Raw genomic sequence first — 72,089 nt, 5'->3', positions numbered from 1 at the left:
TCGTGCCGCTATATGTGGATGCTTCTGCATGCATCGTTTTGACGATGTGGCGACCAGCATAGGATGCAGCTTGTAGCAATTTTCTTTTCTCCGCATCGTCAAAACGACGCATGCGGAAGCATCCGCATACAGCCGCACGACCTGCGTACCTAATGTTAAAGATAGGTATGCAGGCCGCATGCAGAAGTAGGCGGAGCTATCGGTGGAGGTGCGGCAGAGGGCGGGGCTTCACGGAGGAAATCCGCAGCCCTCCGCAGCTCCTCAAAACACTAGTGTGAAACTAGCCTTAGCCCTACATTTTTTCATACTTTCTATCACTGTGTGGTTCTGACTTGGACCTGGTGTCCCTCCTAGTTAGGGCACTCTGATTTTGGTATTTATGACAATTATTATTGTTGTTTAAAATATTTATTAATAAAATTGTGGATTTTATATTCTATTGGCCTCATATGTTGTGTTAGTCCGTTATTGGGTAATTTATCGATTATGAAGTGCTAGTGTTTTATTATCAGACCATTTTTGGGTTATTTCACTATTTTCACCGCCAGGGCCGGCGTCAGCACCCAGCGCACCCGAGCAAGTGCCAGGGCCCTGGTGAGATGGGGGGGGGGCCATAACGGTACGACACTGATGCTCATCATGTGCTCCTGGGGGGTCCCCGAAGCCGGACTACATCCATGTGCTAGTGTGCTGTGTGTATTACACTACACAGTCAACTCCCAGCCAGGGCTCGGAGGTGGAGCTGGAGCTGACATCCACGGCAGCAGGAGGTGGCACACAGAGCTCTCTGGGACTGACGCTGCGCAGCTGCTGGAATACTCAACATGGGGATACGAAGAGTCACTTTCGGGCCGGCGGTCGTCACTTCCAAGTGAGAGTAAGGATGAGCTTGTCATCCTAAGAGCTCACAGATCGTCCCAACACGTCCACCATCCAGGTCCAGCGCGCCAGCGCCAAGCAGCAGAAAGACGAGCAGCAGTCAGTGCACCCTGTGTCCACAACGAGGGCGACGGCGTGAGTCATGATGGTGAAAGTGAAGCAATGAGTCTTCCTTCCTGGTCCTAAAGCATTGTGGGGGGATGCAGCCTGGGAGGAGAAGGTAGTGGTACGACCGTACGGGCCACGGAGACAGGCAGTGGTGGGAGTGGATCATGGCTCTGTGCAAGACAGTGATGTCTGGGACTGGTAGATTAGTCCTTGTGCAGTTGTGCTACAATGTGGTATCTCTTAGCCATGCTGGGACTTGTAGTCCTACACAAACCTACAGTATGGCATCTGAGTGATGCTGGGACTTGTAGACTATATACTACATGGCTGGCTGTGCTATATACTATGTGGGTTGCCTCTGTTATATACTACGTGGGCTGTGTTATATACTACGTGGACTGTGTTACATACTATGTGGGCTGTGTTATATACTTCGTGGGCTGTGCTATATACTACATGGGCTGTTATATACTATGTGGGCTGTGTTGTATACTACATGGGCTGTGTTATATAGTACATTACGGGGCTGTGCTATCGTCTACATAGGCTGGCTATATACTACATGGATGTGTTATATACTACGTGGCTGTGTTATATGCTACATGGCTGCTATATGCTACGTGGGCTGTGTTATATGCTATGTGGGCTGTGTTATATACTACGTGGCTGTGCTATGTACTACATGGGCTGTGTTATATACTATGTGGCTATGCTATATACTACGTGGGCTGTGCAATATACTACGTGACTGTGCTATATGCTACGTGGGCTGTGTTATATACTATGTGGGCTGTGTTACATGCTACGTGGCTGTGCTAATGTATATGCTACGTGGGCTGTGTTATATACTACGTGGCTGTGTTATATACTATGTGGGCTGTGTTATATGCTACGTGGCTGTGTTATATACTACGTGGGCTGTGTTATATACTACGTGGCTGTGCTATATTTCTCTGCTGTATCTGTGCATCATGAATCGTGGTATGTGTTAAAGGGGGGCCCACTGAGACTCTTTCGTTCGAGGCCCTCAAAAACCTGCAGGCGGCCCTGTTCACTGCACGGCTTCTCAGCATGTTGCTTCCATTTGACCTTAGGAGGGATTGGCTAGTCTCTACAGGAATGTATCCCTGCTGTATCCTTCAGAGATTAGGTTCCCCAGCCTATCCCGTGCCAGCAGGTCTTGTATTAGGCAGCTCCACCCACCGCTCTGCTGAACGTTAGTTCCTAATCAGTTCATGCTGCTAGTGGTTGGGCTGTATTGCCTGTTGTACCTCACACTTGTGTCTCTGACCCCCGATCAGCTGCTCCAGTCCTGGTGACTACCCTGGAGCAGTACCTGGTGTCTACCAGCTGTCCAGTCTTTCCTCTCCACCAGTAGCTGTAGTGAAGACCTGGTGGACAATAATGTTACACACCTCCAGGGTAAGCCCAGCCCGTTGTCCACATCCACCAGTATTACACCAAGTAATTGTGCACACCTCACAAATTTTGAAGCACATATCATGCGGCGCGCATAGCAGCAAATTTTGGCCACACCCCAATCCACGCCCATTTACCATTTCTTTTTCCCCGGCAGGAGGAGTTGTCAGGGGGCGCTGGTAGTGAGACGCCTGAGACTGCAGGGTGTAGACCCAAATCTGGGACTGTCCGCTGTATCGGGGACAGTTGGGACTAGAGAGGAGCAGGTGGATTCAGGGGTCTCTGGTCCAGCACGTGGGACCTGGGGATTATTGTTTGTTCCTTCATTCACAGTCGGAGTCTCCAGAACTTTCTCGTCTTTATGTAGCGTCGCTATACGACATCCGGCTTTATTGTGTCTGTACGGCCGTGTTCACATGTTGCAGAAATTCTGTGTGTTTTGGTTTCTGCAGGATCCGCACCAAACTCCACAATAACAATCTTCTCCCCCTTATTTGATGCGTTTTTGGTGCAGATGTGAAGCTGCGGTTTTAATGCACTTTTAATAGTACAGAAAAGCTTTGATTCTGCACTTAATAAAGTTGCTGCAGTTTTTACCTGCGTTTTTATTAGGCTCCACATAGACGAGAGAAAAAAGCCCCAAAACCGCACAGATCAACCTTGGGCCACAGCGGGCTTCTTCTATGTGAAAGGAGTTTATAAGGATTTATTATATAAATTGGGTAAAGAAAAAGGAGGAGACGGATGTTAAATACACAGTAATACAGATACAAACAGGAACCAAATAACAGCAAAAAAGAGAAATATAAAAGGATGAAAGATGTAGGCAAAATGCAGGGTGGAAAGGGTTAAGGATGAGATGAGGGAGGAAAAATATTAAGGAAAATGGGGAAAAGGGAAAAATGAAAGGGATAGAAAGAAAAAAAAAAGATTGGTCTGTACAGGATAGGCAGGGGAAGGGGTTACAGTACATATATAAGACCTTACATATAAAACATTTAAGAGGCCGGAGGAGAAGAAAAGGAATGGGAAGGGCAAGGAAAGAAAAGGGGAAGGAAGAACAGCGGTAACAGGTGGAGGGACGACATATAGAGAAATACTGACTGTTACATAATGTGAGATACTGAGTGCTGGATCCTAATAGCCGCGCAGTTCTCATGGAATCTCATCCACTTTGCTTGGACAGTTAAACAGCAGAATTTTTATGAAAAAAAAGCAGCAGAAAATCTGCAGCATTTACTCTACAAGTGAACATGATCTAAATTTCACAGCAGAGTGGACGGGATTCCATGAAATCTCTGCTCTCTGTGGCCTGAAGATTAGGGCCGGCTCCAGGTTTTCATGGGCCCTGGGCGAAAGAGTCCCGGTGGGCACCTTTAACACATACCACAATTGATAATGCACGGATACGGCAGAGAAAAATAGGTATAGTACAATGCCAAAGATTTCACTTACTTCTTACATTACATGAGTGATATCTATTGTGCATTCTACATTAGCACAGAAACCAGACAGTATAGTCCTCTATACAGAATAATGAGTCCCATATATTGCCCCATACAGTATAAAGCCCCTATATAGTGCTCCAAACATTATAATTGGCACCACATAGTCCTCTATACAGAATAATGAGCCCCATATATTGCTCCAAATAGAATAATGAGCCCCATATATTGCCCCATACAGTATAAAGGCCCCATATAGTGCTCCAAACATTATAATTGGCACCACATAGTCCTCTATACAGAATAATGAGCCCCATATATTGCTCCAAACAGAATAATGAGCCCAATATTATGCTCCATACAGAATAATGAGCCTCATATAATGCTCCATACAGTACAATGAGCACCACAGAGTACTCCATACAGAATGAACCGCATATATTGCTCCATACGGAATTGACCCCATATAATGCTCCATACAGTATAGTGAGCCACAAGTAATTCTCCATACAGTATATGATGGGCCCCATCTATTGCTCCATATATAATGGGCCTCATATAATGCTCCATACAGTATATGATCGGCCCATACAATATACTGAGTCCCATATATTGCTCCATACAGAATGGGCCCCATATAATACTCCTTACAGAATGGGTCCCATATAATGCTACAAAAATATTTGGCCCCATAAGATGCTCCATGTATAATGGGCCCCATATAATGCTCCATATATAATTGGGCATATAAAATGCTCCATATATAATTAGTCCCATAAGATTCTTCATATATTATTGGCCCCATATACTGCTCCATATTGAATTGGCCCCATAAGATGCTCCATATTAAATTGGCCCCATATAATGCTCCCTATAGAATTGGCTTCATAGGATGCTCCCTATATTATTGGTCCCATAAGATACTTCATATAGAATTAGCCCTATATAATGCTCCATGGGCCCCTTCTGACGGTCCCCACCCCATATATTGCTCCAAATATCAAATTAAAAAAATGAAATACTCACCTCTTGTTGCTTGACGCTACTCTGCTGTGGACTCCTCACCGTCGGCGTCTTCCTGCTCTCTGTGCTGCGACTGCTCAGGCAGAGGGCGCGCACTGGTGACGTTGTCGCGCCCTCTGACCTGAACGTCACAGTCAGAGGATGGAAGACGCTGCAGCGCTGGAACCAGGAGAGGTAAGTGTCGCAAGTGCCGGGGCCCGAAGCAGGCGGGGGGTCCACTCGCGGGGGCCGGCACTATAGCGCGCCAGTGTCCCCGACGGAACCCCCCTGCTCAGGGCCCCGGCACTTGCCAGCCCTGCTGAAGATGCTGCTGAACTTTGGGGTTTGATGCATTTTTTTCTCTATAAGCTTCTTCTGAAAAAACCGTAAGACAAGAAAAAACGCCGTTACATTTTTAAGCGCAGAATCAAAGCTTTTCTATACTGTTAAAAAAGTGTTAAACGTGGCTAAATGTCTGCCCCAAAAACACATCAAATATGGGGGAAAAAAATCTGTTGCAGACACATGCAGAAAAAAAGCAGAAGAAAGAACTCGGCATTTACGCTATGTGTGAACACGGCCTCAGCATTACAGTTTTATTACAGTATTTTATCGGTTTAATAGAGAAAAATATCAATTACGCCTTTTTTCCACATAATTTACCGATTCCTGTAAATAATCTGATCACTGTGTTGTGCCTTATCTGATATAGGGGTCGTTATGATTATATTGACACACATATGTCCGGGTTATTTACTGGTTTGTGATGCTTATTATCATAAAAAGAGCATTATAAATGACATTATTTTTTCATTATCAAGTGGTTTTTATTATTGTATTTTAATAATTTTATAGGATGAATAAATCTGTTATTCTCCTCAAAGACACAGAGACATCCATTGTACACAGCCGTGCATTTCTAACAGTATAATCTGCCTGTAGTCAGAGCCTGGAACATAGATCAAGTACACAGAATTCTGCCAGTGCCTTCACCAGAGCTTGTGGCTCAGCAGCTGAAAGTACCTGTCAGTAATGTTGAGGCCATGGGTTCAAGATCTGGGAGCCTAAAGGAAAAAAAGCATTTTTGTAATTGCTTATTATTTTTAATACTTTTCTAGAAACAAAAAAATATTTTTCTTCACCTCAGTATACAGGCACCATAAAAATACATTTTTATACAGTTGTGCTCAAAAGTTTACATACCCCGGCAGAATTTTCTTGGCCTTTTTTCAGAGAATAAGAATGATAACACCAATACTCTTTCTTCACTCATGGTTAGTGGTTGGGTGAAGCCATTTATTGTCAAACTACTGTGTTTTCTCTTTTTAAATCATAATGACAACTCAAAACGTCCAAACATCCAAAACCTGATTGGTTTCAGGTCTGGAGACTGACTAAGCCACTCCAGGACCTTGAAATGCTTCTTATGGGGCCACTCCTTAGTTGCTGTTGCTGTGTGTTTTGGGTCATTGCCATGCTGGAAGACCCAGCTACGACCCATCTTCAATGCACCTACTGAAAGGAGGTTATTGGCCAAAACCTTGCGATCCATGACCTATTCATCCTTCATTCAAAACAGTCAAGTTGTCCTGTCTGCTTTGCAGAAAAGCACCTGCAACGCCCCGAGTAACTGGTTGTTGCAGTGATGTTGCCTTCCTTTCGGGAAGGGTGATATCATGCTCAGAGGCAATGGAATTCCCTTTATCAGATAAGGCACTCACATGCAACATATTCCAAAACCAGACCAGGAGGGGGAGCTCAGGACCTGGATTCAGGGGAGCTTCCCTCAAATATGGATATATGTCCTGGTCTGGAGGAGGAGTTAGCGAGTCTGGGAGAGACACAGAAGGAGAATGAAGTCTGAGAGAGCAGACAGAGAGGCCCAGCAGCCACGTGGGAGCTGCAGCCTGTGGAAGGTGAAAGAACCAAAAGGTTGTATGTGGTCGAGCTTCAGAGGAAAGGAACAGAAAAACGGCTCAAGCTGCCCGTCATGCAGGTACCTGTCCCAGGACAGGGGAAAAGAAGACTTTGTCAGTAAGCTTCAGTCAGCAGGGACCTCACATAGAACAGTGCTAGTTGGAAAGGCTCACGGACCTCAACTGGAAAAGGGATCCTCCCATTGCCTATGAGCCAACTGGGCTGCATCACCATCCGTGCCTGGTACCCTGGACTGTGGCCTGCCAACTACAGTAAACCACAACTTGTGTCCTTTACTCATTGCCTGGCATACACCATCATCGCCATACACTATAGGATCCCTGGGAACTTCGCTTCACCTGTGGGAAGCATTACCATCTTTGCCTCGACAACATCGCCCAGAGGACCCCTTTAAAGCAGCGTCAGTCCCCCTATTGATCGAACACCACAGGTAGCATCATGACAGACTCATTTACAATATCCCTTTAAAGACCGTTCCCCTTTTATTGGGTGCCCAGGGCCACGGACCGGGTCGCAGCCACTGTGACATCCCCTTTAAGGGAGACCGGACCCGGTGCCGAGTACCCTACGGCCCTAGCAGGGCGCTGCACACCCCCAAAGTATGATGTTCCCCCACCATTCTTCATGGTTGGAACAGTGTTCTTACAGTTGCAGTCATCCTTCTTCCTCCAAATAAGGCGAGAGGAGTTGATATCAAAAAGTTCTTTTTTGTCTCATCTGACCACATGACTTTCTTCCTTGCCTCTTCTGGATCATCCAGATGGATATTGGTTTACTTCTAAGGGGCCTTGACATATGATGGCGTGAGCATCAGGACCTTGCATGCCCTGAAACATTTTAATCCATGACGGCGTAGTGTGTTTGTAGCGCTACTACCAGCATCCCTGCATGGTGTCCCCTTCCCCTCCATGCTGGGATGCCAGCTAACTGCCCCAGACTCTCTGCGCAATCATCTGCATTCTCCTGCCTCCTGGTTGTGTGAGCGCGGCAGCACCCAGCGGCGCACCATACAAAATGCCCTCAGCTTGATGTTCAGAGCTATTTAGTATAATTACTACACCTGTAAGATGGCTTCCAGTCAACTGCTGGGAGTTATCCTGTTGAAACTATATACATACATACATACATATTCTAGAATACCCGATGCGTTAGAATCGGGCCACCATCTAGTTTAGTATAATTACAACACATGTAAGATGGCTTCCAGTCAACTGCTGGGAGTTATCCTGTTGAAACTCTCACAGTCTCACATGGGAGACCATCCCCTGACAGCTACATTAAAATGGGAAGATGTGAGGCTGATTATGGAAGTTTTGAATCCCCAACGGCTGTAAGTCTTTCGTGAACATTGTATCAAGCTAGCAAACTTATTACACAACATTGGCCAGACACTGAACCACCGACAGTTAATGAGTTAATAAATAAGCAAAACAATATTATTTGGTTGGAAATTTGACAACATCTGGGGATCCTTGTTGAATGTTCCAGGCCTACCATCTGGAGTACCCTGAGAGATAACATATGGCAATTTCTGGCTTCATGAACACTTGTAGTATCATCCATCCAGGTTACATGATATAAGTAGGGCCAGTACACATGCAAACTAATTATGATAACTGAATCGCAAATATTCTAATGTATACACATTATCAAAAAAAATAGTATGAATACAGATTTATCTGGAGTGTTATTGGGAAGGGGGAGTTGTATTAGTTTGAATGAAAACTAAAATCGAATCCTTGGAAGAAGATGACAACTTTATTGTGTTTTGTGTACAATAACATATAATCATACCATGTAACATTGAAAATATCTTTCTTCTACTGGTGTCTCTTTCTAAAAACTATTGTGTAATTTTCTTAATAAAATTAATAAAAAAGTGTGTCTTATAGTCCAAGAAATATAGTAAGTTCTGAAGTAATTTCCCTCTCTCATTCAATTATACATCTATCTGTTATGTGTTTTTGTACAATTTGTCAATAACATATATAGTTTAGTATAGAGTATTAAATATAGAGTTATTTTTGATGGTCAACAAAATACTATTTTCCAGTAATTCATTTTTCACACTCTAGGTATAATAATGTCTTCTCCTCTGTGTGGGATTTTGACTTCTCATTCCTCATGTTTAGTCCTGTTAAAAGGAACCTGTCACCCCCAAAATCGAAGGTGAGCTAAGCCCACCGGCATAATGCTCTAGATAAGCCCCCAATGTATCTTGAAAGATGAGAAAAAGAGGTTAAATTATACTCACCCAGGGGCGGTCCCGCTGTGGTCTGGTCCGATGGGCGTCGTGGTCTGGTCCGGGGCCTCCCATCTTCTTACGATGACGTCCTCTTCTTGTCTTCACGCTGCGGCTCCGGCGTACTTTGTCTACCCTGTTGAGAGCAAAGTACTGCAGTGTGCAGGCGCCGGGAAAGGTCAGTGAGGCCCGGCACCTGCACACTGCAGTACTTTGCTCTGCCCACAACAGGGCAGACAAAGTACGCCTGCGCCACAGCGTGAAGACAAGAAGAGGACGTCATCCTATGAAGATGGGAGGCCCCGGATTGGACCACGATGCCCATCGGTTCCTACCGCCCGCATGAGTATAATATAACCTCTTTTTCTCATCTTTCAGGATACATCGGGGGCTTATCTACAGCATTACAGAATGCTGTAGATAAGCCCTGATGCCGGTGGGCTTAGCTCACCTTCGATTTTGGGGGTGACAGGTTCCCTTTAAAATATATACACTTCTATAAACCTCCCATGCTGGCGCGGTTCCAGTATTATCAGATCTTGCATTTCGGGGGCTCAGGTTTTTATGTCATATGAGCCCTGCATCCAATTAGCGGTGGCTTCAAGGGAATCTGTCACCCCAAAAATCGTATATGAGCTAAGGCCACCAGCATCAGGGGCTTATATACAGCATTCTGTATTGATGTAGATAAGCCCCTGATGTATCCTGAAACATAAGAAAAACAGATTAGATTATACTCATTCAGGGGCGGTCCCGGTGCGGTTCGGGTCCGATGGGTGTCGCGGTCCGGGTCCGGCGCCTCCCATCTTTATACGATCACGTCCTCTTCTTGTCTTCCTGCCGCGGCTCCAGCGCAAGCGCACTTTGTCTGCCCTGTTGAGGTTAGAGCAAAGTACTGCAATGCGCAGCGTCGGGAAAGTCAGAGAGGCCCGGCGGCCTGCGCACTGCAGTACTTTGCTCTGCCCTCAAAAGGGCAGACAAAGTATGCCTGCTTCGGAGCTGTGGCAGGAAGACAAGAAGAAGACATCATCGCATAAAGATGGGAGGCTCCAGACCCGGATCGCAAAACTCATCGGACCCGAACCGCACCGGGACTGCCCCTGGGTGAGTATAATCTAACCTGTTTTTCTTATGTTTCAGGATACATTTGGGGATTATCTTCAGCATTACAGAATGCTGAAGATAAGCCCCTGATGCCGGTGGCCTTAGCTCATATATGATTTTTGGGGTGACATTCCCTTTCACTGTTCTCACCTTCAGACAAATCGAACAATAAGAGGAAGTCAAAGAGAAGTCACAGCACTGGCTTCCTGTTCGTGTTCAATACGACTAAGAGTGGGGACAGTGAAGCTGGGGCTGATTGGGCACAGGGCTCGTGTGATGCAACAACCTTATATGAGACCCAGGAATGCGAGTGACGATACCACTGGAACAGCACCGGCACGGAAGGTGATTTTTTTTTTATTTTAACAAGGCCAAACATGAAGACAACTCCTTTAAGAAAATACCATTTCCGTTTAAAACATTTCTCACATTAAGAACATGAAAAAGGCTTCTCCCCTGTGTGGATTCTCTGGTGGTTATCAAGATGCACTTTCTGGTTAAAATATTTCCCACATTGTGAACAGGAAAAAGGTTTCTCCCCTGTGTGAGTTCTCTCGTGTATAACAAAATATGATTTCTGTTTAAAACATTTCCCACATTCTGAACATAAAAAAGGCTTCTCCACTGTGTGGGTTCTCTGTTGGTGATCAAGATGCTCTTTCTGGTTAAAATATTTCCCACATTGTGAACAGGAAAAAGGTTTCTGCCCTGTGTGAGTTCTCTGGTGTATAACAAAATATGATTTCTTGTTAAAACATTTCCCACATTCTGAACAGGAAAAAGGCTTCTCCCCTGTGCGAATTCTCTGGTGCTTAAGCAAATCTGATTTCTGGCTAAAAGATTTCCCACATTCTGAACAGGAAAAAGGTTTCTCCCCTGTGTGAGTTTTTTGGTGCTTAAGCAAATCAGATTTATGGTTAAAACATTTCCCACAGACTGAACATGAAAAAGGCTCCTCCCCTGTGTGAATTCTCTGGTGCTTAAGCAAACTAGATTTATGGTTAAAACATTTTTCTCACATTCTGAACAGGAAAAAGGCTTCTCCTCTGTGTGGGTTCTTTGGTGTAAAACAATATGTGATTTCTTGTTAAAACATTTCCCACATTCTGAACAGGAAAAAGGCTTCTCCCCTGTGTGGGTTCTTTGGTGTAAAACAATATGTGATTTCTTGTTAAAACATTTCCCACATTCTGAACAGGAAAAAGGCTTCTCCCCTGTGTGGGTTCTTTGGTGTATAACAATATGTGATTTCTTGTTAAAACATTTCCCACGTTCTGAACAGGAAAAAGGCTTCTCCCCTGTGCGAATTCTCTGGTGCTTAAGCAAATCTGATTTCTGGCTAAAAGATTTCCCACATTCTGAACAGGAAAAAGTCTTCTCCCCTGTGCAAATTCTCTGGTGCTTAAGCAAATCTGATTTCTGGCTAAAAGATTTCCCACATTCTGAACAGGAAAAAGGCTTCTCCCCTGTGTGAGTTCTTTGGAGCCTCAGCAAATCACATTTATGGTTAAAACATTTCCCACACTCTGAACATGAAAAAGGCTTCTCCCCTGTGTGAATTCTCTGGTGGTTAGGCAAATTAGATTTCTGGTTAAAACATTTCCCAGATTCTGAACATGAAAAAGGCTTCTCCCCTGTGTGGATTCTCTGGTGGTTATCAAGATGCACTTTCTGGTTAAAATATTTCCCACATTGTGAACAGGAAAAAGGCTTCTCCCCTGTGCGAATTCTCTGGTGCTTAAGCAAATCTGATTTCTGGCTAAAAGATTTCCCACATTCTGAACAGGAAAAAGGCTTCTCCCCTGTGCGAATTCTCTGGTGCTTAAGCAAATCTGATTTCTGGCTAAAAGATTTCCCACATTCTGAACAGGAATAAGGCTTCTCCCCTGTGTGGGTTCTTTGGTGTATAACAATATGTGATTTCTTGTTAAAACATTTCCCACATTCTGAACAGGAAAAAGGCTTCTCCCCTGTGTGGGTTCTTTGGTGTATAACAATATGTGATTTCTTGTTAAAACATTTCCCACATTCTGAACAGGAAAAAGGCTTCTCCCCTGTGTGAGTTCTTTGGAGCCTCAGCAAATCACATTTATGGTTAAAACATTTCCCACATTCTGAACATGAAAAAGGCTTCTCCCCTGTGTGAATTCTCTGGTGAATAACAATATGTGATTTCTTGTTAAAACATTTCCCACATTCTGAACAGGAAAAAGGCTTCTCCCTTGTGCGAATTCTTTGGTGCTTAAGCAAATCTGATTTCTGGCTAAAAGATTTCCCACATTCTGAACAGGAAAAAGGCTTCTCCCCTGTGCGAATTCTCTGGTGCTTAAGCAAATCTGATTTCTGGCTAAAAGATTTCCCACATTCTGAACAGGAAAAAGGCTTGTCCCCTGTGTGGGTTCTTTGGTGTATAACAATATGTGATTTCTTGTTAAAACATTTCCCACATTCTGAACAGGAAAAAGGTTTCTCGCCTGTGTGAGTTCTTTGGAGCCTCAGCAAATCACATTTATGGTTAAAACATTTCCCACATTCTGAACATGAAAAAGGCTTCTCCCCTGTGTGAATTCTCTGGTGCTTAAGCAAATTAGATTTCTGGTTAAAACATTTCCCACATTCTGAACAGGAAAAAGGCTTCTCCCCTGTGTGGGTTCTTTGGTGTATAACAATATGTGATTTCTTGTTAAAACATTTCCCACATTCTGAACAAGAAAAAGTCTTCTCCCCTGTGTGGGTTCTTTGGTGTATAACAATATGTGATTTCTTGTTAAAACATTTCCCACATTCTGAACAGGAAAAAGGCTTCTCCCCTGTGTGAGTTCTTTGGAGCCTCAGCAAATCACATTTATGGTTAAAACATTTCCCACATTCTGAACATGAAAAAGGCTTCTCCCCTGTGTGAATTCTCTGGTGCTTAAGCAAATTAGATTTCTGGTTAAACATTTCCCACATTCTGAACAGGAAAAAGGCTTCTCCCTTGTGAGTTTGTTGGTGCACAACAAGATATGATTTCTTTTTAAAACATTTCCCACATTCTGAACAGGAAAAAGGCTTCTCCCCTGTGTGAGTTCTTTGGAGCCTCAGCAAATCAAATTTATGGTTAAAACATTTCCCACATTCTAAACAGGAAACAGGCTTCTCCCCTGTGTGGGTTCTTTGGTGTATAACAATATGTGATTTCTTGCTAAAACATTTCCCACATTCTGAACAGGAAAAAGGCTTCTCCCCTGTGTGAGTTCTTTGGTGCCTAAGCAAACCACATTTATGGTTAAAACATTTCCCACATTCTGAACATGAAAAAGGCTTATCCCCTGTGTGAATGCTCTGGTGCTTAAGCAAATTAGATTTTTTGTTAAAACATTTCCCACATTCTGAACAGGAAAAAGGCTTCTCCCCTGTGTGAGTTCTTTGGAGCCTCAGCAAATCACATTTATGGTTAAAACATTTCCCACATTCTGAACATGAAAAAGGCTTATCCCCTGTGTGAATGCTCTGGTGCTTAAGCAAATTAGATTTTTTGTTAAAACATTTCCCACATTCTGAACAGGAAAAAGGCTTCTCCCCTGTGCGAATTCTCTGGTGCTTAAGCAAATCTGATTTCTGGCTAAAAGATTTCCCACATTCTGAACATCTGTTCTCTGTTGTGTGAATTGTTTGATGTTTAAGAAAAGACTTTTCAAGGGGAAAGCTATTTCCATATTCAGAAGATGAAAATGGCTTCTTTGATTTAGGAACAGTTCGTTTTTTAATGCTTATTTTGTGACTTTGAATTTCCTTAGTAGTTGGTAATGAATCAGAAGACCGGACCTGTTTCAAAAGATCAGATTACAGATCTTTGCTGTGAAGGGATGATGGTACATCTGGCGTAAAAACATTCACTTCAAATGTATCCTGTGTGATCTCAAGATCATCTGATTTAAAAATTGAAGGTGTCAGCTGTCCCTCTGGTTTCTTGGTACAGTAATCTGCTAACAATAAAATCAATTATTATTTTTCAATTAAATATCCTCAAATTTATTTTTTTAACATTTCTACTATAATTAAAAATGGCAACTTATGCAAAATATTTGAATTATTCACCAACAAAATGACAGTTCACAGTCTAACAGAAAACCTCATCTCATGAACCAGTGGAGCGTGGTGTTCAACTGTTTGTTAATTCTACCTCCCAAATATGGAATAAAAAGCCACCAAACAATGTTATGTAGACAAAATAATACAAATGAAAAGTTCTACTCATCTAACAAAAAACAAGTCCCCACTCAGGTCCATCATCTGTCAATGGAAAAACAGAGGTTTTTCAAAAGACGTTGCCGGACGGCAGTAGTAGTCTCATCAGATGACACCTGGGTATACACGTCGCATGAGTACACACACAGACACACACGCACATATTCTCCACCCACACACAGAGACACACACATATTCTCCTCCCACACACTCTTCCTCCTTCTGACATTATTTCCCTTTGACAATTTGCTGCGTTTTTGGCAGCAAATCCGCAAACCTTTTTACACCTGTGTTTTTGCAGCAGATTTGACTGACTTAATTGAAGTCAATGAGTCGAAAATGCTGCAGAAACGCAAAAAGAATTGACATGCTGCAGAAAATAAAACAATACAAATGCGGACAGAAATTTACTAATAACGTGCAGAACACTTCAGGATTGTCATTGAATTCCCTTGCTTTAGCATTCCATTGCGTTTTTGGAGCATTTACACATGTAAAAACATCGCAGCGAAAACGCTTTGTGTGCATACAGCATAATAGTGCAGAGCTAACATGTGATAAATTTAGATCTCAAGCACTTGGAAAAGGGAATGGAGACCTTTTTAATCCCTTAATGACCAGAGGTATTTTTGGTTTTGCATTTTCAATTTTTTGCTCCCCTTCTTCCCAGAGCCATAACTATTATTTTCGTAAATATTGCCATGTGAGGGATTGTTTTTTTTGTGGGTTTAGTTGTATTTTTGAACGAGAGCTTAATTTTAACGTATGGTGTACTGGAAAACAGGGAAAAAAATTCCAAGTGCAGTGAAATTGCAAAAAAGTGCAATCCCACAGTTTATTGTTTGGCTTTTTTACTATATTCACTAAATACTAAAACTGACCAGCCATTATGATTCTCCAGGTTATTATGAATTCATAGACACCAAACATGTCTAGGTTCTTTTTTATCTAAGTGGCGAATAAAAAAATTCCAAACTTGGCTAAAAAAAAAAAAATTGCGACATTTTCCGATACCCGTAGCGTCTCCATTTTTCGTGATCATGGATTGGGTGAGGGCTGATTTTTTGCACACCGAGCTGACGTTTTTAGTTATACCATTTTGGTGCAGATACGATCTTTTGATCGCCAGTTATTGCATTTTAATGCAATGTCGTGGCGAGCAAAAAAACTTATTTCTGGCGTTTCTACTTTTTTTTCTGGCTACGCTGTTTAGTGATCATGTTAATTCTTTTTTAATATTGATATATCGGGTGATTCTGAACGTTGCGATACCAAATATGTGTATGTTTGATTTTTTTATTGTTTTATTTTAAATAGGGCAAACGGGGGGTGATTTGAACTTTTATTTTTTTTATATTTTTAAAAACTTTTTTTTTTTTTACTTTTGGCATGCTTCAATAGCCTCCATGGAAGACTAGAAGCTGCCATAACGCAATCGGCTCAGCTACATACCAGCGATGATCAGATCACCTGGATGTAGCAGAATTACTCACTTGATATGAGTGCCCACCACGTGGCGGCGCTCACAGCAAGCCGATAGTGACAACCATAGAGGAATACAGGAGACCTCTGGTTGTCATGCCAACCCATTGGTGACCCGTGATCACGTGATTGGGGTCACCGATGGGCAGATTTGTGGCACGATTGCCAGAAGCGCATGTTAAATGCTGCTGTCAGCATTTGGCAGCGGCATTTAGCAGGTTAATAGCTGAGGGTGGATCGCGAATCCACCCGCGGCTGTTCTTTGCACATGTCAGCTGTTCCTTGCACATGTCAGCTGTTCAAAACAGCTGACATGTGCTGGGAAAGATGTGCGCTAACCACCGGAGCCCACATCGGCGTACATTTACGACCGCTGTAGGAAAGGGAGCTAAGGACTAACTCGGAGTTACAAACTCAGATAACTGAGGTAGGGCGATCCCACCACAATCAAACTATCATACAGATGAACAGGTAAAAAAAAAGAAATAGAATAAAAAAAAACTATGATACATCCCCAACAACAGCGTATGTATGAGGGGAGAGCTCATACACTAAACGAGAGTTGCACTCATTTATGGTGGACCATTGGAGCTACTATGAGTCCTGTTCAGAAGAGTAGAGAAATTATTAGCGCACCCATTTCAGGACAGATTGTACAGTAATCTGAATTCCTTAGGATTGAAAACATAATGTAATTTATGACGTGGAGTGAATCCATGAAACCAGGGATCGAGCCATGCCAAGACATCTCCTGCAGGCGTGAATAAATTACAGTAGAGACCAAAAGTTTGGACACACCTCATTTAAAGATTTTTCTGTATTTTCATGACTATGAAAATTGTAAATTCACACTGAAGGCATCAAAACTATGAATTAACACATGTGGAATTATATACTTAACAAAAAAGTGTGAAACAACTGAAATTATGTCTTATATTCTAGGTTCTTCAAAGTAGCCACCTTTTGCTTTGATGACTGTTTTGCACACTCTTGGCATTCTCTTGATGAGCTTCAAGAGGTAGTCACCGGGAATGGTTTTCACTTCACAGGTGTGCCCTGTCAGGTTTAATAAGTGGGATTTCTTGCCTTATAAATGGGGTTGGGACCATCGGTTGTGTTGAGCAGAAGGCTGGTGGATACACAGCTGACATTCCTACTGAATAGACTGTTAGAATTTGTATTTTGGCATGAAAAAAGTAGCTAAGTAAAGAAAAACGAGTGGCCATCATTACTTTAAGAAATGAAGGTCAGTCAGTCTGAAAAATTGAGAAAACTTTGAAAGTGTCCCCAAGTGCAGTGGCAAAAACAATTAAGCACTACAAAGAAACTCGCTCACATGAGGACCGCCCCAGGAAAGGAAGACCAAGAGTCACCTCTGAGGAAAAGTTTATCTGAGTCACCAGCCTCAGAAATCGCAGGTTAACAGCAGCTCAGATTAGAGACCAGGTCAGTGCCACACAGAGATCTAGCAGCAGACACATCTCTACAACAACTGTTAAGAGGAGACTTTGTGCAGCAGGCCTTCATGGTAAAATAGCTGCTAGGAAACCACTGCTAAGGACAGGCAACAAGCAGAAGAGACTTGTTTGGGCTAAAGAACACAAGGAATGGACATCAGACCAGTGGAAATCTGTGCTTTGGTCTGATGAGTCCAAATTTGAGATCTTTGGTTCCAACCACAGTGTCTTTGTGCGATGCAGAAAAGGTGAACGGATGGACTCTACATGCCTGGTTCTCACCGTGAAGCATGGAGGAGGAGGTGTGATGGTGTGGGGGTGCTTTTCTGGTGACACTGTTGGGGATTTATTCAAAATTGAAGGCATACAGAACCAGCATGGCTACCACAGCATCTTGCAGTGGCATGCTATTCCATCCGGTTTGCCTTTAGTTGGACCATCATGTATTTTTCAACAGGACAATGACCCCAAACACACCTCCAGGCTGTGTAAGGGCTATTTGACCAAGAAGGAGACTAATGGGGTGCTACGCCAGATGACTTGGCCTCCACAGTCACCAGACCTGAACCCAATCGAGAAGGTTTGGGGTGAGCTGGACTGCAGAGTGAAGGCCAACAAGTGCTAAGCATCTCCGGGAACTGGTTCAAGATTGTTGGAAGACCATTTCCGGTGACTACCTCTTCAAGCTCATCAAGAGAATGCCAAGAGTGTGCAAAGCAGTCATCAAAGCAAAAGGTGGCTACTTTGAAGAACGTATTTTCCAGTTGTTTCACACTTTTTTGTTAAGTATATAATTCCACATGTGTTCATTCACAGTTTTGATGCCTTCAGTGTGAATGCACAATTTTCATAATCATGAAAATACAGAAAAATCTTTAAATGTGAAGGTGTGTCAAAACTTTTGGTCTGTACTGTATATTACAGTCATCAGCCACGCACAGCTTAGACTAGTTTCACATTTGCGTTTAAAAACGCAGCGTTTAAAACGCATTCGCAGGTGGTGAATAAACGCGTGTAAATGCGTACAAATGCTGCGTTTTTTAGACGCATGCGTTTTTGTATGCGTTAAAAAAATGCAGCGTTTTTACGCGTTTACATGCGTTTTTTTCCTGCGTTTGCGTTTTTGATACGCATGATGAGAAATTTCACAAGAGAAAAATCAAGATCCAGACACCGCCAATGGGACTACAGAGGGCGTGTGACATGACTCTGTGGACCAAAATATGGAAAAATTGTAGCTCTCAAAATGTGGTAACGCAAAAAATATTTTTTGGAATAAAAAGCGTCTTTAGTGTGTGACAGCTGCCAATCATAAAAATCAACTAGAAAACCCACTATAAATAGAAATGGCTAGGGTTATGGCTAGGGGTAGGGTTAGGGCTAGGGTTTGGATCCCTAGGGTTAGGGTTAGGATCCCTAGAGTTAGTGTTAGGGGTAGGGTTAGGGCTAGGGTTAAGTTTAGGGTTAGGGTTAGGATCCCTAGGGTTAGGGTTAAGTTTAGGGTTAGGATCCCTAGGGTTAGGGTTAGGGTTTGGATCCCTCGGGTTAGGGTTAGGGCTAGGGTTAAGTTTAAGGTTAGGGTTAGGATCCCTAGGGTTAGGGTTAGGGCTAGGGTTAAGTTTAGGGTTAGAATCCCTAGGGTTAGGGGTAGGGTTAGGGCTAGGGTTAAGTTTAGGGTTAGGGTTAGGATCCCTAGGGTTAGGGTATGGGTTAGGGTTTGGATCCCTTTATCACCTTGATGGTGGGGGTGGATTATCAGTGTGTAGACTTGTTTTTTTGTATTGAAACGCATGCGTTTAAAAACGCATGCGTTTCCATAGACAGCAATACGTTTTTTTGCCTCAAAAAGCGCATGAGTTTTTTTGCGGCAAAAAACACCTCTAGAAATTACTACATGTTGCATTTCCGAAAAAAAAACGCAAGCATAGAAACGACGCATGCATCGTCAAACGCGGCCGAACGCGTACAAAAAAAACGCATGCGTTTTTAATGTTAAATATAGGAAAAAAACACGCATGCGTTTATATGCGTTTAAATGCAGCGGCAAAAAAAGCAAATGTGAAACCAGCCTTAGAGATACAGTTATATGAAAAAGTTTGGGCACCCCTATTAATCTTAAGCTTAATGTTTTATAAAAATTGTTTTTTTTGCAACCGCTATTTCAGTTTCATATATCTAATAACTGTTGGACACAGTAATGTTTCTGCCTTGAAATGAGGTTTATTGTACTAACAGAAAATGTGCAATCTGCATTAAAACAAAATTTGACAGGTGCATAAGTATGGGCACCCTTACCATTTTCTTGTTTTAAATACTCCTACCTACTTTTTACTGACTTACTAAAGCACTTTTTTTGGCTTTCTAACCTCATTGAGCTTTGAACTTCATAGCCAGTGTATGCAATCATGAGAAAAGCTACTTAAAGTGGCCACTTGCAAGTTGTTCTCCTGTTTGAATCCTCTCTGAAGAGTGGCATCATGGGCTCCTCAAAACAACTGTCTAATGATCTGAAAACAAAGATTATTCAACATAGTTGTTCAGGGGAAGGATACAAAAAGCTGTCTCAGAGATTTAACCTGTCAATTTCCACTGTGAAGAACATAGTAAGGAAATGGAAGAACACAGGTACGGTTCTTGTTAAGGCCAAAAGTGGCAGGCCAAGAAAAACATCAGAAAGGCAGAGAAGAAGAATGGTGAGATCAGTCAAGGACAATCGTCAGACCACCTCCAGAGAGCTGTAGCATCAACTTGCTGCAGATGGTGTCACTGTGCATCGGTCAACTATACAACGCACTTTGCACAAGGAGAAGCTGTATGGGAGAGTGATGCGAAAGAAGCCGTTTCTGCAAGCACGCCACAAACAGAGTCGGCTGAGGTATGCAAAAGCACATTTGGAGAAGCCAATTTCTTTTTGGAAGAAGGTCCTGTGGACTGATGAAACCAAGATTGAGTTGTTTGGTCATACAAAAAAGCGTTATGAATGGCGGCCAAAAAACACAGCATTCCAAGAAAAACACTTGCTACCCACAGTAAAATTTGGTGGAGGTTCCATCATGCTTTGGGGCTGCATGGCCAATGCCGGCACCGGGAATCTTGTTAAAGTTGAGGGACGCATGGATTCCTCTCAGTATCAGCAGATTCTTGACAATAATGTTCATGAATCAGTGACAAAGTTGAAGTTACGCAGGGGATGGATCTTTCAGCAAGACAATGATCCAAAACACCGCTCCAAATCCACTCAGGCATTCATGCAGAGGAACAATTACACTGTTCTGGAATGGCCATCCCAGTCCCCAGACCTGAATATCATTGAACATCTGTGGGATCATTTGAAGAGGGCTGTCCATGCTCGGCGACCATCAAACTTAAAGGGCCACTGTCACCCCCTCAAGCCGTTATAAACTAAAAGAGCCAGCTTGTGCAGCAGTAATGCTGCATTCTAACAAGGTGGCTCTTTTAAGTTTTTGGTGCATGTATTCCCAAAATAAAGCGTTTTATTACTTCTCCAAAATACCTGTCTTTTGCCAGGGAGGCAGGTCCTCACCCTCCTGCTTGAAATGCCACACTGCCGTCACTCAAATATTTAGGGGCTCCGGGCGTCGCCCCCTCCGTGCTGTTTTCGCATGAAATCCGGCGCCTGCGCTGTGTACTACTGTGTGGGGCAGGCGCAGTGAGCTCTGGCCGTCTGACGTGACAGCCAGGCTTGCAGACTGCGCCTGTGCTGCCGCCCTGCCTATGAATTCCAGCCCCGCACTGTGCATAATGCATAACACAGTGCGGGGCAGGGATTCCCAAGGTGGGTGGCCGCACTGTCCGCACACGCGCAGTCTGCAAGCCTGGCTGGGACGTCAGACGGCCAGAGCTTACTGCACAACACAGTAGTACACAGCGCAGGCGTCGGATGTCATGCGAAAACAGCGCGGAGGGGGCGGCGCCCGGAGCCCCTGAATATTTGAGTGACGGCAGCGTGGCGTTTCAAGCAGGAGGGTGAGGACCTGCCTCCCTGCGGAAAGACAGGTATTTTGGAAAAGTAATAAAACGCTTTATTTTGGGAATACATGCACCAAAAACTAAAAGAGCCACCTTGTTAGAATGCAGCATTACTGCTGCACAAGGTGGCTCTTTTAGTTTATAACGGCTGGAGGGGGTGACAGTGGCCCTTTAACTGAACTGGAATTGTTTTGTAAAGAGGAATGGTCAAAAATACCATTATCCAGGATTCAGGAACTCATTAAAAGCTACAGGAAGCGACTAGAGGCTGTTATTTTTGCAAAAGGAGGATCTACTAAATATTAATGTCACTTTTCTGGTGGGGTGCCCATACTTATGCACCTGTCAAATTTTGTTTGAATGCAGATTGCACATTTTCTGTTAGTACAATAAACCTCATTTCAAGGCAGAAACATTACGGTGTCCAACAGTTATTAGATATATGAAACTGAAATAGCTGTTGCAAAATAAACAATTTTTATAAAACATTAAGTTTAAGATTAATAGGGGTGCCCAAACTTTTTCACATAACTATATATCATGGCACAGGTGTAATGTCTTTTAAAAAGTTTATCACAATCCTCCTTGAAGTTATTCGGTTTTAAAAGAAATTCTGTATAAAGGGAAACTCTGTTGTTACAGTACAGAAATTCACACTTGGCCTCACTGCACATTTAATGTTGGCGATCATAAAAGTGAAGCTTGACCAGAAAGACTGGACCTGGTCTTGTAGGGACCATATGAGCACATTCAGCAGCACAGAAGGGGGAGAAGGTAGATTCATCCAATAAGATATCAGGGTTCTAGGAAGCCAACAGCATCATTACCCTCCGCTTTCCCTTACAGACCCATAATTATATTTTTCTTTAAGTTTTTCTAACTTGTCAGCACATTCTACGTACGCTGTCACTTGGCTTTGTAGTTTACAGATCTGGGCAGGTTATGATCAGCGTCTTCTAATTTCAGGGTATAGGTTGGTCCTCCAAACTCTATGTTCTATAGAAAAGGGCTTTTAATGCCCAAAGTCATTTGAAGAGTTTTGGGTGGAGGAGAATGTTGTGGTCTAGAGGAAAAACGGTGATCACACGATTGTGATACAGCCAGACTACACCACCGATAAAGCAGCAACAGATGGTGACTTAGAAGAATCTGTGACTTCTATGTATTTAGTGGTTACTACTCACCTGGGTAGTCATATGTACCTCTTTACACCGCTCATCACCCCTCACATATGTCTCTGTAGTATTAATATGGGTCAGATCTTCTCCCTGAAACACATATTGTAATAGTCACAGACAGATGGAGAAGTCACATCTATGATCAGCTCTAATCCTGCCATCTCCACCGTTCTCATTACACAAGTATAAACCGGATTACTTACCGGTGATTGTATTTTATGGAGTCCATGACAGCACCCACTGAGTGAGGGGATCCGCCCCCAGGAACAGGAAACCTACAGATAAAAAGGAGCAGTCCCCCTCACCTCCTCAGTTGGATTACAGAGTACAAGAGGAACCGCTAAGAAAACATTAGAACATCTTCATAAAAACCACTCAATATGTATAAACATATACCTCAATATATACTACCATCACCCGGAGTGAATTACATACACATCTCTAGTATGTGCTACTAAGGGAGGGAAGTGTGTTGTGATAGACAATTCAGTAACACAATGTACATAGCGATCAGAGCACATACAGTGATCTGACAATAACCCAAAATAATAGAACGAGCTCTGAGACGTGGGAACTCTGCAGACCGCAATTCCTGATCCTCTCCAAACACAACTAGAGGCAGCTGTGGATAGCGCCTAACTCTGCCTATGCAACTCGGCACAGCCTGAGAAACTAACTAGCCTGAAGATAGAAAAATAAGCCTACCTTGCCTCAGAGAAATACCCCAAAGGAAAAGGCAGCCCCCCACATATAATGACTGTGAGTAAGATGAAAAGACAAACGTAGAGATGAAATAGATTCAGCAAAGTGAGGCCCGATATTCTAGACAGAACGAGGATAGGAAAGATAACTTTGCGGTCTACACAAAACCCTAAAGAAAACCACGCAAAGGGGGCAAAAAGACCCTCCGTACCGAACTAACGGCACGGAGGTACACCCCTTGCGTCCCAGAGCTTCCAGCAAAACAAATAGACAAGCTGGACAGAAAAAATAGCAACAAATAGCAAAGAAGCACTTAGCTATGCAGAGCAGCAGGCCACAGGAATGATCCAGAGATACACAAGTCCAACACTGGAACATTGACAGGAAGCATGGATCAAAGCATTAGGTGGAGTTAAGTAGAGAAGCAGCTAACGAGCTCACCAGATCACCTGAGGGAGGAAACTCAGAAGCTGCAGTACCACTTTCCTCCACAAACGGAAGCTCCCAGAGAGAATCAGCCGAAGTACCACTTGTGACCACAGGAGTGAACTCTGCCACAGAATTCAAAACAGTACCCCCCCTTGAGGAGGGGTCACCGAACCCTCACCAGAGCCCCCAGGCCGACTAGGATGAGCCACATGAAAGGCACGAACAAGATCGGGAGAATGGACATCAGAAGCAAAAACCCAGGAATTATCTTCCTGAGCATAACCCTTCCATTTAACCAGATACTGGAGTTTCCGTCTTGAAACACGAGAATCCAAAATCTTCTCCACAATATACTCCAATTCCCCCTCCACCAAAACCGGGGCAGGAGGCTCAACAGATGGAACCATAGGTGCCACGTATCTCCGCAACAATGACCTATGGAATACGTTATGTATGGAAAAAGAATCTGGGAGGGTCAGACGAAAAGACACAGGATTAAGAACCTCAGAAATCCTATACGGACCAATAAAACGAGGTTTAAACTTAGGAGAGGAAACCTTCATAGGAATATGACGAGAAGATAACCAAACCAGATCCCCAACACGAAGTCGGGGACCCACACGGCGTCTGCGATTAGCGAAAAGTTGAGCCTTCTCCTGGGACTAGGTCAAATTGTCCACTACCTGAGTCCAAATCTGCTGCAACCTGTCCACCACAGTATCCACACCAGGACAGTCCGAAGACTCAACCTGTCCCGAAGAGAAACGAGGATGGAACCCAGAATTGCAGAAAAACGGCGAAACCAAGGTAGCCGAGCTGGCCCGATTATTAAGGGCGAACTCAGCCAAAGGCAAAAAGGACACCCAGTCATCCTGATCAGCAGAAACAAAGCATCTCAGATATGTTTCCAAGGTCTGATTGGTTCGTTCGGTCTGGCCATTAGTCTGATGATGGAAAGCCGAGGAAAAAGACAAGTCAATGCCCATCCTACCACAAAAGGCTCGCCAAAACCTTGAAACAAACTGGGAACCTCTGTCAGAAACAATATTCTCTGGAATGCCATGCAAACGAACCACATGCTGGAAGAACAAAGGCACCAAATCAGAGGAGGAAGGCAATTTAGACAAGGGTACCAGATGGACCATCTTAGAAAAGCGATCACAGACCACCCAAATGACTGACATCTTTTGAGAAACGGGAAGGTCAGAAATAAAATCCATAGAGATGTGTGTCCAAGGCCTCTTCGGGACCGGCAAGGGCAAAAGCAACCCACTGGCACGAGAACAGTAGGGCTTAGCCCGAGCACAAATCCCACAGGACTGCACAAAAGTACGCACATCCCGCGACAGAGACGGCCACCAAAAGGATCTAGCCACTAACTCTCTGGTACCAAAGATTCCAGGATGACCAGCCAACACCGAACAATGAAGTTCAGAGATAACTCTATTCGTCCACCTATCAGGGACAAACAGTTTCTCCGCTGGGCAACGATCAGGTTTATTAGCCTGAAATTTTTGCAGCACCCGCCGCAAATCAGGGGAGATGGCAGACACAATTACTCCTTCCTTGAGGATACCCGCCGGTTCAGATAAACCCGGAGAGTCGGGCACAAAACTCCTAGACAGAGCATCCGCCTTCACATTTTTAGAGCCCGGAAGGTACGAAATCACAAAGTCAAAACGGGCAAAAAACAATGACCAACGAGCTTGTCTAGGATTCAAGCGCTTGGCAGACTCGAGATAAGTCAAGTTCTTATGATCAGTCAATACCACCACGCGATGCTTAGCTCCTTCAAGCCAATGACGCCACTCCTCGAATGCCCACTTCATGGCCAGCAACTCTCGGTTGCCCACATCATAATTTCGCTCAGCAGGCGAAAACTTCCTGGAAAAGAAAGCGCATGGTTTCATCACTGAGCAACCAGGACCTCTCTGTGACAAAACAGCCCCTGCTCCAATCTCAGAAGCATCAACCTCGACCTGGAACGGAAGAGAAACATCTGGTTGACACAACACAGGGGCAGAAGAAAAACGACGCTTCAACTCCTGAAAAGCCTCCACAGCAGCAGAAGACCAATTGATCAAATCAGCACCCTTCTTGGTCAAATCGGTCAATGGTTTGGCAACACTAGAAAAATTGCAGATGAAGCGACGATAAAAATTAGCAAAGCCCAGGAACTTTTGCAGACTTTTCAGAGATGTCGGCTGAGTCCAATCATGGATGGCTTGGACCTTAACCGGATCCATCTCGATAGTAGAAGGGGAAAAGATGAACCCCAAAAATGAAACCTTCTGCACACCAAAGAGACACTTTGATCCCTTCACAAACAAAGAATTAGCACGCAGGACCTGAAAAACCGTTCTGACCTGCTTCACATGAGACTCCCAATCATCCGAGAAGATCAAAATGTCATCCAAGTACACAATCAGGAATTTATCCAGGTACTCACGGAAGATGTCATGCATAAAGGATTGAAACACTGATGGAGCATTGGCAAGTCCGAACGGCATCACTAGATACTCAAAATGACCCTCGGGCGTATTAAATGCAGTTTTCCATTCATCGCCTTGCCTGATTCTCACCAGATTATACGCACCACGAAGATCTATCTTAGTGAACCAACTAGCCCCCTTAATCCGAGCAAACAAATCAGATAACAATGGCAAGGGGTACTGAAATTTAACAGTGATCTTATTAAGAAGGCGATAATCTATACACGGTCTCAGCGAACCATCCTTCTTGGCTACAAAAAAGAACCCTGCTCCTAATGGCGACGATGACGGGCGAATATGCCCCTTCTCCAGGGATTCCTTCACATAACTGCGCATAGCGGTGTGCTCAGGCACGGATAAATTAAACAGTCGACCTTTTGGGAATTTACTACCAGGAATCAAATTGATAGCACAATCACAATCCCTATGCGGAGGTAGGGTATCGGACTTGGGCTCATCAAATACATCCCGGTAATCAGACAAGAACTCTGGAACCTCAGAAGGGGTGGATGACGAAATTGACAGAAATGGAACATCACCATGTACCCCCTGACAACCCCAGCTGGACACCAACATGGAATTCCAATCCAATACTGGATTATGGGCTTGTAGCCATGGCAACCCCAACACGACCACATCATGCATATTATGCAACACCAGAAAGCGAATAACCTCCTGATGTGCAGGAGCCATGCACATGGTCAGCTGGGTCCAGTATTGAGGCATATTCTTGGCCAAAGGTGTAGCATCAATTCCTCACAATGGAACACTGCAAGGGCTCCAAGAAAAACCCACAACGTTTAGCATAATCCAAGTACATCAAATTCAGGGCAGCGCCTGAATCCACAAACGCCATGACAGAATACGACGACAAGGAGCATATCAAGGTAACGGACAGAAGAAATTTTGACTGTACAGTACCAATGGCGGCAGACCTAGCGAACCGCTTAGTGCGCTTAGGACAATCAGAGATAGCATGAGTGGAATCACCACAGTAGAAACACAGCCCATTCAGACGTCTGTGTTCTTGCCGTTCAACTCTGGTCATAGTCCTATCGCACTGCATAGGCTCAGGTTTAGTCTCAGGTAATACCGCCAAATGGTGCACAGATTTACGCTCACGCAAGCGTCGACCGGTCTGAATGGCCAAAGACATAGACTCATTCAAACCAGCGGGCATAGGAAATCCCACCATGACATCCTTAATGGCTTCAGAGAGACCCTTTCTGAAAATGGCTGCAAGCGCAGATTCATTCCATTGAGTGAGCACGGACCATTTTCTAAATTTCTGGCAATATAGCTCTATCTCATCCTGAGCCTGACAAAGAGCCAGCAAATTCTTTTCTGCCTGATCTACTGAATTAGGCTCATCGTACAGCAATCCAAGCGCCAGGAAAAACGCATCGATATTACTTAATGCAGGATCTCCTGACGCAAGAGAAAATGCCCAGTCCTGAGGGTCGCCACGCAAAAAAGAAATGACGATCCTAACCTGTTGCGCTGGGTCACCAGAAGAGCGAGGTTTCAAAGCCAGAAACAGTTTACAATTATTCTTGAAACTCAGAAATTTAGTTCTATCTCCAAAAAACAAATCTGGAATAGGAATTCTCGGTTCTAACAAAGAATTCTGAACCACAAAATTTTGAATATCTTGAACTCTTGCCGTGAGCTGATCTACACATGAAGACAGACCTTTAATGCCCATTGTAACACCTGTGTCCTGAAGCACCCAAATGTCTAGGGGAAAAAAAAGACAAATCACAGTGCAAAGGAAAAAAAATGGTCTCAGAACTTCTTTTTTCCCTCTATTGAGAATCATTAGTACTTTTGGCTTCCTGTACTGTTGTGATAGGCAATTCAGTAACACAATGTACATAGCGATCAGAGCACATACAGTGATCTGACAATAACCCAAAATAATAGAACGAGCTCTGAGACGTGGGAACTCTGCAGACCGCAATTCCTGATCCTCTCCAAACACAACTAGAGGCAGCTGTGGATAGCGCCTAACTCTGCCTATGCAACTCGGCACAGCCTGAGAAACTAACTAGCCTGAAGATAGAAAAATAAGCCTACCTTGCCTCAGAGAAATACCCCAAAGGAAAAGGCAGCCCCCCACATATAATGACTGTGAGTTAAGATGAAAAGACAAACGTAGAGATGAAATAGATTCAGCAAAGTGAGGCCCGATATTCTAGACAGAACGAGGATAGGAAAGATAACTTTGCGGTCTACACAAAACCCTAAAGAAAACCACGCAAAGGGGGCAAAAAGACCCTCCGTACCGAACTAACGGCACGGAGGTACACCCCTTGCGTCCCAGAGCTTCCAGCAAAACAAATAGACAAGCTGGACAGAAAAAATAGCAACAAATAGCAAAGAAGCACTTAGCTATGCAGAGCAGCAGGCCACAGGAATGATCCAGAGATACACAAGTCCAACACTGGAACATTGACAGGAAGCATGGATCAAAGCACTAGGTGGAGTTAAGTAGAGAAGCAGCTAACGAGCTCACCAGATCACCTGAGGGAGGAAACTCAGAAGCTGCAGTACCACTTTCCTCCACAAACGGAAGCTCCCAGAGAGAATCAGCCGAAGTACCACTTGTGACCACAGGAGTGAACTCTGCCACAGAATTCACAACAGAAGTGGGTTCGGTCGTGGACTCCATAAAATACAATTACCGGTAAGTAATCCATTTTTTTATCCTTGCCACAACAGCACCCACTGAGAGACTTTCCGAGAACCATTATCTGGTAGGACCACCGTATTGAGGACAGATCTCCTGAAAACCAAGTCCAAAGATGATGACAAATCGAGTCTCTAGTGGTCGTGAGAGGTAGATGGTGAAGACCATGTTGTAGCATTACATATCAGATGAATCAAGACGTCCGCCTTCTCAGCCCAGGAGGATGCCATAACCTGTGACGAATGTGCCCTTATTCCATCCGGAGGACCTTCACCCTTTGCTGAGTAGGCCAGACAGATTGTATCTCTGATCCAATGTGATAAAGTGATCCTTGTGACTCAAAAACCCTTCCTGTGGCTCTGAAAAGACACAAACAGAGCCCTACTCTGCCTCCAGGGGTGAGTTCTGTCTATATAATGTAGGACCGCTCTCCTCACTTTTAAGGTGTGGAATCTCTGGGTCCAGGTGATGGGGAGGGATCCCTTGCTTGGTTCAGGGGTTGGAGGCAGGAAGTTTCAGGAAGATGGGTTTGGTGTATCCTACTTTAGCGCTGATGCATAAAGTCTGGGAGGCAATTAAAAAGATTAGGGGTTTGGAGCACTTAAATTTTCCCCGATATGGCAAAACGAGATTCTACTGGAATTTGTTAAAATGGGAGAATTTAAAAATTGGATGAGACTGGGAATACAGTACATGGTTCAGGTGCAGGACGTGCAGGGACTGGTGTCCTTTGGAAATTGCAGGAAGATTATGGGCTACCGAAGGTCTGCAGATTTCAATATGGGCAGCTTCGGCATGCTTATGTTACACAGAGCAAGACGATGAATATGGAGATTCACAAGGATATATTGCTTGGGCATTTATAAGGATCTAATGCATGCTTTTTTAAATAATTATCCTATTAGAGCACAGGGGAAATGGGAGGAGGATTATGGTAGGATGGAGGAAGATAAATGGGAAGTGATTATGGAATATATACCCCAACTATTACTGAGTGAACCGGGCAGACTCTCGCAGATATATGTACTCCACAGAGTATATAGGACTCCTGAGCGGCTGTATAGAGCAGGTCTGAGACAGACTTCTGAGTGTCCTCGGTGCCGAATGGAGGGGGCTGGAATTCTCCATATGTTATGGCAGTGTCCAAATCTGAACCCATATTGGACAGGGGTGTTTAATGCCATTGGGGGAGCGTATGAATGTAGGACTGAGAGGGATCCTGTGGTGGGTATTCTGGGATATGTGGAGGAGGTCCAGGTACATAATAAATATAAGGTGGCAATAGCTAGATTATTATATATTGCGCGGAAACTAATCGCCAGATACTGGATAAATGAAGATCCGTCAATGTTGAGGGAATTTCTCAGACAGTCTGACTCTATTGTGAATATTGTAGGGATTGTACTCGCTCAGGTGCGGCAGATGACACTCTGGAGGCACGTTTCATTAAAAGTTCACAGGTTTATAGCTCCATAAACCACATAGCAACAGGAACAACAGGTAAACAGTCTTACTTCAGACAGTTGAATCCTCAATGTTCATATTAGAGCTCCGCTCTCTATCAGACCTGTAGGCATACAGGCTGTGCCATGTCCAGCACGTAGGCTCTCCAGCCCAAATATGGTCTCTGTGTGCTGTTCAGGACGTCTGTCCCCACTTGGAACCGTCCAACACACAGGCCACTCTGCAGTGTCCAGCCAGGACACATGGAAGTCTGTCCACTCTTGCAGACTCCCAAACACACTCACTACATGGGCTACACACACCTCTTTACATAAGTGTAACCACACCCAGATACCTGTCACATGGCCAGTCAGGTGAGTGTGACATCACCACAGGTCCTTCAACACAAAACCATCTTAGGTATTCAAACACGCCTCTTAGGGTGGGTTTGTAAGTGACTGAACCCACCCATCTCTCCAATCACCTGGAAGCCTTCCCAATGTAAACAAATCCCTCAGCAGTAGATCTGCTTGAGCAAAACATACCCAGGCTTCCATCACAGGGCCACCCACCTCTGCGATACATACCGTCCATTAATCACATGACCTTTAGCCACGCTACAATATGTAAAAAAAAATTATGTTAAGAGAAAAGGCATAAGAACATTTGAGACACTATGAACACCTTGGGTGGAGAGAAGATGACCCTGAACTTAGGTTATACCATGCATTATTCGCTGCTCTTGTATGTAATGGGGGGGGAGGGAGGAAATTTCTGAAACTAATGACCATTGTTAAAGCTGTTCTCATTGCGATTTTTGGTTTATTGCTTTGTACCTTGAATTTGGTTAAATAAAAATGTACCTGATTTAAAAAAAAAGGTGTGGAATCTCTCTTCCTCAGCAGTAGAAGGGTTATCAAAAAAGGAGGGAAGGAAAATCCCCTGACTTCTATGAAACCTGGCGGCTACCTTAGGGAGGTAGGAAGGGTCTGGCTTCAGCAGTATCCTATCATGAAATACTAACAGGAAAGGAGGGTCGATAGATAGAGCCTGTATGTCACTAACACTTCTAGCTGATGTTAAAGCAACTAACAGAGCAGTCTTTAATGATATGTACTTTAATGCGACAGACTCTAAAATAAAAAGTTCAAAAGGAGGACCTGTCAGGGCATCAAGGACCAGGTTCAGGTCCCAGGGAGGCAAGCGAGCAATGTGTACAGGGTAACTACGCTCACATGCTGAAGTACAGTACAAACCATCTATCTCCCTCAATATTACGACTAGGGCTCCCAAAGCTGATATCTGAACCTTAAATGTGTTAACTGAAAGACTCAGCTCCCGACCCTTCTGCTAAAACTCGAGAATTGCAGAAATTGGAACCTCACTACAGAAGGGCCCAGTATGAAAATTAAGGAACTTCCTCCACACTCTACTGTATATCTTAGTGGATTCTTTACTACTGTTCAGACTGGCACTAATCAGGTTGTCAGAAAATCCTTTTAGTTTCAACAACTGCCTCTCAAGTTCCGTCAAGTGGAGACTCCTCACCCAAGGATGACGGAATGGACCCCAAGAGAGCAGGCCCGGATCTGATGGGAGGATGTAGGGGTTGGATATGGACATGGCTCTGAACTATGAAAACCATGGTCTCTGGGCCAGAAAGGAGCGATGAGAATTACCCTTGCTCTCTCGTCCCTGATCTTCCTGATGACTAGTGGAAGCACCATCATTGGGGGAAACGCATAGGCCAGACTGAACCGCCAAGGGAACTGGAGGGAGTCGACCATCTCTGGTTGATCTGCCCTGTCCAGGGACGCAAACCTTTGGACCTTTCTGTTGTCCCTGGTAGCATACAAGTCTATTTCCGGAAGCCCCCACAAGTCCACTAACTTCCTAAATACTTGGTGACTGAGACCCCATAATCTCTGACATAACGTATGGCGACTGATGAAGTCCGCTTTGAGATTTTCCACTCCCTTGATGTGAATCGCTAAGAGAGACAAGAGATGGGTTTCGGCCAGTTCGAGAATCTCCACCGCAGTAGACATCAGGACTTTTGATCGAGTTCCGCCTGGCCAATTTACATATGTAACCTGCTTTGCAAAAAAGAAAAAAAAGAGCATGAACCGCACATCCCAAAATCATACGTTGATCTAAAGCCGCTAGGCAAAAATTAATATAACTGAATATGAGGTTTTCAGTTTAACATTCTGATCAGACTGTATGAAGCCCACTGCCCCTTCACGGCAAACCTCGTAGTGGGTCCTAACGCCCTAACGGAGCGGAGCCGTGCGGCGCCCAACGCCACAGCGGCCATGCACCAGCAGGGCGGACAGCATGGGTGCTGTGGGGCAACAGGCCGTCCGCCCTGCTGGTGCATGGCCGCTGTGGTGGTGGGCGCCGCACGGCTCCGCTCCGTTAGGGCGATAGGACCCACTACGAGGTTTGCCGTGAAGTGGCAGTGGGCTTCATACAGTCTGATCAGAATGTTAAACTGAAAACCTCATATTCAGTTATATTAATTTTTGCCTAGCGGCTTTAGATCAATGTATGATTTTGGGATGTGCGGTTCATGCTCTTTTTTTTTTTCCTTTTTTGCAAAGCATGTTCTAGTCTTCTTCTTGGACCAGCACTCCTCCCATTTGGCACAGGTGATTTTAATTAGCAGGAGACTGCAAAGTAAGGGGTCTAGCCCATTTTGGCTCTCACTGAAGAGCTGGAGGAAGGTGAGTTTAAGTGCTCCTTTCATTTTGGTGTTGGTGCTGTGTGGCGGCCATTGTTGCTGTGGCTTTGTGCTGGTGGAGCGGCGCGGTCTGGAGTCTTGGGGACTCAGTCTTGCAGCATGGGTGCTGTGGGGCAACAGGCCGTCCGCCCTGCTGGTGCATGGCCGCTGTGGTGGTGGGCGCCGCACGGCTCCGCTCCGTTAGGGCGATAGGACCCACTACGAGGTTTGCCGTGAAGTGGCAGTGGGCTTCATACAGTCTGATCAGAATGTTAAACTGAAAACCTCATATTCAGTTATATTAATTTTTGCCTAGCGGCTTTAGATCAACGTATGATTTTGGGATGTGCGGTTCATGCTCTTTTTTTTTTTTTCTTTTTTGCAAAGCATGTTACATATGTAACCGACATGGTAGCTGATGGCAGCTGTGGGAGAAAGTGATGTAAAGCATGACTGACTGCCTTTAATTCCTTTAGATTTGAGGAGTCATCAGCCTCCTCTATGGACCACTGCCCCTGGGCCAGGTTATCGTCCATATGAGCTCCCCATCCATCAGGACTAGCATCCGTAGTAACTATCCTGGACGATTTCACTACCCATGGAATCCCCTTCCCTCCTGGTCTCCTGGGACCTCCATCAGGACATGCTTAGATAATAGACATAAAACCTCCAACTCAAGAGCCTCTTGTTGTGCTGGAGATCTAAGGGTATGTGTCCACGGGCCGGTTTACATCCGGATTAGCTGCGGATTGAACGCTGCATACAACAGCAGCGTTCAACCCGCAGCATCCAGATGTTACAGCGTAGTGGAGGGGATTTTATGAAATCCTGTCTCCACTATGCGTGCGAACATGCACCTAGCGGCCCTGCGTTTACGAACATGTGGCACGTCTTTTTAGAATGCAGCATGTCTGTTTACCTTGCGGCGACGCTCCGGCGACGCAAGGTAAATCACAGGGCCCTATGCATAGGGTGTGGAGATTCCGGATGTGTGCAATGAACACATCCGGAATCACCGTGTGTTCAGAAGGGGGCGGGCGCTTTGGGCAGAGCGGGTTTTCCGCTCCATCCAAAGCGCCGTAAATCCGGAAAGTGGACACACACCCTAAGAAAGGTCATGACAAAGGAATCTGGGGGGATCCGAAAAAACTATAGCTTCAACCCTGATGTTACTAAGCCCAGGGTCCAGGGATTAGAAGAGATCTCCCGCCATCTGTGGCAAAAGAATTTTAACCTGCCAGCCACAGAAGGGTCAGGGTCAATGGAATGTATTACTCTTCCTGGAAGAAGATCCGCTAAAATGGGCCCCTTTTTTTTGGTCTCCTTTGTTTCCCAGCGATCTCGGTTTTCATAAGGCCTCCTTCTACCGAATGGTCACTTTCTGAAGGCCCTCCTGTAGGACAGAACAGACTGGTTAGGGATTCCCTTCTTTCTCTCTCCCGCCTTGGTGAGAATATCATCGAGCATGCTGCCAAACAGGAACTCACCCTGGCATGGAATTGCCCACAATTTATACTTTGATTGCGCATCCCCCTTCCAGCCCTTCAGTCATAGGGCACGACAAGCAGAATTAACAAGACCAGCTGACCTTGCCACCAGGCGTAGGGAGTCCACAGAAGCATCAGCTAGATATACTGTAGTTCCCCTGATCAATGGAATAGAGGACAAAAGCCTCTCTCTAGACAATCCTTTCTTGATCTGTTCCTCCAGCTGGTCCACCCAAACAAGCACTGACCTTGCTGTACATGTGCTGGATATAGCCGGTCTAAAGGCTCTGGTGCAGGACTCCCATGATCTTTTAAGTAATGTCTCTGCTTTGCGGTCTAGAGGGTCAGATAAGACCCCAGAATCTTCTACAGGCAGGACAGAATACCTAGAACTTGAGGCCACTGCAGAGTCCACCTTGGACCAAGCTGTCAGGTCATCAACTTCAAAGGGACAAAGTGATACATCCTCCTGGAAGATGAAGAGAGGAACCCTCGTGCTGCCCCTGCTTGCTCCATTCCTTCCTGACCAAATCCGTCACCGCACCAATAACTGGGAAAGCACATCTCTTTTTCTGCGAAAGACCTGCAAACATAATTTCCTGCGTAGATCTAACCTCTTTCAGCTCTAAAAGCCCCATGGTATTTCTAACTGATTTCACCAGGTTATCCACACTCTTTATGGGAAAACAAGATAGCCCTTCTTCACCAGATGACGATGAATCAGAAGCACCAGAGGGTCCAGCCTGGTCACTACCGGAAGCAGAACTGGAGACAGGGGTAACACTCCTTGCTTTGGACTTATGTTTCCTAAGGACTGAAGTTCCTCTCTTATCATTAATCGTATATTAGCGAAACCGAGGACTCCTCCTCTAAAGTCTGGCTAATACAACTCTGACACAGTCTTTTAGATAGAGGTCAGGAAGGGGTTGTGAGCACAAGGCACATTCTTTGTGCTTGGCTTTTTTAGTTTTCTTAGGCTGAAAGGGAGGTACACAGAAAGAAGGTGAATTAGCTTAGTAGGCAGAGCCATGTGACAATCACCCAGTGAAGCTGTGATGTGGTACCGGTTCTGAAAGTGGAGGCACAGCACGAGTTCTAGATGGTTCAGCTGCCTTACTCCGTACCCTCTTGTCAGTGGAGTCACCATCTCTAGAGCGCCCACTGCTGCTCTTGTCATTGCAATGCAGCTGCACTTCCACCTCCTGTGGTGCACCTCAGATTCTCCTGGAGAGGACATCTTTGGGACACATTGGCAGCAGGAGGCCACCGGATCTTATACTTACAGCCCGTCCATCTCCAGAACAAGCCTCCCCGGACCCCCGGAAGTGAACCCAAGCAATTTCAGTTCAGGAATGCTAAATGGGCAGTGCACATGCGTGGGCCGAAACCTGGAAGCACTGCCCGATGGAAGAGCAGGGCAGCCGATGCACGCATCCCGATCCACAAGATGAGTGCCGGTCTGTTCCTACCGCACCACGTTCCGCGTGAACCAGGATGGCCTCTCCCGGATCCTGGCCTCACATCATCCACCATCAGACAAGGGGGAAGTCTGACAGGCAGGGCTCTCCCGACGCTGCTTCTGGTGTCACAGCCTCTGCCGTTCCCCAGATACCGCACAGGCAGCATGCACAGGCCCAGGTAACGTTTCCTCTGCAGGTTCCAGCAGGAACAGGAAACCAACTGAGGAGGCAAGGGGGACAGCACCTTTGTATCTGTAAGTTTCCTGTTCCTGGGGGCGGATCCCCTCTCTCAATGGGTGCTGTCAGCGATAATAAAAAAAAAACATATAATACTGGTGGATAAAACAAGACTGAGCACAAAGCCTTAAAAGTTGTCTACACATCATAGGGGAGATCTCATGGATCTCATGACACCATCTCTCCTTCTACCTGATGATCCTGAGGAACATTGGGATCTTCTTGCTTACAGTCCTGTGGAAGAAGAGGACGGGGACATCTCTCTGGTGTTGTCCTCTTACCGGTTAAATACAGTACTCCTGGACTGGGAAGAAGAACAACAATACATGTTAGCAAAAGACATACAAAATTTTGAAATGCTTGAAACAAGTAAATATAACAAAGCTTCCCTTTATGGGAGGTGAGGACACTTGAACGTTACACACAAAACAAGGTTAAATATTTTTAAATAACATTTTGACTATAAATAACTTCTGGTACCCTGCCGGGTATTCTACTAAGTGCAAATTCTGAACAATAATTTAACTTTTCCTTTAAGGGCGTATAGGCTGAATCCACTAAAGGCCTACTATAAAGTACTACACTACAAACTCAACTTTTCTTCTCTTTCTAGCTTCACCAATGCAGGACCGCCTAGCTCCTTGGCTGGGCCTACTATCATTGTCTTTCTATCAGCAACCAACTATCGTTCTACGGTTCCCAGGAGGACTTTCTCTCTAACCCCTACGGGTTCACTTTCAATATTTCCTGTCCTCAATCTCTGGTAACATTATCAACAGTTTCTAAATCTCAACATTATTACAATTCTAACTTTCCTAAGGCAACATTTTTTTTTTACTTTTAGCGCAACATATGAACATTCCCTTTAAGAGGGAACCAAGTCTCTTTGAGGTAGTGCAGATTCTCTCTGTCTGCAAGTACGTTGAAAGCAAGACCTTCTGCATCATGCCCAAAAGCAATCTCTTCGCAAAGCCTTCTTTCTGTGTAAAACCAGTAGAGGGCGCCTTTAATAAGGTGCGAACTATTTACAAAGCAGTTTTTGAACCATTCACCGTCCATGAGTCGGCAGTCCTTTAAACAATGATGAACTTGTAGAAAAATAGAAAAGATGTAAAACAATAGGAATCCCGGGTCAACAAAGGGATCCCTTTAAGAAATAACCCTAGACGGGTTTAAAGTACAAAAAGAGCAAGAGACAGTTAACTATGTACATTTGTCGGGGTTTCGAGGTATATTGCTATAGTAGGTTGCAAGGCATCAGTTGGTAGCGAACACTTCCTGGGCTGGGAAGATCTGTGTTCGACTTCTCAACCGATGCGGTATCAATGTCATTAATCGGTTTTTCAGGTATAATCTGGGTTCGAATGTCAATTTTGGTAGTAGGTTCAGAAGTGGAAATAATGCCCACTGTGGTAGTAGTATTAGGATTTGTCAGTTCAGAGTTAGTCTTAGTCATGGCAGCAGGTGGCGCTGCTACGGGGCCTACCAGTAGGTCTTCTGTCACTGGGGCAGGGTCATTCTTCATACCTGCTTCAGATGCGGTCCCTCCGGTGCCGGCCTGCTCCGTCTCCACTGGGATCTGGAACGCTGATTGCAGGGCTTTACGCTGTGGCGTTGTCATCTCTGGTTGCAGCATCTCGCTTTCCGGCAAGGCCTTGCTTTCTGGCTTCGGAGCGCTGGAACTTCTTTCTTGCTCCGGACCAGACGAGGCTGCCGACAGACGTCTGGTGAGGCCCCCGGTGACAATCTCCTTCCACCCGGCCTCAGTGCTCAGCTGCGTCCGCCGGAGTTGATTGCTGAGCTCGTCCACTCCGGCCTGCAGGAAGTAGGGGCCAACAGGTGACGCCTGGCCGTGGTATCTCTCTGGGTAGCTGGGGGAGTCCTCGGCTCCGACCCCATGCTCCGATCCCGGGCGGCTGGCCATGGCATCTCCCACGTCGCTCACCTCTTCTCCCTCGTCCTTTTCCTGCTCTCTCCTTCGTGGGCGGCTTCGCTTCCTTTGTCTCCGCCCTCCACTGAGGATCAGGAGGCGGATCTCGGCTGCTGACGGACACGTCCTCAACGTACAGAAATATTTAGACTGGGCGGCCATTGTCGTTCGCGCTCTTCAGCTTGTCCATGCCCACTTCCACTCCCTTCTTCTCCTGCGCTCCTCGTGGCGCTACAATGGCGGCAGTTTTGGCAGGAATCTTGCGGCAGATAGCAATACACAGTTTTTGCAATAAATCACAGTTCAAACACGTTTCAATCACAGTTCCAAGGCACACATGACCTGATCCTTCAGGCTTAAAGGGACACTGTCACCTGAATTTGGAGGGAACAATCTTCAGCCATGGAGGCGGGGTTTTTGGTTGTTTGATTCACCCTTTCCTTACCCGCTGGCTGCATGCTGGCTGCAATATTGGATTGAAGTTCATTCTCTGTCCTCCATAGTACACGCCTGCGCAAGGCAAGATTGCATTGTGCAGGCGTGTACTACGGAGGACAGAGAATGAACTTCAATCCAATATTGTAGCCAGCATGCAGCCAGCGGGTAAGGAAAGGGTGAATCAAACACCCAAAAACCCCGCCTCCATGGCTGAAGATTGTTCCCTCCAAATTGAGGTGACAGTGTCCCTTTAAGTACAATCCTGTTTGTGACGCCAAGTTGGAGCGCCCCCAACCACAGGGCCACAGGTTACTCAGTACCGGTCCTTTCTGTCTCAGTTCTGGGGTTGTCACGGTGGCTGGACACGGTCCGTGACCCTGCTAAGGGGTGTCCAATAAAAGGGGTGATGATAGTTTGTCAAGGTTTCGTGACGCCACCTGTGGTGTTCGATCAGGGTGACCGACGCTGCTTGGGGTCCACTGGGGTGATGTGATGGCAGCTAGATGGTATACCTTCCCACAGTTGAAGTATGTCCTCAGGGCTTCCCAGTAAGGTGGATGGAGATGGTGTGAGGTGCAGACAATAACGAGGACACAAGGTTGCAGTGTCTTTACCTCTTTACTGAAGACTTCAGGATCCTCAATCCAGAGCACGGTTAACAGGGCTGTCTGAGACCCGCCGGTCCGATGGCACATCCAGAGTTCTCTTTGCAGGTGGAAATCGTTGCCTACCACTAGCGCCTGTGTGTTGTAGTGCTACCCTGCTGAGCATTCGGAATATTCCTCACAACTTCTGTTCTCGTTCGTTCGTTCTTTCTAATTCGTTCCAGATCTTTCTAGCTCTCCGTCCCCTAGGTATGTTATGGCTAGGACGCACCCGTTTGACGGGTAGGCTTGGAGCTCTTCCGGGACCCTAGAGATGCCCCTCTCCACGCGTTGCCCCCTATGTCTGCGTAGGTGATGTAAGGTAGACAGCCAACCTATAATTAACTGTCCTGCGGAGTTTGAAGTAAGTTACTTCCTCAGTGTTTTGGCCACCGGCTACGCGCCTCAGTAGGATGTTGCCATTCTCCGGGCACGACTCCTACTGGCTCTCCTTTGTGCTTGATCTCGTTTCTCACTGTTCCACAATATCCTTCGCTTTGTGTCTCTTTCTTAGGATACCGCCGTGGGGTGTGCAGGCGCGGTTCTGTAACGTTCTATTCTGGTCGCTAGGTACCTGCCAGGTTCCCACGCCTGACAGGGACCCCCCTGAATCTTCTCCCTGCAACACCCCCTGCCATGGGATGCTGCCTGTTATGAAAGGTAATTCAGTACCACAATGGACATAGAGGTCAGCGCACATACAGTGACCTGGCAATAACCCAAAAAACAAGAACGAGCTCTGAGACGTGGGAACTCTGTTGACCGCAATCCCTAATCCTCTCAAACCACACTAAAGGCAGCCGTGGATTGCGCCTAACGCTCCCTGTGCAACTCGGCACGGCCTGAGAAACTAGCTAGCCTGAAGATAGAAAATAAGCCTACCTTGCCTCAGAGAAATACCCCAAAGGAAAAGGCAGCCCCCACATATAATGACTGTGAGTTAAGATGAAAAGACAAACGTAGAGATGAAATAGATTTAGCAAAGTGAGGCCCAACTTTCTGAACAGAGCGAGGATAGGAAAGGTAACTTTGCGGTCAACACAAAACCCTACAAAAACCACGCAAAGGGGGCAAAAAGACCCTCCGTACCGAACTAACGGCACGGAGGTACACCCTCTGCGTCCCAGAGCTTCCAGCAAGCAGTAAAAAACAAATTGACAAGCTGGACAGAAAAAAACAGCAAACAAATAGCAAAGAGGAACTTAGCTATGCAGAGCAGCAGGCCACAGGAACGATCCAGGAGGAAACAGGTCCAATACTAGAACATTGACTGGAGGCCAGGATCAAAGCACCAGGTGGAGTTAAATAGAGCAGCACCCGACTTCACCACATCACCTGAGGAAGGAAACTCAGAAGCCGCAGTACCACTTTCCTCCACCAACGGAAGCTCACAGAGAGAACCACCCGTGACCACAGGAGGGAGCTCTGCCACAGAATTCACAACAGCTGCCTGAATCCAACCCAGTCAGCTTCTAACTTCCTCCCCAACCCCTAGTTTTACCAGTGTGAGGAGTGGCCCAATAAATAAAGCCTTTTTCTCCCCCTAGTGGCCGGAGTGTGAAGTGTAATGTGTTCTGGTGATACCTGGTCAGAAGAACTCCTTTAGTGCCATCAGACGTACCATCACTCCCCTTAGTGGCAGAGCGACGTTACTGCAATGACCAGGTCTCTGGGGCGCTGCAAGAGTAATACATGTTTCCTTGGTTCCCGTCTTTCATAGTTGGGTCGTTTGTATTTATCAGCGGAAAAGGAACAAAACCATTGTGATTCTTATAAGGAGACAACACAAACCCCCTAAATATAACATTTTATAACAACCCCACAATCTGTGACTCTTCAGGGTAAATCGCTCTCTCCCCATTGGATTAGAGCTGATACTATGAAGCTAAAGGGACTAAACAGACTTTCTGTCACCTCCATAAAGGGGCACTTTACTGTGTTTGTCAGAACTGTCCGAGGATTATTAGAGGGGATAGTTTCCCCCAATTAGAAGGGACACCTGTGGATATTGGGGTCTTTACCTGCTACAGTTCTGGTGTGGACCCTCCACCTGCAGAGCCGCACACCACATATATGGCCGTTCTGTGCGCACAGGACCTGTGATGAGGTCACAGAAGGGGAGGAGTCAGGGGTCACATGATCAGGGGCGTCAGTGTATGCAGGACTCTGCTGTGCTGGTTGTCATGGTGCTGGATGAGGGGAAGATTATGTGTGGTGTATACACACACGGCTCTGCTATATCCACACTGTAAACCCCTCCTGACCTCACACATAAACTTCCCCTCATCCAGCACCATGACAACCAGCACAGCAGAGTGCTGCATACGCTGAGGCCCCTGATCATGTGACCCCTGACTCCTCCCCTCCTGTGACCTCATCACAGGTCCTGTGCGCACAGAACGGCCATATATGTGGTGTGCGGCTCTGCAGGTGGAGGGTCCACACCAGAACTGTAGCAGGTAAAGACCCCAATATCCACAGGTTTCCTTCTAATTGGGGGGAAACTATCCCCTCTAATAATCCTCGGACAGTTCTGACAAACACAGTAAAGTGCCCTTTATGGAGGTGACAGAAAGTCTGTTTAGTCCCTTTAGCTTCATAGTATCAGCTCTAATCCAATGGGGAGAGAGTGATTTACCCTGAAGAGTCACAGATTGTGGGGTTGTTATAAAATTTTATATTTAGGGGGTTTGTGTTGTCTCCTTATAAGAATCACAATAGTTTTGTTGCTTTTCCGCTGATAGATACAAACGACCCAACTGTGAAAGACGGGAACCAAGGAAACCTGTATTACTCTCATAGTACGGGGCCTCTACACAGTATTGTTGGGAAACAGTGATGGAGTCAGTGACCGACTCTGGCCAAATCTGTTTCTAGAGCCGTAGTAGAAGATGAAGATGTCGTCCTCATCATGAAGTAGTTATTTCTCCTGTCACGTGTAATGAATATCTCCTGCAGTATTGCTAATGCCGATTCCAGTGTCGGTAAATGAGACGAGAATTATCGTTATGGAAGATGAGTCTATGAGAAACGTATTCAGCTGCCGATTCCGAAGGAGAAAACTGCTTGTTGTCTGTGGCCTAAATATATAGGTTTTATTACTGGATATAGGTTTTATTACTGGATGTAAAGAAGAAAACTAAATACTGTATAATAACAAAAATACCATTGCTGCTTAGGTTCCTGCCAGTCTCTGTATTTTCTGCTCAGACCTAACGAACTTATGATTCTTACAGCCAATCAGTTGCCAAAGCAGTACGTAACATAGCCAGTGATTGGGAGCATGAAGGAGATGTCTTAGTCAGCAATTCAGCTTATGTTCCAGTCCATACAAGACTATAGAATACAACATCTACAAGTTCTATCCCCTTATTATCTACAGGAATTTTATGATGTTAGATTGGATCATCTTCTTCTCATTCAAGTCTCTACAATATCCGACTCGATCCTTTGTGAAGGTCTTCTATAGAAGAGAATTTTCCTGATTTACCCATCAAAGATAGATATGGACAGAGACAAGATGGGGGAGAGGATATTACACCTCACCCTAGAGATCCTCTTCCGGCTTACTGGAGAGGTGAGAGGTTCTGATGACGTCACATTACATCATTCTTATCTATGGGAATAACAGATGGACAGAACTGGAGAGGTGAGGACTCTGGAAATGTCTGAAGTGAGATTTATTAATGTGTCTCTCCATTACCAGGATTACACAGTAGTGAAGAAGACCTCTAGTGAGCGCTGTCAGGACCCTGTGTCTGAGGGATGGGGAAGACCCCTGAGCCCAAACACGGGGCATCCACTTCACCCCCTGATACAAGAGGACATCAATGACCAGAAGATCCTAGAACTCACCTACAAGATGATTGAGCTGCTGACTGGAGAGGTGACACTGCTGGGAATGTTGAGACATTATACAGTAATGCTATGAAGGGATCGGGGGGATGACGGTATCATTGTATGTGTCAGGTTCCTATAAGGTGTCAGGATGTCACCGTCTATTTCTCTATGGAGGAGTGGGAGTATTTAGAAGGACACAAAGATCTGTACAAGGACGTCATGATGAAGGTTCCCCAGCCCCTCAAATCACCAGGTATAGACAGGACTAAATACACAAGGTCTATAATTATCTGTATGTAAAGAATGAATTCAATCCCTGTATGCGTTTCCTCAGATCTATCCAGTAAGAGGACAACACCAGAGAGATGTCCCCGTCCTCTTCTTCCACAGGACTGTAAACAAGAAGATCCCAATATTCCTCAGGATCATCAGGTAGATGGAGAGAAGTTGTCATGAGATCTCCCCTATGATGTGTAGACGGCTGTGAAGGTCTTGTGCTCAGTCTTGTTTTATCCACCAGTATTATATGTTTTTTTTTTATTATCGCTGACAGCACCCATTGAGAGAGGGGATCCGCCCCCAGGAACAGGAAACTTACAGATACAAAGGTGCTGTCCCCCTTGCCTCCTCAGTTGGTTTCCTGTTCCTGCTGGAACCTGCAGAGGAAACGTTACCTGGCCCTGTGCATGCCGCCTGTGCGGTATCTGGGGATCGGCAGGGGCTGTGACACCAGAAGCCATCGTCGGGAGAACCCTGCCTGTCAGACTTCCCCCTCGTCTGATGGTGGATGATGTGATGCCAGGATCCGGGAGAGGCCATCCTGGTTCACGCGGAACGTGGTGCGGTAGGAACAGACTGGCACTCATCCTGTGGAGCGGGATGCGTGCATCGGCTGCCCTGCTCTTCCATTGGGTAGTGCTTCCAGGTTTCGGCCCCCGCATGTGCACTGCCCATTTAGCACTCCTGAACTGAAATTGCTTGGGTTCACTTCCGGGGGTCCGGGGAGGCTTGTTCTGGAGATGGACGGGCTGTAAGTATAAGATCCGGCGGCCTCCTGCTGCCAATGTGTCCCAAAGATGTCCTCTCCAGGAGAATCTGAGGTGCACCACAGGAGGTGGAAGTGCAGCTGCACTGCAATCCCAAGAGCAGCAGTGGGCGTTCCAGAGATGGTGACTCCACTGACAAGAGGGTACGGAGTAAGGCAGCTGAACCTTCTAGAACTCGTGCTGTGGGTGAGTGTTACATGACTCTGCCTACTAAGCTAATTCACCTTCTTTCTGTGTACCTCCCCTTCAGCCTAAGAAAACTAAAAAAGCCAAGCACAAAGAATGTACCTTGTGCTCACAACCCCTTCCTGACATCTATCTTAAATGATTGTGTCAGAGTTGTATCAGCCAGACTTTAGAGGAGGAGTCCTCGGTTCCGCTGATATACGATTAATGATAAGAGAGGAACTTCAGTCCTTAGGAAACATAAGTCCAAAGCAAGGAGTGTTACCCCTGTCTCCAGTTCTGCTTCCGGTAGTGACCAGGCTGGACCCTCTGGTGCTTCTGATTCATCGTCATCTGGTGAAGAAGGGCTATCTTTTTTCCCATAGAGAGTATGGATAACCTGGTGAAATCAGTTAGACTTACCATTGGCCTTTCAAAGGTGAAAGAGGTTAGATCTACGCAGGAAATTATGTTTGCAGGTCTCTCGCAGAAAAAGAGACGTGCTTTCCCAGTTATTGGTGCGGTGAAAGATTTGGTCAGGAAGGAATGGAGCAAGCGGGGGCAGCATGAGGGTTCCTCTCTTCATCTTCCAGGAGGATGTATCACTTTGTCCCTTTGAAGTTGATGACCTGACAGCTTGGTCCAAGGTGGACTCTGCAGTGGCCTCAAGTTCTAGGTATTCTGTCCTGCCTGTAGAAGATTCTGGGGTCTTATCTGACCCTCTAGACCGCAAAGCAGAGACATTACTTAAAAGATCATGGGAGTCCTGCACCAGGGCCTTTAGACCGGCTATATCCAGCACATGTACAGCAAGGTCAGTGCTTGTTTGGGTAGACCAGCTGGAGGAACAGATCAAGAAAGGATTGTCTAGAGATAGGCTTTTGTCCTCTATTCCATTGATCAGGGGAACTAAGAGAACTAAGAGAGAGAAAGAAGGGAATCCCTAACCAGTCTGTTCTGTTCTACAGGAGGGCCTTCAGAAAGTGACAATTCGGTAGAAGGTGGCCTTGTGAAAACCGAGATCGCTGGGAAACAAAGGAGACCGAACAAAAAGGTGCCCATTTTAGCGGATCTTCTTCCAGGAAGAGTAATACATTCCATTGACCCTGACCCTTCTGTGGCTGGCAGGTTAAAATTCTTTTGCCACAGATGGCGGGAGATCTCTTCTAATCCCTGGACCCTGGGCTTAGTAACATCAGGGTTGAAGCTAGAGTTTCTTCGGATCCCCCGGATTCCTTTGTCATGACCTCTCTTAGGGTGTGTGTCCACTTTCCGGATTTACGGCGCTTTGGATGGAGCGGAAACCCGCTCCGCTCAAAGGGCCGCCCCCTTGTGAACGCACGGTGATTCTGGATGTGTTCATTGCACACATCCGGAATCTCCACACCCTATGCATAGGGCCCTGTGATTTACCTTGCGTCACCGGAGCGTCGCCGCAAGGTAAACAGACATGCTGCGTTCTAAAAAGATGTGCTGCATGTCCGTAAATGCAGGGCCGCCAGGTGCATGTTCGCACGCATAGTGGAGACAGGATTTCATAAAATCCCCTCCACTACGCTGTAACATCTGGATGCTGCGGGTTGAACGCTGCGGTTGTATGCAGCGTTCAATCCGCAGCTAATCCGCATGTAAACCGGCCAGTGGACACATACCCTTAGATCTCCAGCACAACAAGAGGCTCTTGAGTTGGAGGTTTTATGTCTATTATCTAAGCATGTCCTGATGGAGGTCCCGGGAGACCAGGAGGGAAGGAGATTCCATGGGTAGTGAAACCGTCCAGGATAGTTACTACGGATGCTAGTGAGCATCATTGAGAACAACATTAGCAATGGTCATTAGTTTCAGAAATTTCCTCCCTCCCCCCCCATTACATACAAGAGCAGCGAATAATGCATGGTATAACCTAAGTTCAGGGTCATCTTCTCTCCACCCAAGGTGTTCATAGTGTCTCAAATGTTCTTATGCCTTTTATCTTAACATAAATGTTTTTTTCCATATTCACAATGGAGTCAGACTGTCTGAGAAATTCCCTCAACATCGGCGGATCTTCATTTATCCAGTATCTGGCAATTATTTTACACGCAATATATAGTAATCTAGCTATTGCCACCTTAAATTTATTATGTACCTGGACCTCCTCCACATATCCCAGAATACACACCACAGGATCCCTCTCAGTCCTACAACCACACGCTCCTCCTATGGCATTAAGCACCGCTGTCCAATATGGGTTCAGATTTGGACACTGCAATAACATATGGAGAATTCCAGCCCCCTCCATTCGGCACCAAGGACACTCAGAAGTCTGTCTCAGACCCGCTCTATAGAGCCGTTCAGGAGTCCTATATACTCTATGGAGTACATATATCTGCCAGAGTCTACCCGGTTCACTCAGCGATAACTGGGGTATATATTCCATAATCACTTCCCATTTATCTTCCTCTTTCCTACCCAATTCCTCCTCCCATTTCCCCTGTGCTCTAATAGGATAATTATTTAAAAAAAGCATGCATTAGATCCTTATAAATGCCAGACACCACCCCTTTTGTTCCCCCCTCTGCGCAGACATAATCAATCAATATATCCTTGTGAATCTCCATATTCATCATCTTGCTCTGCGTAACATAAGCATGCCGAAACTGCCTATATTGAAATCTGCAGACCTTCGGTAGCCCATAATCCTCCTGCACCTTTCCAAAGGGCACCAGTCCCTGCACGTGAACCATGTACTGTATTTCCAGTCTCATCCAATTTTTAAATTCTTCCATTTTAACAAATTCCGGTAGAGTCTCGTTTTGCCATATCTGGGAAAAATTTGTCAAGTGCTCCAAACCCCTAATCTTTTTAATTGCCTCCCAGACTTTATGCATCAGCGCTAAAGTAGGATACACCAAACCCATCTTCCTGAAACTTCCTGCCTCCAACCCCTGAACCAAGGGATCCCTCCCCATCACCTGGACCAAGAGATTCCACACCTTAAATGTGAGGCGACCGGTCCTACATTATATAGACAGAACTCATCCCTGGAGGCAGAGTAGGGCTCTGTTTGTGTCTTTTCAGGGCCACAGGAAGGGTTTTAGAGTCACAAGGATCACTTTATCACATTGGATCAGAGATGCAATCTGTCTGGCCTACTCGGCAAAGGGTGAAGGTCTTCTGGATGGAATAAGGGCACATTCGACACGGTCTATGGCATACTCCTGGGCTGAGAAGGCGGACGTCTTGATTCATCTGATATGTAATGCTGCAACATGGTCTTCATCTACCTTTCACAATCACTATAGACTCGATTTGTCATCATCTTCGGACTTGGTTTTTAGGAGATCTGTCCTCAATACGGTAGTCCCTCCCAGATGATGGTTCTCGGAAAGTCTCTCAGTGGGTGCTGTCGTGGCGAGAATAAAAAAACAGATTACTTACCGGTAATTGTATTTTATGGAGTCCATGACAGCACCCACTCACTTCCCTCTGTTAGTAGCACATATTAGAGATGTGTATGTAATTCACTCCGGGTGATGGTAGTATATATTGAGGCATATGTTTATACATATTGAGTGTTTTTTATGAAGATTTTCTAATGTTTTCTTGGCGGTTCCTCTTATACTCTGTAATCCAACTGAGGAGGGAAGAGGGACCACCCCTTTTTATCTGTAGGCTTCCGGTTCCTGGGGGTATATCCCCTCCCTCAGTGGGTGCTGTCGTGGACTCCATAAAATACAATTACCGGTAAGTAGGATTAGAGCTGATCATAGATGTGAATTCTCCATCTGTCTGTGACTTTTACAATATTTGTTTCAGGGTAAAGATCTGACCCATATTAATACTACAGAGACATATGTGAGGGGTGATGAGCGGTGTAAAGAGAAGATTCCCACATATGACTACCCAGGTGAGTAGTAACCACTAAATGCAGAGAAGTCACAGATTCTTCTAAGTCACCGTCTGTGGCTGCTTTATCGGTGGTGTAGTCTGGCTGTATCACAATCGTGTGATCACCGTTTTTCCTCTAGACCACAACATTCTCCTCCACCCAAAACTCTTCAAATGACTTTGGGCATTAAAAGCCCTTTTCTATAGAACATAGAGCCTGGAGGACCAACCTATACCCTGAAATTAGGAGACGCTGATCGTAACCTGCCCAGATCTGTAAACTACAAAGCCAAATGACAGCGTACGTAGAATGTGCTGACAAGTTAGAAAAACTTTGTAAGGGAAAGCGGAGGGTAATGATGCTGTTGGCTTCCTATAACCCTGATATCTTATCGGATGAATCTCCCTTCTCTCCCTTCTGTGCTGCTGAATGTGCTCATATGGTCCCTACAAGACCAGGTCCAGTTTTTCTGGTCAAGCTTCACTTTTATGATCACCAAGATTAAATGTGCAGTGAGGGCCAAGTGTGAATTTCTGTACTGTAACAACAGAGTATCCCTTTACACTGAATTTTCAATTTCTTTTAAAACCGAATAACTTCAAGGAGGATTGTGATAAACTTCTTAAAACACATTACACCTGGGCCATGATATATCTCTAAGCTGTGCGTGGCTGATGACTGTAATATACAGTACAGACCAAAAGTTTGGACACACCTTCATATTTAAAGATTTTTCTGTATTTTCATGATTATGAAAATTGTGCATTCACACTGAAGGCATCAAAACTGTGAATGAACACATGTGGAATTATATACTTAACAAAAAAGTGTGAAACAACTGAAAAATAAGTTCTTCAAAGTAGCCACCTTTTGCTTTGATGACTGCTTTGCACACTCTTGGCATTCTCTTGATGAGCTTGAAGGGGTAGTCACCGGAAATGGTCTTCCAACAATCTTGAACCAGTTCCCAGAGATGCTTAGCACTTGTTGGCCATTTTGCCTTCACTCTGCGGTCCAGCTCACCCCAAACCATCTCGATTGGGTTCAGGTCTGGTGACTGTGGAGGCCAGGTCATCTGGCGTAGCACCCTATTAGTCTCCTTCTTGGTCAAATAGCCCTTACACAGCCTGGAGGTGTGTTTGGGGTCATTGTCCTCTTGAAAAATACATGATGGTCCAACTAAAGGCAAACCGGATGGAATAGCATGCTACTGCAAGATGCTGTGGTAGCCATGCTGGTTCAGTATGCCTTCAATTTTGAATAAATCCCCAACAGTGTCACCAGAAAAGCACCCCCACACCATCAAACCTCCTCCTCCATGCTTCACGGTGGGAACCAGGCATGTAGTCCATCCGTTCACCTTTTCTGCATCGCTCAAAGACATGGTGGTTGGAACCAAAGATCTCAAATTTGGACTCATCAGACCAAAGCACAGATTTCCACTGGTCTAATGTCCATTCCTTGTGTTCTTTAGCCCAAATAAGTCTCTTCTCCTTGTTGCCTGTCCTTAGCAGTGGTTTCCTAGCAGCTATTTTACCATGAAGGCCTGCTGCACAAAGTCTCCTCTTAACAGTTGTTGTAGAGATGTGTCTGCAGCTAGAACTCCGTGTGGCATTGACCTGGTCTTTAATCTGAGCTGCTGTTAGCCTGTGACTTCTGAGGCTGGTGACTCGGATAAAGTTATCCTCAGAAGCAGAGGTGACTCTTGGTCTTCCTTTCCTGGGGCGGTCCTCATGTGAGCCAGTTTCTTTTTAGTGCTTGATTGTTTTTGCCACTGCACTTGGGGACACTTTCAAAGTTTTCTCAATTTTTCAGACTGACTTACCTTCATTTCTTAAAGTAATGATGGCCACTCGTTTTTCTTTACTTAGCTGCTTTTTTCTTGCCATAATACAAATTCTTACAGTCTATTCAGTAGGACTATCAGCTGTGTATCCGCCAGACTTCTGCACAACACAACTGATGGTCCCAACCCCATTTATAAGGCAAGAAATCCCACTTATTAAACCTGACAGGGCACACCTGTGAAGTGAAAACCATTCCACATGTGTTAATTCATAGTTTTTATGCCTTCAGTGTGAATTTACAATTTTTATATTCATGAAAATACAGAAAAATCTTTAAATGAGGTGTGTCCAAACTTTTGGTCTGTACTGTACATTTATTCACGCCTGCAGGAGATGTCTTGGCATGGCTCGATCCCTGGTTTCATGGATTCACTCCACGTCATAAATTACATTATGTTTTCAATCCTAAGGAATTCAGATTACTGTACAATCTGTCCTGAAATGGGTGTGCTAATAATTTCTCTACTCTTCTGAACAGGACTCATAGTAGCTCCAATGGTTCACCATAAATGAGTGCAACTCTGGTTTAGTGTATGAGCTCTCCCCTGATACATACCCTGTTGTTGGGGATGTATCATAGTTTTTTTTAATTCTATTTCTTTTTTTTTTACCTGTTCATTTGTATGATAGTTTGATTGTGGTGGGATTGCCCTACTTCAGTTATATGAGTTTGTAACTCTGAGATAGTCCTTTGCCCCTTTCCTACAGCGGTCGTAAATGTACACCGATGTGGGTCCGGCGGTTAGCGCACATCTTTCCTGGCAGCTGTTTTGAAAAGCTGACATGTGCAAGGAACAGCTGACATGTGCAAGGAACAAGCCGCGGGTGGATTCGCGATCCACCCTCAGCTATTAACCCGCTAAATGCCGCTGCCAAACGCTGACAGCAGCATTTAACATGCGCTTCTGGCAATCGTGCCACAAATCTGCCCATCGGTGACCCCAATCGTGGGTCACCAATGGGTTGTCATGACAACCAGAGGTCTCCTGTATTCCTCTATGGTTGTCACTGCCGGCTTGCTGTGAGCGCCGCCACGTGGTGGGCGCTCATATCAATTGAGTAATTCTGCTACATCCAGTTCTGATCTGATCATCGCTGGTATGTAGCTGAGCTGATTGCGTTATGGCAGCTTCTAGTCTTCCATGAAGGGTATTGAAGCATGCCAAAAGTTTAAGAAAAAAAAAGTTTTTAAACATATAAAAAAAAATAAAAGTTCAAATCACCCCCCGTTTGCCCTATTTAAAATAAAACAATAAAAAAATCAAACATACACATATTTGGTATCGCAACGTTCAGAATCACCCGATATATCAATATTAAAAAAGAATTAACATGATCGCTAAACAGCGTAGCCAGAAAAAAAGTAGAAACGCCAGAAATAAGTTTTTTTGCTCGCCACGACATTGCATTAAAATGCAATAACTGGCCATCAAAAGATCGTATCTGCACCGAAATGGTATAATTAAAAACGTGTGCAAAAAATCACCCCTCACCCAACCCATGATCACGAAAAAAGGAGAAGCTACGGGTATCGGAAAATGCCGCAATTTATTTTTTTTTAACAAAGTTTGGAATTTTTTTATTCGCCACCTAGATAAAAAAGAACCTAGACATGTTTGGTGTCTATGAATTCATAATAACCTGGAGAATCATAATGGCTGGTCAGTTTTAGTATTTAGTGAACATAGTAAAAAAGCCAAACAATAAACTGTGGGATTGCACTTTTTTGCAATTTCACTGCATTTGGAATTCTTTTCCCTGCTTTCCAGTGCACAATACGTTAAAATTAAGCTCTCGTTCAAAAATACAACTAAACCCACAAAAAAACAATCCCTCACATGGCAACATTTACGAAAAAAATAGTTATGGCTCTGGGAAGAAGGGGAGCAAAAAATTGAAAATGCAAAACCAAAAATACCTGTGGTCGTTAAGGGGTTAAAAAAGGTCTCCATTCCCTTTTCCAAGTGCTTGAGATCTAAATTTATCACACGTCAGTTCTGCACTATTATGCTGTTTGCACACAAAGCTTTTTCGCTGCGTTTTTTTTTTATGTGTGTAAATGCTCCAAAAACGCAATGGAATGCTAAAGCAAGGGAATTCAATGACAATCCTGAAGTGTTCTGCACATTATCAGTAAATTTCTGTCATGTCAATTCTTTTTGCGTTTCTGCAGCATTTTCGACTCATTGACTTCAATTGGGTCAGTCAAATCTGCTGCAAAAACTCAGGTGTAAAAAGGTTTTGCGGATTTGCTGCCAAAAACGCAGCAAATTGTCAGAGGGAAATAATGTCAGAAGGAGGAAGAGTGTGTGGGCGAAGAATATGTGCGCGTGTCTCTGTGTGTGGGTGGAGAATATGTGTGTGTCTCAGTGTGTGGGTGGAGAATATGTGCGTGTGTGTCTGTGTGTGTACTCATGCGACGTGTATACCCAGGTGTCATCTGATGAGACTACTACTGCCATCCGGCAACGCCTTTTGACAGGAGGTAATCGCTCCCGCAGTGTATCACTGAGTCGCCATGAGAGTTCACTGGAGTTAATCAGCTGATCAGCTCCGGTGCTCTCACTTAAGGCATTGCTGCGTGGGAAAGTTCTCACACAGCCATAGTGCGTAAGTGAGAGCATCGGAGCTGAAGAACTCCAGTGAAGTCTCACGGCAGCAGAGTGATACACTGCGGGAATAATTACCTCCTGTCATTGTATCACCGGAGGCCGGGTAGAGCAGTCACATCTCCTGATGTGAATGTTCTACATGTGAGATCACCATGGGACACTCAGTATTAAATGGACTACGGTGGACAGGGTACTACTATATGTTGGCTTATTATTTTTGATTGTTTGCAGGAGACAAGGGAGTTGGAGATTAGGCGTTCAGTAAGTATGGTAAATTTTGATTCAATAAAGGAGTCTGTGATTATTTCAAATAAAGGACGTTATTCTGGGTGTCTTTGCTTTATACAATATCGCTATGGTTAATAATGGATAGGTGTCTTATAGATGCCTCTCCATTACTATCCCGTGGGCTTGATGTCACCTGATAATACAAAGGTGACATCAACTCTAAAAATGTTAACCCCACTTGCCACCGCTACAGGGCAAGTGGGAAGAGCGAGGCTGTGCCAGAATTGGCGCATCTATAAGATGCAACATTTCTGGGGTGGCTGAGAGCTGTTGTTTCTAGCTTGGTGGATGCCAATATCCATGGCCCCTTCCCAGGCTATTAATATCAGCCCACAGCTGTCTGCCTAGCCTTTGCTGGTTCGATTGTATAGGGGAAGCCCATGTAAATTTTTTTCTGGTGTTTCCCTGTAAACTAGCCAGTAAATGCTAAGCAATCAGCTGTGAGCTGATATTAATACTCGTAGCCTGCGAACCTTTGGCTACTGGCTCCTTGCCAGAATATTAACCCCTTAAGCCCCGAGGGTGGTTTGCACGTTAACCCCTTAATCCCATATGACGTACTATCCCGTCCAGGTGACCTGGGACTTAATTCCCATGGACGGGATAGTACGTCATATGCGATCGGCCGCGCTCACGGGGGGAGCGCGGCCGATCGCGGCCGGGTGTCAGCTGCCTATCGCAGCTGACATCCGGCACTATGTGCCAGGAGCGGTCACGGACCGCTCCCGGCACATTAACCCCCGGCACACCGCGATCAAAGATGATCGCGGTGTGCCGGCGGTGCAGGGAAGCATCGCGCAGGGAGGGGGCTCCCTGCGTGCTTCCCTGAGACGATCGGTACACGGTGATGTGCTCACCGTGTACCGAGCGTCTTCTCCCTGCAGTCCCCGGATCCAAAATGGCCGCCGGGCTGCATCCGGGTCCTGCAGGGAGCACTTCCGGGTCAGGATCAGGCTGCAGCTGCAGCTCTAATCCTGCCCGGCTGTATGTTAGATCACCGATCTAACAGAGTGCTGTGCACACTGTCAGATCGGTGATCTGTGATGTCCCCCCCTGGGACAAAGTGAAAAAGTAAAAAAAAAAATTTCCACACTTGTAAAAAAAAAAATAAAAAAAAAATTCCTAAATAAAGCAGAAAAAAAAAAAATATTATTCCCATAAATACATTTCTTTACATAAAAAAAAAACAAAAAAACAATAAAAGTACACATATTTAGTATCGCCGCGTCCGTAACGACCCGACCTATAAAACTGGCCCACTAGTTAACCCCTTCAGTGAACACCGTAAGAAAAAAAAAAAAAAAACGAGCCAAAAAACAACGCTTTATTATCATAACGCTGAACAAAGAGTGGAATAACACGCGATCAAAAAGACGGATATAAATAACCATGTTACCTCTGAAAACGTCATCTTGTCCCGCAAAAAACGAGCCGCCATATAGCATCATAACCAAAAAAATAAAAAAGTTATAGTCCTCTGAATAAAGCGATGCCAAAATAATTATTTTTTCTATAAAATAGCTTTTATCGTATAAAAGCGCCAAAACATAAAAAAAATGATATAAATGAGGTGTCGCTGTAATCGTACTGACCCGAAGAATAAAACTGCTTCATCAATTTTACCAAACGCGGAACGGTATAAACGCCTCCCCCAAAAGAAATTCATGAATAGCTGGTTTTTGGTCATTCTGCCTCACAAAAAAATCGGAATAAAAAGCGATCAAAAACTGTCACGTGTCCGAAAATGTAACCGATAAAAACGTCAACTCGTCCCGCAAAAAACAAGACCTCACATGACTCTGTGGACCAAAATATGGAAAAATTATAGGTCTCAAAATGTGGAGACGCAAAAACTTTTTTGCTATAAAAAGCGTCTTTTAGTGTGTGACGGCTGCCAATCATAAAAATCCGCTAAAAAACTCGCTATAAAAGTAAATCAAACCCCCCTTCATCACCCCCTTAGTTAGGCTAGGTTCACATTGCGTTAATGGGTTAACGCTAACGGACAGCGTTGCACGGCGAAAATGTCACAATTAACGCCGTGCAACGGGTCCGTTAGCACAACCATTGACAGCAATGTGATTTTCAGGTGTAGCGCATCGCTAGAGCGTGCCATTTTCGGCTCGCGCTAGCAAGGTGCCATTCTTTTGTGGCGCGCCTCAGACGCTGCTTGCAGCGTCCGCGGCGCGCCCGAGGTCCGATCCCCGATCTTCCAGAGCGGGGACGTTAACGCGACCACTAAACACGACACCTAAAAAGACATTGTGTTAGCGCAATCCGCTAGTGCTAAACGGATTTCCCTAACGCAATGTGAACCTAGCCTTAGGGAAAAATAATAAAATTAAAAAAAATGTATTTATTTCCATTTTCCGGTTAGGGTTAGGGTTAGGGTTAGGGCTAGGGTTGGGGCTAGGGTTAGGGTTTGGATTACATTTACGGTTGGGATTAGGGTTGGGATTAGAATTAGGGGTGTGTCTGGGTTAGGTGTGTGGTTAGGGTTACAGTTGGGATTAGGGTTAGTGGTGCGTTTGGATTAGGGTTTCATTTATAATTGGGGGGTTTCCACTGTTTAGACACATCAGGGGCTCTCCAAACGCGACATGGCGTCCGATCTCAATTCCAGCCAATTCTGCATTGAAAAAGTAAAACAGTGCTCCTTCACTTCCGAGCTCTCCCGTGCGCCCAAACAGGGGTTTACCCCAACATATGGGGTATCAGCGTACTCGAGACAAATTGGACAACAACTTTTTGGGTCCAAGTTCTCTTGTTATCCTTGGGAAAATAAAAATTTGGGGGGCTAAAAATCATTTTTGTGGGAAAAAAAAGGATTTTTATTTTCACGGCTCTGCGTTGTAAACTGTAGTGAAACACTTGGGGGTTCAAAGTTTTCACAACACATCTAGATAAGTTCCATGGGAGGTCTAGTTTCCAATATGGGGTCACTTGTGGGTGGTTTCTACTGTTTGGGTACATCAGGGGCTCTGCAAATGCAACGTGACGCCTGCAGACCAATCCATCTAAGTCTGCATTCCAAATGGCGCTCCTTCCCTTCCGAGCTCTGCCATGAGCCCAAACAGTGGTTCCCCCCCACATATGGGGTATCAGCGTACTCAGGACAAATTGAACAACAACTTTTGGGGTCCAATTTATTCTGTTACCCTTGTAAAAATACAAAGCTGGGGGCTAAAAAATCATTTTTGTGAAAAAAAAAAGAATTTTTATTTTCACGGGTCTGCGTTATAAACTGTAGTGAAACACTTAGGGGTTCAAAGTTCTCACAACACATCTAGATAAGTTCCATGGGAGGTCTAGTTTCTAATATGGGGTCACTTGTGGGGGGTTTGTACTGTTTGGGTACATCAGGGGCTCTGCAAATGCAACGTGACTCCTGCAGACAAATCCATCTAAGTCTGCATTCCAAATGGCGCTCCTTCCCTTCCGAGCTCTGCCATGCGCCCAAACAGTGGTTCCCCCCCACATATGGGGTATCAGCGTACTCAGGACAAATTGGACAACAACTTTTGGGGTCCAATTTATTATGTTACCCTTGTGAAAATACAAAACTGGGGGCTAAAAAATTTTTGCGAAAAAAAAATAAATTTATTTTAACGGCTCTGCGTTATAAACTGTAGTGAAACACTTGGGGGTTCAAAGCTCTCAAAACACATCTAGATAAGTTCCTTAGAGGGTCTAGTTTCCAAAATGGTGTCACTTGTGGGGGTTTTTAATGTTTAGGCACATCAGGGGCTCTCCAAACCAACATGGCGTCCCATCTTAATTCCAGTCAATTTTGCATTGAAAAGTCAAATGGCGCTCCTTCCCTTCCGAGCTCTGCTATGCACCCAAAAAGTGGTTTACCCCCACATATGGGGTATCGTCGCACTCAGGACAAATTGCACAACAACTTTTGTGGTCTAATTTCTTCTCTTACCCTTGGGAAAATAAAAAATTGGGGGCGAAAAGATCATTTTTGTGAAAAAATAAGATTTTTTATTTTTACGGCTCTGCATTATAAACTTCTGTGAAGCACTTGTTGGGTCAAAGTGCTCACCACACATCTAGATAAGTTCCTTAAGGGGTCTACTTTTCAAAATGGTGTCACTTGTGAGGGGTTCCAATGTTTAGGCACATCAGGGGCTCTCCAAACGCAACATGGCGTCCCATCTCAATTCCAGTCAATTTTGCATTGAAAAGTCAAATGGCGCTCCTTTCCTTCCGAGCTCTGCCATGCGCCCAAACAGTGGTTTACCCCCACATATGGGGTATCGTCGCACTCAGGACAAATTGCACAACAACTTTTGTGGTCTAATTTCTTCTCTTACCCTTGGGAAAATAAAAAATTGGTGGCGAAAAGATTATTTTTGTGAAAAAATATGATTTTTTATTTTTACGGCTCTGCATTATAAACTTCTGTGAAGCACTTGTTGGGTCAAAGTGCTCACCACACCTCTAGATAAGTTCCTTAAGGGGTCTACTTTCCAAAATGGTGTCACTTGTGGGGATTTCAATGTTTAGGCACATCAGGGGCTCTCCAAACGCAACATGGCATCCCATCTCAATTCCAGTCAATTTTGCATTGAAAAGTAAAATGGCGCTCCTTCCCTTCCGAGCTCTGCCATACGCCCAAACAATGGTTTACACCCATATACGGGGTATCAGCGTACTCAGGACAAATTGGCCAACAATTTTTGAGGTTCAATTTCTTCTCTTACTCTTGGGAAAATAAAAAATTGGGGGCGAAAAGATCATTTTTGTGAAAAAATATGATTTTTTATTTTTACGGCTCTGCATTATAAACTTCTGTGAAGCAATTGGTGGGTCAAAGTGGTCACCACACATCTAGATAAGTTCCTTAGGGTGTCTACTTTCCAAAATGGTGTCACTTGTGGGGGGTTTCAATGTTTAGGCACATCAGTGGCTCTCCAAACGCAACATGGTGTCCCATCTCAATTCCTGTCAATTTTGCATTTAAAAGTCAAATGGCGCTCCTTCCCTTCCGAGCTCTGCCATGCGCCCAAACAGTGGTTTACCCCCACATATGGGGTATCAGCGTACTCAGTACAGATTGTACAACAATGTTTGGCATCCATTTTATCCTGTTACCCTTGGTAAAATAAAACAAATTGGAGCTGAAATAAATTTTGTGTGAAAAAAAGTTAAATATTCATTTTTATTTAAACATTCCAAAAATTCCTGTGAAACCCCTGAAGGGTTAATAAACTTCTTGAATGTGGTTTTGAGCACCTTGAGGGGTGCAGTTTTTAGAATGGTGTCACACTTGGGTATTTTCTATCATATAGACCCCTCAAAATGACATCAAATGAGATGTGGTCCCTAAAAAAAAATGGTGTTGTAAAAATGAGAAATTGCTGGTCAACTTTGAACCCTTATAACTCCCTAACAAAAAAAAATTTTGGTTCCAAAATTGTGCTGATGTAAAGGAGACATGTGGGAAATGTTACTTATTAAGTATTTTGCGTGACATATCTCTGTGATTTAAGGGCATAAAAATTTAAAGTTGGAAAATTGCGAAATTTTCAAAATTTTCGCCAAATTTCCGTTTTTTTCACAAATAAACGCAAGTTATATCGAATAAATGTTACTACTAAAATGAAGTACAATATGTCACGAGAAAACAATGTCAGAATCGCCAAGATCCGTTGAAGCGTTCCAGAGTTATAACCTCATAAAGGGACAGTGGTCAGAATTGTAAAAATTGGCCCGGTCATTAACGTGCAAACCACCCTCGGGGCTTAAGGGGTTAATGACCGGGCCAATTTTTACAATTCTGACCACAGTCCCTTTATGAGGTTATAACTCTGGAACGCTTTAACGGATCTTGGCGATTCTGACATTGTTTTCTCGTCACATATTGTACCTCATGGTAGTGGTAAAATTTATTCGATATAACTTGTGTTTATTTGTGAAAAAAATGGAAATTTGGCAAAAATTTTGAAAATGTAGCAATTTTCCAACTTTAAATTTTTATGCCCTTAAATTACAGAGATATGTCAAGCAAAATACTTAATAAGTAACATTTCCCACATGTCTACTTTACATCAGCACAATTTTGGAACCAAAATTTTTTTTTGTTAGGGAGTTATAAGGGTTAACAGTTGACCAGCAATTTCTCATTTTTACAACACCATTTTTTTTTAGGGACCACATCTCATTTGAAGTCATTTTGAGGGGTCTATATGATAGAAAATACCAAGTGTGACACCATTCTAAAAACTGCACCCCTCAAGGTGCTCAAAACCACATTCAAGAAGTTTATTAACCCTTCAGGGGTTTCACGTTGCATTTGCAGAGCCCCTGATGTACCCAAACAGTACAAACCCCCCCACAAGTGACCTCATATTGGAAACTAGACCTCCCAAGGAACTTATCTAGATGTGTTGTGAAAACTTTGAACCCCCAAGTGTTTCACTACAGTTTACAACGCAGAGCCGTGAAAATAAAAAATCCTTTTTTTTCCCACAAAAATGATTTTTAGCCCCCCAAATTTTTATTTTCCCAAGGATAACAAGAGAACTTGGACCCAAAAAGTTGTTGTCCAATTTGTCTCGAGTACGCTGATACCCCATATGTTGGGGTAAACCCCTGTTTGGGCGCACGGGAGAGCTCGGAAGTGAAGGAGCACTGTTTTACTTTTTCAATGCAGAATTGGCTGGAATTGAGATCGGACGCCATGTCGCGTTTGGAGAGCCCCTGATGTGCCTGAACAGTGGAAACTCCCCAATTCTACCTGAAACCCTAATCCCAACTGTAACCCTAACCACACACTTAACCCTGACACACCCCTAATTCTAATCCTAACCCTAATCCCAACCGTAAATGTAATCCTAACCCTAGCCCTAACCCTAATGGGAAAATGGAAATAAATACATTAAAAAAATGTATTTATTTTATTATTTTTCCCTAAGGCTAGGTTCACATTGCGTTAGGGCAATCCGTTTAGCGCTAGCGCAAGCGGATTGCGCTAACGCAATGTCTTTTTAGGTGTCGCGTTTAGTGGTTGCGTTAACGTCCCCGCTCTGGAAGATCGGGGATCGGACCTCGGGCGCGCCTCGGACGCTGCTTGCACAAAAGAATGGCACCTTGCTAGCGCGAGCCGAAAATGGCACGCTCTAGCAATGCGCTACACCCGAAAATCACATTGCTGTCAATGGGTGCGCTAACGGACCCGTTGCACGGCGTTAATTGCAACATTTTCGCCGTGCAATGCTGTCCGTTAGCGTTAACCCATTAACGCAATGTGAACCCAGCCTAACTAAGGGGGTGATGAAGGGGGGTTTGATTTACTTTTATAGCTTTTTTTATATCGGATTTTTATGATTGGCAGCCGTCACACACTAAAAGACGCTTTTTATAGCAAAAAAGTTTTTGTGTCTCCACATTTTGAGACCTATAATTTTTCCATATTTTGGTCCACAGAGTCATGTGAGGTTTTGTTTTTTGCGGGACGAGTTGACGTTTTTATTGGTAACATTTTCGGACACGTGACAGTTTTTGATCGCTTTTTATTCCGATTTTTTTGTGAGGCAGAATGACCAAAAACTAGCTATTCATGAATTTCTTTTGGGGGAGGCGTTTATACCGTTCTACGTTTGGTAAAATTGATAAAGCAGTTTTATTCTTTGGGTCAGTACGATTACAGCGATACATCATTTATATCATTTTTTTATGTTTTGGCGCTTTTATACGATAAAAGCTATTTTATAGCAAAAATAATTATTTTGGCATCGCTTTATTCTGAGGACTATAACTTTTATTTTTTTGGTTATGATGCTATATGGCGGCTCGTTTTTTGCGGGACAAGATGACGTTTTCAGCGGTACCATGGTTATTTATATCCGTCTTTTTGATCGCGTGTTATTCCACTTTTTGTTCGGCGGTATGATAATAAAGCGTTGTTTTTTGGCTCGTTTTTTTTTTTTTTCTTACGCCATTCACTGAAAAGGTTAACAAGTGGGCCAGTTTTATAGGTTGGGTCGTTACAGACGCGGCGATACTAAATATGTGTACTTTTATTGTTTTTTTTTTTTTTAGATAAAGAAATGTATTTATGGGAATCATTTTTTTTTTTTTCTTCTTTATTTAGGAATTTTTTTTTTTTTTTACACGTGTGGAAATTTTTTTTTTTACTCTTCCACTTTTTCCCAGGGGGGGACATCACAGGTCACCGATCTGACAGTGTGCACAGCACTCTGTCAGATCGGTGATCTGACAAACAGCCGGGCAGGATTAGAGCTGCAGCTGCAGCCTGCTCCTGACCCGGAAGTGCTCCCTGCAGGACCCGGATGCAGCCCTGCAGCCATTTTGGATCCGGGGCCTGCAGGGAGAAGACGCTCGGTACACGGTGAGTACATCACCGTGTACCGATCGTCTCAGGGAAGCCCCCTCCCTGCGGATGCTTCCCTGCACCGCCGGCACACCGCGATCATCTTTGATCGCGGTGTGCCGGGGGTTAATGTGCCGGGAGCGGTCCGTGACCGCCCCTGGCACATAGTGCCGGATGTCAGCTGCGATAGGCAGCTGACACCCGGCCGCGATCGGCCGCGCTCCCCCCGTGAGCGCGGCCGATCGCTATGACGTACTATCCCGCCGGTGGGAATTAAGGCCCACCCCACCTCGACGGGATAGTACGTCATATGGGATTAAGGGGTTAATATCAGCTGTCGGCTTTTCCTCTGCTGGTTATGAAAATTATGTGGGAGCCCATGCAATTTTTTTTTAAATATTTTGAAATATAAACAGATATTGCATTTCACGCAGATTTCTGATAATTGATTTTTTTGTTACAGCATTTGTAGGTTAATTATGTTACTGCTCCTACTTAGGCTGGTGTGTGTCTTTATTTAATATTAATGAGGGTATCTGGCTGAAGAGGTTGAACAAGGAAATTACATCACAACTATTATTTTTTTTTTTTAAATATATCTTTATTTAGCTCTTTTTATTCACAAAAATGCATAAAATTCGTGCGTATTGTAAGATGCATTTTTCTGTCAAGAGATGCAGAAACCTTGCAGAAATTTCTGCAAGAAAATACACAACGTTCGCACACAGCCTTATAAATAGTGCTATTTAAAAGTATATTTCTTGTTGAAATTAATGTGATAGCAATATAAACTATCATAAAGGCCAATATTTTCTAAGAGCCACTGAGTCCCATACTCTAATTACCCTGAAGAGGTTTTGCCGTTAGATACTCATTTGTTTTATACTTAAAAAGACTGTTCAGCTTGATTATTTCAGTAGATGTGCTATATAGTCGCAGTTTTGCTAATCATCCTTTAACTTCTTTAACCTCTTTACATATGGACTTACACACAGATACTTGCTTTTCAGTAGTATAAGATGGCAAGAAGAATAGTCAGGTAGTCTGGCTACAACCATGAGGGAAGAGCAAATACAAATTCAAAATACACAAGAGTAGTCAGTAAACAGGCTGGGGTCACAACAGGAAACAAATACACAAGCTGGGTGCGGAGTACAGAGGACTGAACTAGAGGAGAACAAGCCTGTATCTCAAAGCTTTCAGCAATATGCTTCAAGCTTTAGTGGGGTGCGGTGCTTTCAAGTTGGCTGAAGTAGGGTGCAGACTACTCTAGCTGAACACCGTGCACACTCAAACTGCCAGAATGGATGGTACCCCTGCCCGAATGGATGGTATCACAGGTTGCAGGTATCTTAAACTTGGTGGCTCAACAGTCTGAGCCCCCAGAGCTTCTGGTTCAAGTCTTTTCCATTACAAGTGCCACCTACAGAATGAAGCAGACGTCGTAGGAGCTGATCCCAGAGAAGATGGGACACAGCATTTGAAGAAGCCCTAATATGACAAAATGTCAGAAAACCAGAGCAGTAGAAATCCCCATAAATTGACTTCATTTTGGACAGTATAACTTTCTGTGAATTAATCTATAGGAGTAGTGACAATTTTGACTCCACAGCCACTTTCCGGTAATTAGCGCGGAGTGGATGTTGGAGAGTAAAAATTGAAAATATACCATTTTATTACCCAACACATAGTGTCCATATTGTGCTCCAGAAGACACACGCACCTTGAATTAAGTGGGTTCTTTTCGCTTTAGTAATGCCAAGTACATAGATGCTAAATGTGGTTTGGGAACACTGCAAGGCTCAGAAGAGAGGGGGAGATTTAACTTTGGAAGAGTGGATTTTGCTAGATTAATTTATGGAAGCCATGTTGGTTTTCAAGCCACTAATAATGTAGAAACCTCTGTTTTTCCATTGACAGATGATGGACCTGAATGGGGACTTGTTTTTTGTAAGATCAGTAGAACTTTTCATTTGTATTATTTTGTTTACATAACATTGTTTGGTGGCTTTTTATTCCATATTTGGGAGGCAGAATGAACAAACAGTTGAACACCACGCTCCACTAGTTCATGAGATGAGGTTTTCTGTTAGACTGTGAACTGTCATTTTGTTGGTGAATAATTCAAATATTTTACATAAGTTGCCATTTTTAATTATAGTAGAAATGTTAAAAAAATTAATTTGAGGATATTTCATTGAAAAATAATAATTGGTTTTATTCTTAGCAGATTACTGTACCAGGAAACCAGAGGGACAGCTGACATCTTCAATTTTTAAATCAGATGATCTTGAGATCACACAGGATACATTTGAAGTGAATGTTTTTACGCCGGATGTACCATCATCCCTTCACAGCAAAGATCTGTCATCTGATCTTTTGAAACAGGTCCTGTCTTCTGATTCATTACCAACTACTGAGGAAATTCAAAGTCACAAAATAAGCATTAAAAAACAAACTGTTCCTAAATCAAAGAAGCCATTTTCATCTTCCGAATATGGAAATAGCTTTCCCCTTGAAAAGTCTTTTCTTAAACATCAAACAATTCACACAGCAGAGAACAGATTTTCTTGTTCAAAATGTGGGAAATGTTTTAACCAAAAATCAGATTTTGTTATACACCAAAGAACCCATACAGGGGAGAAGCCTTTTTCCTGTTCAGAATATGGGAAATATTTTAACCAGAAATCTAATTTGCTTAAGCACCAGAGAATTCACACAGGGGAGAAGCCTTTTTCATGTTCAGAATGTGGGAAATGTTTTAATCATAAATTTGATTTGCTTAAGCATCAAAGAACTCACACAGGGGAGAAGTCTTTTTCCTGTTCAGAATGTGGGAAATGTTTTAAAAAGAAATCATATCTTGTTGTGCACCAACGAACTCACACAGGGGAGAAGCCTTTTTCCTGTTCAGAATGTGGGAAATGTTTTAACCAGAAATCTAATTTACTTAAGCACCAGAGAATTCACACAGGGGAGAAGCCTTTTTCATGTTCAGAATGTGGGAAATGTTTTAACCATAAATGTGATTTGCTTAGGCACCAAAGAACTCACACAGGGGAGAAGCCTTTTTCCTGTTCAGAATGTGGGAAATGTTTTAACCATAAATTTAATTTGCTTAAGCACCAGAGAATTCACACAGGGGAGGAGCCTTTTTCATGTTCAGAATGTGGGAAATGTTTTAACAATAAATCTAATTTGCTTAAGCACCAAAAAATTCACACAGGGGAGAAGCCTTTTTCCTGTTCAGAATGTGGGAAATGTTTTAACCATAAATCTAATTTGCTTAAGCACCAGAGAATTCACACAGGGGAGGAGCCTTTTTCATGTTCAGAATGTGGGAAATGTTTTAACCATAAATCTAATTTGCTTAAGCACCAAAAAACTCACACAGGGGAGAAGCCTTTTTCCTGTTCAGAATGTGGGAAATGTTTTAACAAGAAATCACATATTGTTATACACCAAAGAACCCACACAGGGAAGAAGCCTTTTTCCTGTTCAGAATGTGGGAAATGTTTTAACAAGAAATCACATATTGTTATACACCAAAGAACCCACACAGGGGAGAAGCCTTTTTCATGTTCAGAATGTGGGAAATGTTTTAAACAGAAATCATATTTTGTTATACACCAGAGAACTCACACAGGGCAGAAACCTTTTTCCTGTTCACAATGTGGGAAATATTTTAACCAGAAAGTGCATCTTAATAACCACCAGAGAATCCACACAGGGGAGAAGCCTTTTTCATGTTCTTAATGTGAGAAATGTTTTAAACGGAAATGGTATTAAATGAGTTGTCATCATGTTTGGCCTTGTTAAAATAAAAAAAAATCATTCACCTTCCGTGCCGGTGCTGTTCCAGTGGTTTCGTCACTCGCATTCCTGGGTCTCATATAAGGTTGTTGCATCACACGAGCCATGTGCCCAATCAGCCCCAGCTTCACTGTCCCCACCCTCAGTCGTATTGAACATGAACAGGAAGCCAGTGCTGTGACTTCTCTTTGACTTCCTCTTATTGTTCGATTTGTCTGAAGGTGAGAACAGTGAAAGGGAACCTGTCAACCCAAAAATCGTATATGAGCTAAGGCCACCGGCATCAGGGGCTTATCTACAGCATTCTGTAATGCTGAAGATAATCCCCAAATGTATCTTGGAACATAAGAAAAACAGGTTAGATTATACTCACCCAGGGACAGTCTCGGTGCGGTTCGGGTCCGATGAGTGTTGCGATCCGGGTCTGGCGCCTCCCATCTTCATGCGATGTCGTCTTCTTGTCTTCCTGCCGTGGCTCTGAAGCAGGCGTACTTTGTCTGCCCTTTTGAGGGCAGAGCAAAGTACTGCAGTGCGCAGGCCGCCGGGCCTCTCTGACCTTTCCCGGCGCTGCGCACTGCAGTACTTTGCTCTAACCTCAACAGGGCAGACAAAGTATGCTTGCGCTGGAGCCGCGGCAGGAAGACAAGAAGAGGACGTGATCGTATGAAGATGGGAGGCGCCGGACCCGGACTGCGGCACCCATCGGACCCGAACCGCACCGGGACCGCCCCTGGGTCTAATCTGTTTTTCTTATGTTTCAGGATACATCAGGGGCTTATCTACAACATTACAGAATGCTGTATATAAGCCCCTGATGCCGGTGGCCTTAGCTCATATACGATTTTTGGGGTGACAGATTCCCTTGAAGCCACCGCTAATTGGATGCAGGGCTCATATGACATTAAAATTTGAGCCCCCGAAATGCAAGTGCTGACAATGCTGGAACCGCACCAGCATGGGAGGTTTAAAGAAGTGTTTATATTTTAAAGGGAACCTGTCACCCCCAAAATCGAAGGTGAGCTAAGCCCATCGGCATCAGGGGCTTATCTACAGCATTCTGCAATGCTGTAGATAAGCTCCGATGTATCCTGAAAGAAGAGAAAAAGAGGTTATATTATACTCACATGGACGGTAAGAACCAATGGGCATCGTGGTCCAATCTGGGGCCTCCCATCTTCATAGGATGATGTTCTCTTCTTGTCTTCACGCTGCGGCGCAGGCGTACTTTGTCTGCCCTGTTGAGGGCAGAGCAAAGTACTGCAGTGCGCAGGCGCCGGGCCTCACTGACCTTTCCCGGCGCCTGCGCACTGGAGTACTTTGCTCTCAACAAGGCAGACAAAGTGCACCAGAGCCTCAGCGTGAAGACAAGAAGAGGACGTCATCGTAAGAAGATGGGAGGCCCCGGACCAGACCACGATGCCCATCGGACCGTACCGCAGCGGGACCGCTCCTGGGTGAGTATAATTTAACCTCTTTTTCTCATCTTTCAAGATACATTGGGGGCTTATCTAGAGCATTATGCCGGTGATTTTAGCTCACCTTCGATTTTGGGGGTGACAGGTTCCCTTTAACAGGACTAAACATGAGGAATGAGAAGTCAAAATCCCACACAGAGGAGAAGACATTATTATACCTAGAGTGTGAAAAATGAATTACTGGAAAATAGTATTTTGTTGACCATCAAAAATAACTCTATACTATATACTCTATACTAAACTATATACGTTATTGACAAATTGTACAAAAACACATAACAGATAGATAATTGAATGAGAGAGGGAAATTACTTCAGAACTTACTATATTTCTTGGACTATAAGACACGCTTTTTTATTAATTTTATTAAGAAAATTACACAATAGTTTTTAGAAAGAGACACCAGTAGAACAAAGATGTTTTCAATGTTACATGGTATCATTATATATTATTGTTGTACATAAAATACAATAAAGTTGTCATCTTCTTCCAAGGATTCGATTTTATTTTTCATTCAAACTAATACAACTCCCCCTTCCTGATAACACTCCAGATAAATCTGTATTCATACTATTATTTTTTGATAATGTGTATACATTAGAATATTTGCCATTCAGTTATCCTAATTAGTTTGCATGTGTCCTGGCCCTACTTATATCATGTAACCTGGATGGATGATACTACAAGTGTTCATGAAGCCAGAAATTGCCATATGTTCTCTCTCAGGAGTACTCCAGATAGTAGGCCTGCAACATTCAACCAGGATCCCCAGATGTTGTCAAATTTCCAACCAAATAATATTGTTTTGCTTATTTATTAACTCATTAACTGTCGGTGGTTCAGCGTCTGGCCAATGTTGTGTAATAAGTTTGCGAGCTTGATACAATGTCTCCCCCGGAGGAAGGCTTGAGCGCCGAAACGCGCGTTGGGGGCGGTGGGTCGCACGGGGCTCCAGACATCAGCAGGTAAATACTATGATTCTCTGATTGGGTTCGTACTCTTTTCACTATTTCGGATGTGGTATACAGCCCTTCTGATCTCTGTTTGTTCTACGGTGTGCACTTGTACATTGGTTCTTATACTTATGCTGGCTATTGGCACACTATGGAGCAATTTTAATTAACCCTTTATATTTATACACACCTGCTGGTGCCTGGCCCCTTTGTGTGGTCCCACCCATGTTTTGGCTAAACCCCTGTCATATCCCATGTACTTTTATGTATTTATTTCTATAAAGTTATATATTTTTACATATTGATTCGTGGTGGTGCGTGTTCTCTATTTGAGTTATTGTCGATTTTGGCACTGAATCTTTTTCCGATTTTCTCCACATTGTGTTGCATATGGATTTTGGCCTTGTATGTATAGGCTCTATAATGTTCACAAAAGACCTACAGCCATTGGGGATTCAAAACTTCCATAATCAGCCACGCATCTGCCTCCTATTTTAATGTAGCTGTCAGGGGATGGTCTCCCATGTGAGACTGTGAGAGTTTCAGCAGGATAACTCCCAGCAGTTGACTGGAAGCCATCTTACAGGTGTAGTAATTATACTAAATAGCTCTGAACATCAAGCTGAGGGCATTTAGTATATGCTTGTGCTGCCCCTTTAAGAATGAGGGAGTGTGCGTACTAGGTGCGCCGCTGGGTTCTGCAGCGCTCACACAACCAGGAAGCAGGAGAATGCAGATGATTGCGCCGAGGGTCTGGGGCAGTAAGCTGGCATCCCAGCATGGAGGGGGAAGGGGACACCATGCAGGTGTGCTGGTAGTAGCACTACAAACACACTAGCCGTCATGGACTAAAATGTTTCAGGGCATGCAAGGTCCTGATCCTCATGCCATCACATGTCAAGGCCCGTTAGAAGTAAACCAATATCCATCTGGATGATCCAGAGGAGGCAAGGGAGAAAGTCATGTGGTCAGAAGAGACAAAAAAGAACTTTTTGATATCAACTCCTTTCGCCATATTTGGAGGAAGAAGGATGACTACAACTGTAAGAACACTGTTCCAACCATGAAGCATGGTGGGGGAACATCATACTTTGGGGGGTGTGCAGCGCCCTGCTAGGGCTGTAGGGTACTCGGCATCGGGTCCGGTCTCCCTTAAAGGGGATGTCACGGTGGCTGCAACCCAGTCCGTGGCCCTGGGCGCCCAATAAAAGGGGAACGGTCTTTAAAGGGATATTGTAAATGAGTCTGTCATGACGCCACCTGTGGTGTTCGGTCAATAGGGGGACTGACGCTGCTTTAAAGGGGTCCTCTGGGGGATGTTGTTGAAGCAAAGTTGGTAATGCTTCCCACAGGTGAAACGAAGTTCCCAAGGGTCCTATAGTGTATAGCGATGATGTTGTATGCCAGGCAATGAGTAAAGGACACAAGTTGTGGTTTACTGTAGTTGGCAGGCCACAGTCCAGGGTACCAGGCACGGATGGTGATGCGGCCCGGTTGGCTCAGAGGCAATGGGAGGATCCCTTTTCCAGTTGAGGTCCGTGAGCCTTTCCAACTACGTAGCACTGTTCTATGTGAGGTCCCTGCTGACTGAAGCTTACTGGCAAAGTCCTCTTTTCCCCTGTCCTGGGACAGGTACCTGCATGACGGGCAGCTTGAGCCATTTTTCTGTTCCTTTCCTCTGAAGCTCGACCACATACAACCTTTCGGTTCTTTCACCTTCCACAGGCTGCAGCTCCCACGTGGCTGCTGGGCCTCTCTGTCTGCTCTCTCAGACTTCCTTCTCCTTCTGTGTCTCTCCCAGACTCGCTAACTCCTCCTCCAGACCAGGACATATATCCATATTTGAGGGAAGCTCCTCTAAGTCCGGGTCCTGAGCTCCCCCTCCTGGTCTGGATTGGAATATGTTGCAAGTGAGTGCCTTACCTGATAAAGGGAATTCCATTGCCTCTGAGCATGATATCACCCATTCCGAAAGGAAGGCAACATCACTGCAACAACCGGTTACCTGGGGCGTTTCAGGTGCTTTTCTGCAGAGCAGACAGGACAACTTCACTGTTTTGAATGAAGGATGAATGGGTCATGGATCGCAAGATTTTGGCCAACAACCTCCTTCTTTCAGAAGGTGCATTGAAGATGGGTCGTAGCTGGGTCTTCCAGCATGGCAATGACCCAAAACACACAGCAAGAGCAACTAAGGAGTGGCCCCGTAAGAAGCATTTCAAGGTCCTGGAGTGGCTTGGCCAGTCTCCAAACCTGAAACCAACAGAATATCTTTGGAGGGAGCTGAATATCAAGGACTACAGGAAATGTCTGACCTCCGTAATTTCAAACAAAGGATTCTGTACCAAATATTAAAGTTATCCACCACCCTAATTAATTTCATTTTTTATACATTGATCTGTGCCAGTAAATGCATCCATACTCTTATTATAGATATATATCTTTATCATGCAGATAGCATCACCTGGTGTCTGCCAGATGCAACTCTGATGTTTATCAATGACTTCTTGTCCCCAGGCGTACTGTGTTCTAATACTACAAGCTCCATCATGCGTTGCAGTGGCCCGTGAGCCAGCACTTAGCACGTCTTCTCCATTTTCCACACATACTACTCCCTGCCTCATCACCATATATATATATGTGTATACGTAGACATATGCACACACATTTCCTATTCTTTTGTATGTTTGGCACACATGTCAGATCACCAAACAAAAGTAATTATTAGACAAAGATAACACAAAATACAGTTTTTACATGAAGGCCTTTATTATTACAGGAAAAAGAAATTCAAACATACTGGGCCCTGTGTGAAAAGTGATTGCCCCCTAAACCTAATAACTGGTTGGGCCGCCCTTAGCAGCAACAACTGCAATCAAGTGTTTGCGATAACTGGCAATGAGTTTCTGGAGTTATTTTGGCCACTCATCTTTGTAGAATTTCCGAGCATGAACCGCCTTTTTAAGGTCATGACACATCTCAATCGCATAGCTCCCAACCGTCCCGGATTCAGCTGGACTGTCCTGTCCCATCTCAGCTGTTCTCCCAACTTCTATACTCACTTCTCCGATGTTTTCATTGCTCCCATAGCTCCTCCTCCTTGGAGGGCGGGGCTGCTTCTCTCTTCTGAGTGCATAAATTAAATGTAATATTCAGTTCCTCTCCCTCCAATGATTGATCTCCCCAGGACTATGAACTTCCATCTTAGTGTCTGCAGGCTGTTGCTTTACCAGTGAGCCAAAGCTCACAATGCTGGAGATGGGAGAATTTGGTCATATTGACCGCTATAATGCCGACAATGCACTCAGAAGCAGAGTATACACATCCATAGCAATACATTATGTATGCATTTGTGTTCAAAAGTTTACCTACCCCTGCAGAATTTTTGCTTTCCTGGCCTTTTATCAGAGAATATGAATGATAACATCAAAACCTTTTCTCCACTCAAGGTTAGTGGTTGGGCGAAGCCATTTATTGTCAAACTACTGTGTTTTCTCTTTTTAAATCATAATGACAACCCAAAACATCTAAATGACCCTGATCAAAAGTTTACATACCCTGGTGATTTTGGCCTGATAGCATGCACAGAAGTTGACACAAATGGGTTTGAATGACTACTAAAGGTAACATCCTCACCTGTTACAAATACCAGGAAAATTGTTCAGGATGCAAAAAAAAACAAACCACAAATAACATCAGGTGAAATACTAGACTCTCTGAAAACTAGCGGTGTGGCTGTTTCAAGATGCACAATAAGGAGGCACTTGAAGAAAAATGAGCTGTATGGTCTGGCCGAGTCACCAGATGAAAGCCATTACTGTGCAAATGCCACAAAGTATCTCGCCTACAATATGCAAAACAGCCCAGAGACAAGCCTGAAAACTGGAACAAGGTAACTCGGAGTGATGAGACCAAAATTGAACTTTTTGGCCACAACCATAAACGTTACATTTGGAGAGAGGTCAACAAGACCTATGATGAAAGGAACACCAATCCTACAGTAAAGCACAGAGGTGGATCACTAATATTTTGGGGATCTGTAAGCTACAAAGACACAGGAAATTTGGTTAAAGTTGAAGGAAAAATGAATGAAGCATGTTATCAGCAAATACTGGAGGCAAATTTGCACTCATCAGCCTGGAAGCTGCGCATGGGACGTACTTGGACGTTCTAACATGACAACGACCCAAAACACCAGGCCAAGTTGACTTGTCATTGGCTACAGCAGTACAAAGTGAAGGTTCTGGAGTGGCCATCTCAGTCTCCTGACCTCAATATCATTGAGCCACTCTGGGGAGATCTCAAGCAGTTCATGCTACACAGATCAGGAATTTACAGGAACTGGAGGCTTTTTGCCAAGAAGAGTGGGCAGCTTTACCATCTGAGGAAATAAAGAACCTCATTCACAACTACCACAAAAGACTTCAAGCTGTCATTGATGTTAGAGGGGGCAATACACTGTAAAGAATGGAGTATGTGAACTTTTGATCAGGGTCATTTGGCTTTCTTCTGGCAACTTGACCATGCAGCCCATTTTTCTTTAAGCTGCTCCTTATTGTGCATCTTGAAACAACCACACCGCTAGTTTTCAGAGAGTCCTGTATTTCAGCAAATGTTATTTGTGGGTATTTCTTTGTATCCCAAACAAATTTCCCTGCATTTGTCACAGGTGAGGATGTTACCTTTAG

General features: G+C 44.4%; 2 protein-coding genes across 2 annotated transcripts; one reads left to right on the top strand and one right to left on the bottom strand.

Annotated features, from left to right (window-relative positions):
* Window positions 1-10,197: 10,197 nt before the first annotated feature.
* LOC138666465 (zinc finger protein 585A-like) lies at window positions 10,198-13,962 on the bottom strand (the record flags this gene model as incomplete). Its single annotated transcript, XM_069754686.1, has 1 exon — window positions 10,198-13,962. A coding segment is annotated over one exon (3,468 nt), but the record flags the coding sequence as incomplete, so codon positions are not given.
* Window positions 13,963-41,895: 27,933 nt separating this feature from the next.
* LOC138663425 (oocyte zinc finger protein XlCOF7.1-like) lies at window positions 41,896-65,220 on the top strand. The gene is made up of 6 exons (XM_069749630.1): window positions 41,896-42,724; window positions 42,854-43,033; window positions 43,117-43,240; window positions 43,322-43,419; window positions 47,997-48,087; window positions 63,391-65,220. The coding sequence occupies exons 1-6, from the start codon at window positions 42,653-42,655 to the stop codon at window positions 64,914-64,916; spliced, it is 2,091 nt and encodes a 696-aa protein (XP_069605731.1). The 5' UTR covers window positions 41,896-42,652; the 3' UTR covers window positions 64,917-65,220.
* The last annotated feature ends 6,869 nt before the right edge of the window (window positions 65,221-72,089 follow it).

The sequence above is a fragment of the Ranitomeya imitator genome, chromosome 2, assembly GCF_032444005.1.
Source record: "Ranitomeya imitator isolate aRanImi1 chromosome 2, aRanImi1.pri, whole genome shotgun sequence".
Classification (NCBI taxonomy): Eukaryota; Metazoa; Chordata; class Amphibia; order Anura; family Dendrobatidae; genus Ranitomeya; species Ranitomeya imitator.
Note: the sequence above shows the minus strand (reverse complement) of the source record. Positions and strands in the feature narration are given on the sequence as shown.

Coding starts and splice junctions, on each gene's coding strand:
- LOC138663425 (XM_069749630.1), top strand. CDS start 42,653: ATGGACAGAGACAAGATGGGGGAGAGGATATTACACCTCACCCTAGAG. Junction 42,725..42,853: donor TCTTCCGGCTTACTGGAGAG/GTGAGAGGTTCT, acceptor CTCCATTACCAG/GATTACACAGTAGTGAAGAA. Junction 43,241..43,321: donor CCAGCCCCTCAAATCACCAG/GTATAGACAGGA, acceptor GCGTTTCCTCAG/ATCTATCCAGTAAGAGGACA.